Consider the following 72,089-nt stretch of genomic DNA (forward strand, 5'->3'; position numbering starts at 1 on the left):
TATAGTTCCCCGGAGATCTCCTTCAAGAGGTTAAGAGTTGGCCCTTAATTTTTCCAAACTCTTTTAAAGAACAATATGTCTGGTTATGCACTGATACTTTGTTTGCTGCCTTATTGCGCTGTTGCTAGGCAGATTTACCATTTAGGGGTCACTGTAATTGCCACAATTTCCCATTGTCAAAACAAAAAATTTTTTAAAAAAATGCTCTGACTTCCTCTGTATATTGTAGTTTTTCTTCCTTTCTAACTTGATGTGTATTAAATAAAAAAAAAGACAAAAAGGACTGTATACTTATAAATAAGAATTTCTACTTATTTCCCCTCTGTCATCAATACAAAAGGAATCTGCAAATGTCAAGTGCACTCTGTCTCCAATTTGTTTTACTGAACGCAGGAATTGTTTCTTTGACGGTAAAGACCGTTGTTTGTCGAATGACAAAGACAAACTAATTTCACTTCGGCTTTGATGTTTTAATCTGTGTGTCAGAATATTACAGCATGCAGAAGGTGTCAATCCCATGAAGGTAATGTGTGCTCTGGTCTACATTAGAATTCAATGAAATATGGTGAATGTGTTCACGAAACATCAGTACGGCACACAGCCAACTCCAGCAATCCCAAAAACAATGAATGGAGTGACAGTTTGAACATAATATAAAAATGAACAGCGCTCCTTAGTGTAGAAATCAGGCAAAAGGGCATCAGGAACAAGAGAAAATTCTGATGGTGTTGTGCAAACACAAGGCACAACACTCGACCACAGCAGGCATATGAACCGCAGCCACTCCCAGGCAATCGCAAGGGGATGGTAAAAATCCTGCACTCCACAACTGGGTCCAACGGGCGCAGGTCCAGGTAAAAAGCAAGGCAAAATTAAATATAAAAAATTTATTAAAAACACAATGCGCTTAGAGATCACACCGATCCATTTCTATGGTTACTGGGAGGGGTGGGTTCTAATTACCTCTCACCTGTGTTTTTTTGTCTATATAAGTATGTTTGTTACAATGCTTTGATGTCAGACACTTGAGAAAGAGATCGGTGCGACCTCGAAACGCAGTGTGTTGTTATTTAATAAATTTTCAGTATTTTATTTTGCCTTGCTTTTTTACCTGGACCTGCGCCTGTTGGACCTAGTTGTGGAGTGGAGGATTTTGTTAGTGTGTACACAAGACTGCTGCAGTATTTAGGCACGAGACTGAGTACTTCCCTTTCATTGCACCTCAGTGGCTTCACCATCAGCAATCATATATTTATCTCTTATCCTGTGGAGACTTCAACCCTAAAGGTCACACCATAGACCATACACCTTCAATATATGAAGGTGTATGGTTATTTTCCCCAACCCATACTCTCCTTACACGGGAGCATTAGATATGACCAAACGTTCCTATTTTCCCTGTGGGGTGAGCTCTGGCTGTGGCTTTTCTCTCCCTGAACAAAGGGGTCGAAAAGTGATTTTTCCATCATGTCTCCACTGACATCATCTGTTGTTGGTCAGTCAGGGGAGCCCCATACACCTTATACTGATGACCAAACCTGTTGCAAGGGACTGACAAAAGTATAAGGTGTATGGTGTTTACTGAAAATGATAACAATTTAATGACATCATATAGATGGTGTTAGACAGGCAGTACATACGTGACAAAAAAAACATAAGGCATACAACACATATCTTTGCCTGGTAAGGGAATGATGATACAACGTTTCCCCATGATAAATCTATTTGAAATCCAGTGATAATCCGTATCCTATGGTTGTGAATGGGTATATGTAATGTCTTTTACACAAAACGATTTTTTTTTTCCCCGGGAAAAATTCTGCTTCAGAAACACATAGCATGTCACTTACTTAGATTTTTTTGTTTGCAAATCTACTGTGGTTCTAATGGATAGCCAAAACAAATCTGAAGAACTTTTCTGCTGCAGAATTATACATGGGATTTCAAACCATCAAGTGAACATAGGATTTAAGTGAAGAAAGAAGAAGCAAAATGTAGCAGCTAGTATCCAGATAATTAAAGGGAATCTGTCAGCACCTGGGCCCTACCTGAGGTGCTGACAAAGTACTGTAGTTGGAAGTCCCCTAGTGAGCATAGTACCTTTTGGTAATGTGTCCGAGGGGATTATATACAATCGCATCTCCTACTGTAATGAGGAGTCAATGAGGAATTGTGGCTCAGCTTCTGTGCCACACACCTCAAAACTGCTTCCTTCTCCCTCTTTTTCAAAAATAATTAGCGCTGCCTGGCCTCCTGCTCACTCAGCTGTCAGGCAGAGGACAGATCTTAAATCAGAATATAGATATTATAGGTATTCAATCAGAATAGATATAGATATTTGTTGGAGCTGTAGTCTGGTGGTAAATCACCTCTCTAGAGACCAGCAACAGTTTGTTCTTTGGTTCAATTCCTCTAATAGAAATGAAATATAGTTATTTATTTTTAATGCTTCTCATTGTATTAAAAAACTTAATTTGGTCCTCATTGGGAAATCTTTGCACTTTTACAAATGATACAATAAAAAGAAAAAAAAGAAAAACTAAATAACTATATTTCATTTCCATCAGGGGAAATAAACCAAAGAAAATGACTGTGGCTGGTCTCTAGGTTTACCCCCAGACCACAACTTCTACACAGGCTAGGAAATTCAACTATATCTGATTGCAGATCAGTCCTCTTTTGGCAGATACTTATTGCCCCAACTAGCCAGAATCCTACTCCACACTGATGAGGGGCAAATACCCCGAAACGGCTGTCTGTGGATGGAGGCCTGTCTTGGCAAGCCCTTGTCATGATCGCAATACTCGTACCTTGAGTTAGACATTGACAAAAAGGGGCCACCCTGGTATTTCCCTGTTTGTGTTCCAATACTCGCAACCGGACCTAAGGGGCTATTTATCAAGGTGGTGTGGTGCTCTCCCCATCATGAAGGCACCCCGTGGCAACAGGCTAGAGATATCTGGCTATCCTGTGTTTTGAGACTCGAAACCAAGACTCCACGGACTCTTGTTTTGCATATTTAAATTTTTGGGGGCATCAGTGGAGACTCTTGATTGAGTACTTATTTGGAGTTTTTTTCGCTGTTCTCCTTGAGTTCAGTGATTACTGTGTTTTGTTGGCTCTTTTGGCAGATACTGACTGACAGCTGAGTTAGCAGGATTTTGTGTGGGTTTTGCAGCTTAGTTCCATTAAAGTGAATAAAGCTAAATTGTAATACCACACACAAACTGGGGACAGGAATGGGTCTGTTTTTGCAAGACAGTAGTTATGCTATTTCTAACCCTGGATAACCCCTTTAAACCCTCAAGGCCACTACCCCACTCTAAATCCCACCACTACCGGCTGCTATGTGCAGCCGTGTACTGCGGCTATTAGCGGGCGTGGGCAGTCACCCGCACCCACTAGTTAAGACAATTAAATGCAGCTAGCATTACTGACAGCTGCATTTAAATGCCAGCTGTAGCCCCTCTATGGTGGTCTAGTGGTGAGATCTGAGCCGGCCGGGCCTCAATGTGTGACTGACGCTGATCCCTGCTTAGCAATCGATGGATCTGGTCTGCAACAGACCAGAGTAAGGCTTGGTTCACACACAGTATATTTCAGGCAGTATTTGGTCCTCATGTCAGGTCCTCATAGCAACCAAAACCAGGAGTGCATTGAAAGCACAGAAAGGCTATGTTCACATAATGTTGTAATTGAGTGGATGGCCATCATTTAATGGCAAATATTTGCAGTTATCTTAAAACAACGGCTGTTATATTGAAATAATGGCAGTTATTTACTGTTATATGGCGGCCATCCACTCAATTTCAACATTGTGTGAACAGAGCCTTTCTGTGTTTTCAATCCACTCCTGGTTTTGCAAAAAATGACACCTCACATAGCCCCATAGACCAAAAAATAAAAGCGTTATAAGTATGGTCATAGTGCAATTTTAGAGATGAGCGAACCTCGAGCATGCTCGAGCCTATCCAAACCCGAACTTTCTGCATTTGATTAGCGGTGGCTGCTGAAGCTGGATAAAGCCCTAAGGCTATGTGGAAAACACGGATATAGTCATTGGCTGTATCCATGTTTTCCAGACAACCATAGAGCTTTATCCAAGTTCAGCAGCCCCCGCTAATCAAATGCCGATCGTTTGGGTTCAGATGGACCCGAACCCGGTTCGCTCATCTATATGCAATTTTAGTTTATTTAAAAGGTTATGACTTTTTAAAAGCTGTCAAATGAAATAAAAGTTATGCTAGTTGCCTATCATTGTAATCCGACTTGAGGAAAATAGAAAACAAGTCATTTTTACCATAGGGTGAACATAAACACAAAACCCTGCCAAATTAAAAAAAAAAAGTTTTAGTTTTTTTTTTCAATTTGACCACACAACTAATTTTTTACCTGGTTTTTCAGTATATTTAATGCAAAAATTAAGTCTGTCATTGCAAAGTAAAATTAGTGGTGCAAAAAATAAGGGCTCGTGGGTCTGTAGGTGAAAAAATGCAACTGCTATGGCCTTTTAAACACGAGGAGTAAAAAAACGAAAACGCGAAAGCAAAAATTGGCTCGGCCCTTAAGGGGTTAAGACTGAAAACAAATTGATTTGTGAAGGCATAATATATTCATCATAGATTGTACGCTGTCATTTATTTTCAAAGTGTGTTATTAGAAATGATACTTTTTATTTTGTAATAATTAGCTCTCTTAATGAAAATACATGTTGCACTGAAAGAGAATGGCACATCTTTCTCTAATTACAAAATGTCAACATGTTCAATTAAAAAATATTACATGATATCTCAAAATATTTACTCAGTGACCTTCACATTTTACAGCTGCACAATTAAATCCTTCTGCTTAATATAGTTTTCACAGATTAATGATTATGGGGCTGTTTAGCATATCCTTCTCCTTATATTAAAAAATCAATTGAACCAAAACCTGCAGACTCAGGATAGCCTAATTTTCTGGAGTGTGAAATGTTTTAGGTACCCATCTAAAATCAAGGAAATATACTTTCCAGTCCAGTGGTTTCCTCATCACATTGTAACAGTTTACAGTTTGTGACCCTGCCAAATAGTTAGGTTTCCTTGTGCCCCGATACCGTATCTAAGTCGCCTTACACCCTGACATTGTGGCCAGCCCCCCCATCCCTACCCCTTTTAACCCCCATATTGTATGCATATGCATATTGTAATATAGTTAGGCTTGTTTTTCTGACCCTATACTGTAGTCAGGACCCACTTTGTGCCTCCATTATATAATTAGTCTCAATTTTACATCTATATATTGGGAACCCTTCTGTCCACATTCTAATTTCTTAAGTTTCCTCTTATGCCCCCACATTATAATTAAAGGGGCTATCTAGCGAAAAGAAAAACATTTCTTTCAAATCAACTGGTGTTAGAAAATTATATAGATTTGTAATTTATTTTTATTTAAAAATCTCTAGTCTTCCCATACTTATTAGCTGCTGTATGTCCTACAGAAAATGTTGTTTTCTTTTCAGTCTGACACAATGCTCTCTGCTGACATTTCTGGCCGAGACAGGAACTGTCCAGAGCAGGAGAGGTTTTCTCTGGGGAGTTGCTGCTGCTCTAGACAGTTCCTGTCTCCGACAGAGGTGGCAGCAGAGAGCACTGGGTGAGACTGAAAAGAAAACATTTCCTGCAGGAAATACATTAGCGGATATGTATGGCAAGACTTGAGATTTTTAAATAGAAGTAAATTACAAATCAATATAACTTTCTGAAACCGGTTGACTTCAAAGAAAAGATTTTCGCTGGATAACCCCTTTGAAGAATTTAACCCGCTGATTCTTCTTCTTATTATTATTTTCTCACTTTTTTCTCACTCCTATTATTTTTTCTTCTTGTATATTTTATATGCTATTTCCATTGTGGGATAATGAGAACAGACAGCCACCTTACGCTTCTGCAACAGCAGTTTCTGAAATTCACTTTGCCGAAAAAAGCTCAAAGAATTCATAAATTCTTTATAGGAGAATGCAGCGCATGCTTGGTGACATGTTCAAAAGGTAGGTGGGTGGGCAAAAGGAGGGAAAGGGCCACATTAATAACTTAGTGTAAAAATGTGATGCTGTGTTTTATATATATATATATATATATATATATATATATATATATATATATATTGGTATTATCATTATGGCCATTAGAGGGCCACTTCTGCCATGAGATGAATTAAGTTTATTGCTCAGCGCAGCAGCTTTGAAGAGCAGCAGATTTTATGGAGTGGCCATAAATTAAACTGTCTGCTACACATGATTGATTTAAAGGGGTTATCCAGCACTACAAAAACATGGCCACTTTTCCCCCTCTCTTGTCTCCAGGTCAGGTGTAGTTTGCAATAAAGCACCATTTACTTCAATGGAACTGAGTTTGAAATCCCACCCAATCTGGAGACAAAAGAGGGGGAAAAGCGACCATATTTTTGTAGCACTGGATAACCCCTTTTATTGCCCCCATGACCTGCAAATGATAGCTGGAAACAGATGTAGAATGCAAGGAAGTCCGGAATGCAAACACTTTGCAGGTATTGTTATATACTTCACATATCACTGTCGCTTTATATAGAGCACAAGGTGTAATGGTAGTATGACCATGAATAAGATCACCAAGAGTAGTCACAATGCATTGACTCTTGTATATCTCAGCTGCTTTTATTTTTGAAGATGCAATAAAAATGGAAGAATTGGTTACAGACTGCTGGAATTGTAAACTTTAGAACTTTTTTTGTCTTGTCCTCACCAAGGATGGAAGATAGACTCGGAGAGTTCTCTTCAGGAGATATTGCACGTTTTTGGGAGGTTAGGGGGGTTAGGTTAGTGAATCAGTTGTTTAAAGATGGGAAACCATTGGAGTTTGAGGTCCTTAAGTCACATTTCACAATCACGGAAAATCATAAGTTTAGGTACATGCAAATTGTTAGTGCATATAGGGCGAGGGAAAATAAGAATAAATTCCTTGCTATTTCACATCGGATAATAGAGTGTATTCAGGAGGGGGGTGAGGGGAAAAAATACTTACGAAAATATATAGGTTATTGGTTAGTGAATCTTCAACCCCCCAACTTACTAAGGTTAGGGCCAGGTGGGAGGTGGCCTTGGGACAAATTTCAGATGAGACCTGGGAACTGACTATCTTGGGTAGGGGGTCGGTAAAAATAAGGATGCTTTTTGTTCCCTGACTGTGGAATGACTAATTTTTATGTCTTCATGTAATGTAAAAAAAAAAGATGGAAGGTAGTGCCTGACCAGAGTGGTTTATGGTGGAGCTGGATTGTGTATGCACTTATTATAGGCTTCAGGTTTTCTACACCAATGCCTTACTTACTTATTATTTACAATAGACTTGAGGGGGGGGGTTAATGGATGGGGTGGTGTGGGCACTGAGGAGGGGGGGGGGCACCATTTTAGGTTTTTACCTCGGGCAGCAGAAAACCTAGAATCAGCTCTGGATCAGTAGCAGCTAAAGTTCCCCGTACACTTTATACTTTTGTGCACCGTGGGCAATGGCGTAAAAATACACATACCAGTTTTTACTGAATATCACTGCAAAATAAATAATTAAAGCAACAATTTTACAATGTTACATTCACTATCTCTAATCCAGTGTATTGACTTGGTACAATACAGTCAGTAGGATTCTGCATTTTTTTGTCAATATAGCTGTATTATTAATATAAAGTTGATATTGACTAATATACTATTCTTCTCTGTACATTCACAATACTGTGCCGTCCTGAATTCCTCACCCACAATGTTCCCAGTGCTGAGGTTCTGTAAATAAAGGAAACAGCAGGGATCTGAGGGTAAGGCATGGATTATAGTGCTCAGAGTAAAAGCTGCACGCTCAAAAGAGTTTATTACAATGTACAGGGGCTGATTAAAAAAAGAGGAAATAATAGTTGAATGTTTTAGAACATAGTAAAATATATAGTTATGATTTTCTCATATGAAGATTTTGTCAGATGATCCTGGATAATGCAAATGATCTGAGACACAATGCATAAGTTCAGACTAGAAAAAGTTCTGGTGCTGGAACCCTTACCAATCATGAGATCAGAGGAGAACTGTCCCCCATATAAATGGAGTGCAATATGCGTGCATGGTTAGTGCTCCGATTGTTGTCTATGAGGATTCTGAACAATGCCGGGCTCAGATGTTTTTCCTCTGTGTGAGCGCCAGCTTCTGACAGGCATGACACAAGCTCACCTTATGAGCTTGAGTCATAAGGCTTGTGCGCCATATACTGTTAAGGGGTTAACTGAAACTGTTTTACAGGATCCTGTTGGATGGAATAGAATAGTCCACTGTGCTATTCCATCATTCATTTTTTCAGAATATTTATACATACCACAAAAAGGGAAAAAAAAAGACACCTTTTCAGACTCAATCTTGTACTGGGAGCCTATGGACACACTTAGGCCTTATTCACACGTGCCATCATTTTGTCCATAATTTCAGATCTGGAAAATTAGTGGACACTGATTTCTATAGAGTTATTCTGTAGTTTTACAGATCCGCCAAAAAAAAAAAAAAGCACTTTTCGTAATACGGACCATATTGGCGGAATGGATTAGCCAATAGAAGTCTATGGGATCCAAATATTGTTGCTGACATTACAGATGTGACATTTGTAATGTCCTCAAAAAATACAGATCCGCAGAAAAATATAGATTTCCCAAGAAATGTCACAGGCTGAATGCGACCATGTGACCTTATTTTAGTGGGTATCTGTTAGGCTGCTGTCGCTTGGTTTTTAACCTGGCTGGTTTTAAAATAGGGGGGACCCTACGCATAGGGTCCCCTCTATTTTTATAACCAGCCGGGTTAAAAACCAAGCGACAGCAGCCTGGTAACACCAGGGTGGGAAGAGCCATTGGTTTAGGCCCTCCCCAGCCTAAATCTTACCAGCCTGCTGCCGCCCCAGTCCAGGAGCGCCAATTTTGACGCTCCGGGACCACTGGCTCCCGGCTCTTCCCAGTACCCCTGGTGGCATTAGGTACTGGGGTAATAATGGGGGGGTTAGTGTTAGCCATTTTATACCGGCTAACACTAGGCCCCGACTTAGTAATGGATTGCCGTATATCAGCTGAGCGCACATATAATTCAAAATGTTTCTTCTAATAATGCTATTGTGATAACATAATTAGAAGAAACATTTGATGTTTTAATTAAAGTAAAGTGATGATTAGTACACAATGCTCTATTTACCGGGAATATGAATTAACGGCTTACTGGAGCTTCCTGTACTAATTAATATTTAATTAATAAAACACATTTTTGTTGTGATAAAATCAGTTTCGTTGTTCAATAATTTAATTTAAACGAATCCATCATTGTGCAATTAAATATACTGTCAAAAAATAAATATATATATATAAATATACATTTATTTATATATATATTTATTTTAACAGTATATTTAATTGCACAATGATGGATTAGTTAGAATTAAATTATTGAACAACGAAAGGGACTTTATTACAAAGAAAATGTGTTTTATTAATTTAATATATTAACTAGTAGAGGCATCGGCATTCGGCATTATTACCGGCTATTTTTGAAGTACTCCGTATGGACCGCCTGTCAATCCACGGCCGTGAATTTGCACAGTTCCAGCCGCAAACAATGGTCTTGTTAATTTTTTATGGGTCAGTTTAAGATCGGGCCGTAGGCTCATACATAGTGTGCACTGTGCAGCCGTATATCGTATACTTTCCAGCGTACGCATAAACCGGAAAAATACAGCCGATGATTTACAGCCCGCAATACAGCCGCACAGATACATAGTGTGAACATAGCCTTAAACTTCAGATCCTCAAAAAAACACAGCTTGTGGATGCATTGCAGTGCTAACTGTGGCTCACAGTGCTCAGATATCCCCAGGACTAACAGTATCGCTCAATCATATGACAAGCATATGGTTACAAGAAAAAGACATATCAAGCATATATCAATGCTGACAGGTAGAAATAAAAAGAATAGCAACTCACCAATAGATGGCAGGAACTGTGCATTTTGTGCATTGTATCTCTGAGAATAAAAGAGCTGGAACAGATGATTTACAATAATACACCCTTGCCTTAGTGATGAGCTTCTGCATGCCTATGATTCACAGTCTGGTTCAGTATCCCACATAAGTCGCTACAGATAAATAAGTGCTTGGCACAAAAATCATAATGAAATAATGAAGTCAAAATATTTGTCAATTCTGTCATTACTAATAGCATGATATTGATTAGAACTATGACTAGAACTATTTCTAGAAAATATATTCCTGTGTAATAGGAGCTCAGCAAATCTGTCATTAGATGTTATAGAAGAATTTAAAGTGTAGCAGACCTGATGTTCTGAAAAACTTTTGACATCCTAGCAATGGCGTAGCTACCATAAAGGCAGAACATTCTACTGCTATGGGGCCCATGCACTAAGGGGGCCCGCAGGCCCCTGGACCCTTAACTGTCCTCATTCCCCCGACACACAAAGGAACACCAGGGGACTACACCGGGCCAAGTGAGTATGTGGGGGTGGGGAGAGGGGGAACATAGAGGATTGCTATGGGGCGGTATGAATCCTATTTTCGCCTCTGCATCCTAGGAGCATGTCAAAAGTTTGGATCAGTTGTGGTCTGAGTGTTTAAACAGTAATGGATCAGTTGAACGAATGACAAGAGAGGCGCACAGGAGCTTGTGTCTCAGCCCGCTCGTTGATCTCCCCGCTTTATTAATCTTTTTAATGGTGTAACACCTATAGAAGTACATTATGTGACTTGCTCAATCCCATGACACAGAGTCAAGAGAGAATGAGCTAAGCGCTCACTTCTCTCAGCTTGTTCTCCTGACCGGTTGAGGTCTAAATACTATGACATATCAAATGTTTTTGGAAATGACGGTGCCCTTTTAAGGCACTACTATAAAGCCTATGAAATAACCCCCTAGTAGAGGTGCTCCCAGGCCTTGCTGCATAAAGTCAACTAAGGAGCCAAAAAAGATCACCAGGGCTGTCTCTTACTGGCACTGGCACTAGTAAATATTTGTAGTATACAAAAATATGCTAAAATATTTATAGTCTAAAGTTGAATTTCTATAGCTAAGAGCTCATCCATATATCAGTTTTTCTTCTGGGACCTCAAAAATCAGGATTAGTGATGTCCTGGAGAAACCACAAGTGATGCATTAGTCTTTGTGCATCAGCAAAAACCGATAGGGGAAAAATAAATGGCCATAGGGTGGAACCCTGTGTAGGGGTTGCCAGGCAATGCTTCAGTAGAGACAGACGGCACACGGATGGTGCATCCATATGTGTTCAGTTTAAAACTGATCCATTGGAGCTTCCTCAAAAACAGACCCTATAAGTGTCATACCTCCTTGTGGAACAATTGGTGCCAAAAAGATGGATCCACTTTCCAAACGGATGTGTGGATGACCAAAATTAAATTGTAATGGATGGACCAGGCATGAGGAAGTGGATCCCCTGGATCACCAAAGAGTGCAGACATACCTTCCCCAAGGAGCAGAGTCTAAGAAGCCCCAGGTTTTCAGCAGAGCCTGCAGCAAGGCAAGATTGGCTTTGCGACGGGAAACTCTCAGGTTGCTACCCTCAGAGAAGGCCCCCAGAACTAAAGGAAATTAGAAAGTTCAGGACAAAGGACCAGGAATGGAACAAAATCCAAACAGCTAGAAGATCATTAGGAAGCAAGGAAGTGGCAGAGAGCCAAGGAGCACAGACGTGGTTTGCTGACTGAAACATGCAATCCACGTGGTGGCTATATATACCCCAGTTAATCAGCCTAAAATTCACTAGAATTGAGTCTATGTACTGAGCCTATAAATATAGGTGAACAAGCACATGCCTGCCATTAGAGGAAGCCTAATCCTAAAGGAAGCCAGCTCAGAACAGATGACAATCTGCCGGAAGACAAGCACACTAAGAAGGAGCAAACAGATGACCATAGCATAGTGCGAGCCGCAGCAGGTATGGGATAACACACGGCCACGCTCTGTTACAGAAATCAATGACTATACAAGGGAGAACAAGCCTGGGCAGGAACAAAAACCTTGCACATCTCTGATATGTTAAAATACAAAAAACCTTAATAAAGACCAACAGAAAAAATGAAAAAGCTGTACACCGTAAACAAAAAAAAAAGGGTGACCATGATAAGTAACCCCCTAAAAGGTCGGGATGTAAACTCCCACAGCAAAATGATCACTGACCTCAGGGACACCAGCTAATAAAGACACACTGTGGGCTGCTAGTCAAAGCGCTCAAATAAAGCCAATGAATGTGTACAAACTAAAAAAGCAACCACAGGCTCCAACATGAATACACCTAACAATAATACATCCTATTATGCCAATTAAAAATGCTAGAATAAAACACAAAGCAGGAGGAGAAGGAAAAAATATGCGCACAATCCTGACCCTACCACTACCCCTGAGGAAGCCAGTACCCACTGACAGAATGCGTGGAAACATAGCCCTTTGAAGGGGTTATCCAGTAAGGTTAAATATATGTTAAGTCATCCCCCCTCCTGAAGACTAACAATTCATTCCATACTTGTTTTTACCTTTTCCGTCTCCTTCTCTGAGTTTAGAGCATGCTGCTTTCTGCTAAAGACACAAAAAACTGTGTGTGAGCTTTGTATGAGCCTCCTACCTACTCCCTTCCAAGACGGCTCATGTAAAAAAGTCTCAATCTGCGACTTTGTAATGCCGTGAAAATTAATCACAGTGAGTTCATCACTCCTGACATCACAAAAAGGCTACAATGTTGCAGACAAAGTATGCCAGGACTTGTTTACATCAGGCGTCTCGGAAGGGAGGGGGAAGGAGAGGGTTGAGAGCAGAGATGGACTAAACAGCTCAGACACAGTTTTTTTGTGTCTTTAGCAGAAAGTAGCATGCTGAGGGAAGGAGACAGAAAAGGTAAAGACATGTATGGAATGAATTGTTAGTCACCAGGAAGGAGGATGATTCATCCTACATTTTACCTAATTGGATAACCCCTTCAAAGGGCTATGTTCCCACGCATTCTGTCAGTGGGTACTGGCTTCCTCAGGGGTAGGGTTAGGGTCAGGATTGCGAGCATAAAATTGATAACACACAGTGGGGCAGATAAAAACTCAAATTTTTAGAGAGTGTGGGTGGGATTTATGAAGACCAGCGTACAAGTACGCCGGTCTTATATAAGGCCCCGTCCCCTTTTCCCCGGAAGGAAGTGAATCTTGCCCGGCGTAGCAAGCGTAAATCATGATAAATGAGGTGCTGGAGGAGGCTTTATCATGCCCCTGCAAGCTCCGCCAGCCCTCCCATAGGGCGAGCGGGGCCTATGGGAGGTGTACGCCAGGGAGAAGGGGCGAATCTGCACCCTCTCTCTGGCGTATGCTTCTTAAATCCCCCCCCCCCTGTATGTTTAGACTGTACACCTACTGAAGTGTAAAGTGTATTGGGACCTTTAAAACAAGCAAACAAAACTAAAGATCTCAGGATCATTTTATAATATAGATGGTAAAATTTTGAAAACATCACTAAAGATTCTACTAAGTTCATGCGCTCTCAGATTCAAAGAAATGAACGACACAAATGAAGAATTCAGTATTTTTAGTTTACAATAATCTGGCATCTTTCTGGATGGTAGGATTGCATCTCAAGAGCTTAGGATCTTCTTCCATCACACTTGGTCGAACAACCACTTCTGAATGGACGTTCATAGCTGCGTGGTAATCCAAGCTCCAGATACTGTTCAACCATCCTCCAGTTTAAATTTACTGTAAAAACATGTAAGATTGTAAGCGGAAAAAGTCCAACTAGTCCATCTAGTCCGCCCTTCTATTATTTCCTTTACTATTATCCTAGGATAACTATATGTTTACATTCACTTACAGAACATTTACTAACCACATCTGCTTAGAGGCTATTCCAAGCATCTACCAAGCTTTCAGTACAGCCATATTTTCTCATATTGCTTCTGATCTTTCCCAAACTAACCTCAGATTGTGTCCACTTGTTCTTGTCTTAAATTTTTTAATAAGGGCCAGAGGAACATCACAGGAACACCACAGAAGCTTTTAGTAGTTATATGTGCCCTCCAGAGCGCAGTTTCTCTCTTCAGCTCGCCATGAGGGAGAAACATAAAAAGATAGTTAGATCTTTCAATAGCACACACTACAAATGTCACACAAACAGCCAAATCTACACTACCACATGTATTGCCTTATATACGACATCATCTCTTATGTAACTCATATAGAACCCCTGACATTCATATGTACAGTACATAAGGCAGCAGAGGTAAGGAAAGATAGAGGACATTCACCTACCCCAGATGTTGTGTGTTAACACATTTTCATTCTTCCAATACATAATTTTACAAAAAGAATACCATAGCTACCCCTATAACATGATCACACAAATCAGCCACACATGACTGACTGTAACAATCGTCATCTTTAGTTGGCTTCTTGGCCAAGGAGAGCAGTCATCTGTCCAAAGTCTTCTGTTTTGTTTAATCTTCTTTCTGGTTACAACATCTTCTTGCAGAACAGAATCCACAGCTACTTCTAGCACATGATCACAGACATACGACACAACTAGCATACACATGCGCAATATTTGGAGGATAGCCTGTGGTGGGAAATGAGCTGGCTTCTTGCCCTTGGATGGTACTCCTGTGTCCCAGGTCTTCTTGTTCTATCTTCTTTCTAAGGCATCTTCTTGCAGAACCAAATCCACAATACTTCTAGCACATGATCATAGACATACGTCACAACCATCATACAGCATACAACATTTACATGCGCAATATTTGGAAGATAGCCTGTACTGAGAAATCAGGGATATTTCTTGTTCAATCTTCTTCCTGGCCACAGCATCTTCTTGCAGAACAAAACCCACAGCTATTTCTAGCACATGAACACAGACATACGTCACAACTATCGTACAGCATACAACATTCACATGTGCAATATTTGGAAGATAGCCTGTGGTGAGAAATAATGGGTATCATAGCATATCAATTTTCCTCTTTAGCTGGCATCTTGCAAAAGGAGGATAGTCTTCTGTCCTAGGTCTTCTTTGTTCAGTTTTCTTTCTTGTCACTGTATCTTGTTGCAGAACAGGATCCACAGCTACTTCTAGCACATGATCACAGACATACACCACAACTATCATACAGCATAGAACATTCACATGCGCAATATTTAGAAGATAGCCTGTGGTGAGAAACCAGGGATATATATATATACCCATATTCATCTTTAGCTGACTTCTTGCCCATGGAGAGTAGTCATTTCTCTCAGGTCTTCTTGTTCTGTCTTCTTTCTTGCCATGGCATTCTCTTGCAGAACAGAATCCACAGCTACTGGGGTGAGAAAAGATGGGTATCATAGCATATCCATTTTTCTCTTTAGCTGGCCTCTTGCAAAAGGAGGATAGTTCTCTGTCCCAGGTCTTCTTTGTTGGTCAGTTTTCTGTCTTGTCACTGTTTCTTCTTGCAGAATGAAAACCACAGATACGTCTAGCACATGATCACAATCAAAAGCCACAACTATCATACAGCATACAGCATTCACATGTGCAATATTGGAAAGATAGACTGTGGTGAGAAATGATGAGTATGATAACATACCCATGACTCTCTTTGGCTGGCTTCTTGCCCATGGAGGATAGTTCTCTGTCCCAGGTCTTCTTGTTCTATCTTCTTTATGGCCACGGCATCTTCTTGCAGAACAGGATCCACAGCTACTTCTAGCACATGATCACAGACATACACCACAACTATCATACAGCATACAACATTCACATGCGCAATATTTGGGAGGTAGCCTGTGGTGAGAAATTATGAGTATCTTTCTTCTTCTCTCATGAAGGTAGTCTTCTCTCCCAAGTCTTTTTTTTTTTTTTGTTAATGATGGTACTGTAATGGTCTTTTATCTCTAGCTTTTATTGCTCTAGGACTTTTATTTAATTTTTATTCCCACCAATACAGTGGTTTACAACAGAAACCCTGGATCATGGGCCATGTTTAGTTGTGGTTTTCTTTTTCTTTTTCCAAATGATGTATTGATCAGAATATTATTTTATCTTGCCCAACAAATTTTACAAAAATTATACTATGGCCACCCCAGCACAAGAGCACAGATAATATGTTCACATATAGCCTTTAATTAGCGTTAATTAGCTCTATTTTGCAGCAAATTACACAATAAGCATTTTGCCCATAGAGGACATTCACCTACCCCAGATGTTGTGTGTTAACAATTTTTTTTTTTCAGTACATAATTTTTCAAAAAAGAATACCATACCAACCCTATAACATGATCACACACATCAGCCACACAATGGCTGATGGTAACAATTGTCATCTTTAGTTGGCTTCTTGGCCAAGGAGAGCAGTCATCTGTCCAGGGTCTTCTTTTTTGTTTAATCTTCTTTCTGGTCACAACATCTTCTTGCAGAACGGAAACCACATCTACTTCTAGCACATGATCACAGACATACGCCACAACTATCATACAGCATACATCATTCACATGTGCAATATTTGAATGATAGCTTGTAGTGAGAAATAATGGGTATGATAGCATACCCATCTTCATCTTTAGCTGGCTTCTTGCCCTTGGAGGGTAGTCCTGTGTCCCAGGTCTTCTTTTTCTATCTTCTTTCTGTCTAAGGCAACCTCTTGCAGTACTAAATCCACAGCTACTTCTAGCACATGATCACAGACATATACGGCATATAGCATACAGCATACAACATTCACATGTGCAATATTTGGAAGATAGCTTGTGGTGAGAAAAGATGGGTGTCATAGCATATCAATTTTTCTCTTTAGCTGGCTTCTTGCAAAAGGAGGATAGTCCTATGTCCCAGGTCTTCTTTGTTGGTCATTTTTCTGTCTTGTCACTGTATCTTCTTGCAGAATGGAAACCACAGCTCCTTCTAGCACATGATCACAGACATAGGCCACAACTATCATACAGCATACAACATTCACATGTGCAGTATTTGGAAGATTGTCTATGGTGAGAAATGATGGGTATGGTGGCATACCCATCTTCATCTTTATCTGGCTTCTTGCCAAAGGAGAGTAGTCATCTGTCCCAGGACTTCTTTGTTAGTAAATTTTCTTTCTGGCCATAATATCTTTTTGCAGAACAGAAACCACAGCTCCTTCTAGCACATGATCACAGACATACCCCACAACTATCATACAGCATTCACATGTGCAATATTTGGGAGGTAGCCTGTGGTGAGAAATCAGGGATATACACCCATCTTCATCTTTAACTGGCTTCTTGCCCATGGAGAGTAGTCATCTGTCCCATGACTTCTTGTTCTATCTTCTTTCTGGCCACTGTGTCTTCTTGTAGAGCAGGATCAACAGCTCCTTCTAGCACATGATCACAGACATACAACACAACTATCATACAGCATACAACATTCACATGTGCAATATTTGGTAGGCAGTCTGTGGTGAGAATGAATGGGTATAATAACAGTCTTTATCTTTCTTCTTCTCCCATGAGGATAGTCTTTTCTCCCAAGTTCTTTTTTGTTAATGATGGTACTGTAATGGTCTTTTATCTCTGGCTGGTATATTGCCTTTAGAGGATAATCCCTTTCCCTAGGACTTTTATTTAATTTGTATTCCCACCAACACAGCGTTTTACAATAAAAACCCTGGATCATGGGCCATGATTAGTTGTGTTTTTTTTTTCTTTTTCTAAATGATGTACTGATCGGAATATTATTTTATCTTGCCAAACAAATTTTACAAAACTGATACTATGGCCACCCCAGCACAAGACTACAGATAATATGTTCACACATAGCCTTTAATTAGCCTTTTAATTAGTGTTAATTAGCTCTATTTTGCAGAAAATTACACAATAAGCAATAAAATGGCGCTGTTTTTCCATGATTGTGCTATTTGCTTCATAATAGCGTCAATTAACATCAATTAACCGCTACGTATGAACATATCCTAAGGGTGCAGTAACACAGAGAGATTTATCTGACAGATTTTTGAAACCAAAGCCAGGAACAGACTATAAACAGAGAGCAGGTCATAAAGGAAAGACTGGGATTTCTTTTCTTCAAATGACTTCCTGACTTAGGCTTCAAACATTTGTCAGATATGTCTCTCTGTCTAAACAAACCATTAGGCAACCAATGTACAGAGCAGAATTGCCCAATCCCCCCTCTAGTAATATTAGATAGACGTCACCTGTAGTCTTTGCCCCACGATCGTTTTCTCTCCAGCGCTCCGCAGCTTTAAAAGAAAGAAGAAACATTTGTAGCTAAATTGCCCCCATAGCGACCAATCAGAGCCCAGCTTTTATTTTATAACATTGTTATTTCCAGCAAACATTATCATTGAAAGTCTGGTGTATCTCATTGTAATACATGTGTGTGTAACCTGGATATAAGAATAAATGTTATACTGCATGTGTCTATAACCATAGCTGGTGGCGCACAGCCATAGCGTTTCATCCCTTTAATAGAAAACATTATAGGTTGTATCTTTCACCTGCCCCTCCCCCATTGTCTATCACCCACCCCCACCGCACCTTGCACAGTCGGCCTAGATAGACCCACCTGTATTGTAGTTCAGTCTTCACCCTGTGGTACTCCAGCATACACATGTAGGACGTTGTTCCAGTCATGTCCCAGGAGGAGATGTCTGTGTAGCAGGAGATGGAGGACGCTCCTGTGATGTATATAGTGTGCTGTGGTTTCTCTGGTGGCAGCAAGCTGTGGATGACATCTGTGTATCTGATCCCTGTTGTCATGTTAACCAGAGGCATGGTGACATCACTTTGTTTATACCACTATTGTGGCAGCCACTCAGATTACTGCTTATAGGTTTGACAACTGAAGCAATGATCTGATTGGTTGCTACGGTCAATGCCTGTGGCAGCCAATCAGATTAGTGCTTATAGGTTTGCCAATTGAAGCAATGATCTGATTGGTTGCTATGGTCAGTTATGATACTTTTCTGTTACATTAGCTGTAATCACATGATCACCTATGGGGGCAATAAAATGTAAATAGAAACAATGTGAATAATGACAGCACATGATGAAACAGGGGAGACATCTCACTACTGGGAAGATCATTAAAGGAGACGACAGGGCAGGGGGGAATTTGATAACAAGTAGGAACTTACCTCTCCCCGTACTCCACCGGGCTTTGGAATCTCCAGGGTGTACATGTTACGACCCGGTTGATAGACTGGCCACTCAGCCAGGACATGTATTTTCCCTCATGCCGTCATCACAACTCATCACTTGACTTACAGCCGGGGTCCCAAGGCCAGTCCCGCCACTCACCACAGGCATGGGGAGAGCGTACTCTTTATCAAAATTCCTACCTGCCCCTGCCGACTGACAGATTTTCAAAATGGCAGACTTCTCCTTTTATAACTGTCTACTAGTAAATCTGTGTTTTTTCTCCCATAGCAACCCACTAGAAGCGAGCTTTTATCTTACCGAGCTCTGATTGGTTTCTATGGGCAACAAACACAGATGTATTACTAGACAGAGTATGGTCCTATCTCTCAGTGTGTTTACATGTCTGTCACCTGTTATACTGGCATTGCAATAACCACAACGCAAAGTCGCTGCAATTCAAGGTAAAATCGCTTTGCAGCATTGTTCAGTCCACGATGATAACAAACGAGAAAAGTAATATCACTGTGTGTTCCCAGCCTCATGCGTCATTTATCTTTAATGTGATCCAAAGATGGGAAAAATGATAGTAAAATAAATTGTGTGTGCGTACAGTCTAAAAGTTTGTGTCATGCGCAGCGGGGGGTTTACAGCCCATCTGAGGTGTGCAATACACAGTTTAAAATAAGTCGTAGGAGACCCCTAACAGCAGACAGGGGTCTTTATGTTACCACAGGGCAGCAATAATGTGGGGGCGCTAAGCAGAGAGCAACAGTAAAAAAAGGCTATTTTTCCACTTCTTAAAAAAAATCTTTTGTGGACTTTTTCTTCGTATGAGCTACCTCCAGTTGATCATGGAACATATATTTCTTAACCTGACCAACTGAGTCACCTGTCCAGGCCATGTGTGGTAGCAACCAATTAGGCAGTAAGGTAGCAACACCTCTTAGGCACTAATACAAATATGTGTGTAAGAAGGGTCACTTGATCATCAGATTGGGGGATATGCAATACAAGGAATGCTGGTACAAGTTATATCTGGATGTGTAATGACTGCATGCAGACTGGCCCGATCCCACTTGTGGTGGCCAGTGGTAATATGGTTTCAGGCGATGCTACAATTTTAATGGTGCAGAATAGAGATGAGTGAAGCAAATCTGACTAATTCTAATTTACAGAGAATTGGCCATTAAATTCGCTTTGTATCGATTCGCGAGTTAACCAGATTCGCTTCACAAATTCTCTAAACATGGCGGCTGCACATGTTAGCTTACAAAACTTTCTTTTGGCGGGAGCAAGGTATTATCCATAATCCCTAGCACCCGTCCAATCAACTGCAAACCCTCTGTGATGTCAGCACCCCCCTGATTGGCTTTCTGGAGGCGGCCAGTCAGCTGTGTAATAGACTCCAGGAAGGGGGATGTTTTCACGTATATTTTACCTAACTGGAAACCCTTTTAATGAGCTATAAAACATTTAAGAAAAAAAACACATAAAATAGCTCTCTTATTTAATATCATTATTAGTGATGAGCGAACATGCTCGTCCGAGCTTGGTACTCGTTCGAGTATTAGGGTACTCGATGGTACTCGTTACTCGGACAAGCATCTCGCGATACTCGGGGAAATCTCATCATCCGTTTCCTGTAAGTTTGGGCGCTATTTCTCAGCCAATAAACATGCAGGAGACTCTTTGGTACATCCTGCGATCACGTAGGACCCATACATGTCGATAGCAGCGATTGGTTGGCCAAATTAGATGACCCTGCCATATAAAAAACGCGGCCGGTAGTGCTCGCTTCAGATGTATGCTGGAAGAGATTAGGGACAGAGCTGCTGCTGGTCAGGGAGAGCGTTAGGGAGGGAATTAGAGTTCCAGTAGGCAGGGAATACTAGAGAAACAACCAAACGGCCCTTGTAAGGGCTTCAGATTGTTTTTAAATTGTATTACTACAGACTGCTGGCTGGGACTTGCAGTGCTGCTACCATGATTTCAGCAGCACACTGTGGTGATCGGCTGCTGGCAGAAAGAGGACATTAGGTGCTGCATACAGACCCCTAAGAAGTGCTCAGTACTATTTTATTGGGCCATATACTATATTTTCTGATTTCTGTATTTCTTACACAAGGCATATCTAAGTTCACTGTTGCTTCCACAGTGTATAGGGGGTGTCACAGAGTGTATATAGGTGCAGCCACCAACAGATTGTGTCTCACAGCCCCCCAAAAAAACTATTGGGACCATTAGTATATTTTCTGATTTCTGTCTTTCTTACTCAAGCCATATTTAAGTTCACTACTGCTTGCAGAGTGTAAAGGGGTGTCACAGAGTGTATTGGTGCAGCCACCACTAGAATGTATCTCACAGCCCCCCCAAAAACTATTGGGACCACTAGTATATTTCCAGATTTCTGTCTTTCTTACTCAAGCCATATTTAAGTTCACTACTGCTTGCAGAGTGTAAAGGGGGTGTCACAGAGTGTATTGGTGCAGCCACCACTAGATTGTATCTCACAGCCCCCCAAAAACTATTGGGACCACTAGTATATTTCCAGATCTCTGTCTTTCTTACTCAAGCCATATTTAAGTTCACTACTGCTTTCATAGTGTAATGGAGGGTGTCACAGAGTGTATTGGTGCAGCCACCACCAGATTGTATCTCACAGCCCCCTAAAAACTAGTGGGCCCTCTACTATATTTTATAAAAATATATTTATAAAAATGAACAAAACCTGGATTTCACCTAGATTTAACTGTCCACCCGGGGAAAGCAGCTCAACATGAAGATTCTTGATATCTCCTCCTTCAATTCTCAGCCAACAGCCAAGTATTCTTCCGCCATTCTGTGTCTGGCCTAATTTTTTGGAGGCTCACTTGCTACCTCACTCACTTTTAATGGTTCTCTGTGTCCTCACTGCCATGCTCTGATGTCACTACGTCTGCGGAGGAGCCGGACTGTTTGCTGGGGGCCCACCGATCGCGTCCCCGGCAACCAGCCAGCTGTGCCATCTTTTTTTTGTGTAGCCACAGCCAGGGCCTCACCACCCCTGGTCAATCGGCATCAGGTGTACCCTTGATGGTGACTGACAGCTGGCCTAGCCAGTTAGCTGTCAGCACCTAGGTTCGTGTCCACTATAAATCCCTGCCCCTGGCCTCACTCCAATTTTTTGGGAGGCTCACTTGCTTCCTCACTCACCTTTAATGGTTCTATATGTCCTCAATGCCATGCTATGTCTGGCCTAATTTTTGGGAGGCTCACTTGCTTCCTCACTCACTTTTAATGGTTCTCTGTGTGCTCACTGCCACGCTGTGTCTGGCCTAATTTTTGGAAGGCTCACTTGCTTCCTCACTCACTTTTAATGGTTCTCTGTGTGCTCCCTGCCATGCTGTGTCTGGCCTAATTTTTGGGAGACTCACTTGCTTCCTCACTCACTTTTAATGGTTCTCTATGTCCTTAATGCCATGCTGTGTCTGGCCTAATTTTTGGGAGGCTCACTTGCTTCCTCGCTGACTTTTAATGGTTCTCTGTGTGCTCACTGCCATGCTGTGTCTGGCATAATTTTTGGGAGGCTCACTGGCTACCACTTCTACCTTGGTCACTTTGTCCTCACCCTCTAAATTTTGGGGTGGTTCATATGATACCTCTGTTTTTAATGGTTCTCTGTGTCCTCACCGCCAAACTGTGTCAGGCAAAGTTTTGGGTGGTTCATCATATGCTACCTCTGTTTTAATGGTTCCCTGTGTTCTCATTGCCATGCTGTGTCAAGCTGAGTTTTTGGGTGGTTCATATGCCTACCTTTGTTTTAACCTGGCTGTTGCCCAGAATTTGTCATAATGGTTCGATTAGGCAACCTCAGAGGCATCCATAGCTAATGAATACAGGAGAATGCAGTGTAATTGGAGTTTAATAGAAATACGTGTGTAGAGGTTCACCGGCACTACTTCTATATCAAGGCACAGGGAATCAACCTGGGCGTGCTGGGGGCTATAGCCGATACACCTGGGGGTGCTCCTTTAAATGCACGTAACTTCACATACAGTCTTGAAAGAATAGTGAGGAAAGATAAGGGCACTCACCCAATTCTGGTGTATAATCTTCAGGCTTTATTTCATATGTTAGTGCGATAAAATATCCGATCGCGCACTCGGTCGGAGCAGACGCCAAACCAACACTGCTATGTCATGATGGCCATTTTGCGCGCATGCGCGCTTCCTCGGTTTAAGAGTAACCTGGATTGAGAGCACTTCACAGTTTTCTCAAAATTGTAACTTACAGAGCATTGCTTTGGTTTAAGAGCTCCCTATACTGGGTGGGAGGGGCAAGTTCTGCATAGCATGGTCTACAGCATTGTACTCTAACTCAGGAAGTCTTCCTCACCTTTCAAATCATAGCAGATTCATGCTCCCTGCAGCTCTTGCGTTTCTCATCCTGTCCATTCCTGCTATACTGTGCCTGCACTTAGACTCAGCTATACACACTGCTGCTATAATGTGCCTACACTCAGCTATACACACTGCTGCTATAATGTGCCTACACTTACATTCAGCCATTCACACTGCTGTATAGAAAAGTTTCTGTCACTTTCCTCCAGCACAGATCTTCGATCCTCACTTCCTAATTGGTCCATACACCCCTTCCCCATTGCTGTCATGTGACCACACAGACCTCTGAAAGCTGCCCTCTTTCTTTATTCTAGCCTGTTGTACTACGCTACTGCATTATGGGGATCTGAAGTTCCAAGCATGATCCCGGAACCGATTATGCTCGTAATCCAAGGCATCACTGTATATGTTTCTGGTGGATCTTTAATCCCTAATCACAGCTCCCAGTATCTAGGCATTGAGGCATAGCCACAGCAGCATGTAGTCACGCTGCCTCCACCCTCTTATGCCACTTATGCTTGATTGGCAGCCAGAGCGCTGGCTTTGCAGGAAGTTTCCAGCGCTCAGGCTGCTGATTCACACTTTACCAGGGAACAATTTTAATTCAATAAAACTTATTGGCATATTCATATTATTTTTGCCAATGGCTCTACAGTACTTATGTGTTTTTTTAAGTTACCTTTTACCTAGTTATTAGATATATGCATATAGACAGACTATGCATATATGATGCAATAATCTACTTCATTATGAAAAAAATATTTACCGAGAAAACTTGATTTGGCGGCCGCAGCGGTGGCCACACGTTTTTGCTCGTTACAGTAAGTTGGTGGGTGCAAGGGATTACTGTACGTTTAATCTTTTGCAGACGTTCAATCAGATGAAATGCTCACCCAGCCATGACCCTGCCCTCACCAAACATTATGTGCCATGTAGGAGTGGCTGAAGTGGGTGCAAAGTTTCTTTGACATCTTCAGCATCTTCAGGGGAAGAATCTTTGCACGAGTAGGTTTAGCATGTGAGCCATGCATGGAACGTGTGTCAGCCTTCCCTGCTGCAGTGGCTGATGTTCCTCCGGTTCTCTCTAAATACAGTGCCCACCTGCAGATATTGAACGGTGGACCGAAACAGTTCCAGCTCTGTGTGGCTGTGTTCACCCAGGCTGCGTAAGTGGCTCGCATTCACTTGACCCTTGAGTGTTACTGGGAGCTGCAACCTTCATCCAAGGCTGTTAGGATCGCTACTACCATGACTCCGTGCCACGCCACTTCCACCACCTTGACTGCTACCTCTGCCACTGCCAGTAGCCATATTCTGAAAAGGAACAGACTTCTTTTGATGCTTTAACACCCTTGCTGAGGAAAATACACCAGGAAAAACTGGTTTATTTTATTCTGAAATTAAATTAATGGAAATTAAATAAAAGTGAAACTTATGCCACTTAAACTTACAGGGGATACAAAGGATGTCACACAAGGGAAGGTGAAAGGGTAACTTGATTGGGTAATTGGAATGTGTTAAATGTTTATTAAAAATGGTTGGATGGGGTTTGGAATGGTTTGGATGGGGATTAAAAAAAAAAAGGTTTGTTCACCTGTCTGAGTTCCAGCTCCAGCCATACTTTTCCATAATACAGGGGGAGTACGGACAGGTATGTATAGATTTGTTACATTTGGTTTGATGAAGTTGGCAAATTTGGGGGTAAGATTTTCAAACCTTGCAAAACTCATTTTTAAATAATTCTGTAATCTGTGTTCTTTAGTAGTTTTCTTGTGTTATGAGTTAAAGTAATAAAAAGTCTTATGTAGTCATAAGCACTTAATCATGATAAGTTATTTTTAGCATTTCCACTCTTGCCCTACTTGTGGATCTCGGATGACTAGGTTAATAATTGAATAAAAAATATAAACAGGTTCACGAAGTCCAGCCTATAATCCTTCCATATTATTCCAAAGGCAAAAGATGCCAGTCAGCAAAAAATCCTTCCTGACACCAAATAATCGACTGGATTCATCTCCCATCTCCAGAATTCTAGTATCCATAACAATATATTTGTTGAGAAACCATCTGAGACGTCTTGAATTTGCCAACACATGTGGCAGAGAGTACCATAGTCTCACTTCCCCTTTAGTGAATAGCCTTTTTGTATTACAGGGCTTACAACATACGTTGTAAGTTGATGGGCAGCATTACTTTTAAAGTAGAAAAAATACATAATTTTTGTTAATCTATTAGTTATTTCCCCCATGTATTAATAATACTTTCCTATGTCTCCATTAAGTAATAATGCCCCCGTGTCTCCATTTAGTAAAAATGCCTCCCCGTGCCTCCATTCAGCAATAATGCCCCCTGTTCCTTTATTCCATAATTATGTCCTCAGTGATTTCTTTCCATAATAATGTTTCCTGTGCCTCCATTGAGTAAAAATGTCCTCCTGTGCCTCCATTCCATTCATTTTTGCAGTGTGAGGGCCAGAGAGATGGTATCTTGCAGGTTTGATGACATTGAAGTATTATGCCTGTCAGTAAGGGCTCACCTCTCAGCGACTAGAGATGAGCGAACCTCGAGCATGCTCAAGTTATTCCGGACCCGATCATTAGGCATTTGATTAGCGGGGGCTGCTGAAGTTGAATAAAGCTCTAAGGCTATGTGGAAAACATGGATACAGCCAATGACTATATCCATGTTTTCCACATAGCCTTAGGGCTTTATCCAACTTCAGCAGCCACCGCTAATCAAATGCTGAATGATTGGGTTCGGATGAACTCGAGCATGCTGGAGGTTCGCTCATCTCTATCAGCGACTCATAGGTGCAACCTATAAATGAATGATGGAGCAGGGAACAGAATAACTGAATAAATCCCCTGTTACACTTGGTGTAAATGCTGACTACGCGATCATTGGTGTTTTTAGAACCAGTCTAGGGCTATTATCTGATAATGCCTTTTATGTTGCCTTCACACCGCCTCCCTTTTCATCAAAAATGCCAATAAAAACGCCATGGCTTTTTTTTTTTTAAACCCCTGTGGCCAGATGTTAGCTGGGAATCAATAGAAGTTCATGATTTCCCTTGCACACATGGCGTTTTTTTTGGTGTTTTTTTCTCCTCTCATGAATAAATAATACATTTTTAAAAAAAGGCATAGGGTTCCCCCTATTTCCATAACTAGCCAGGTTTAAAAAACAAACAGCAGCTGCCTAGTAATACCAGGATGGGAAGGGCCATTTTTTTGGCCCTCCCCAACCTATTAATACCAGCCTTCTACCACCCAGTCCAGGATTGCCAAATTTGACACTCCGGGACTACTGGCACCAGGCTCTTCCAAGTACCCCTGGTGGCATGTGGTACTAGGGTAATAATGGGGGGCTGAGTGTTAGCCATTTTATACCGGCTAACACTAGGCCCCAACTTAGTAATGGATACCACCTATCAGACAGCTTCCACTACTAAGTCTGAAAGTAAAGAAAAATAAAACACAACACAAAAAAGTATTTTATTTAAAAAAGAACACTCCACTGCCCTCATTGACCATTTTATATAAAAAAAAATGCTGGTCATCAACGCAGTTAAACGAACTCGACGTGATCCATAGAATACCGATATCTGAAAAACAAAAGGGAAAAGCACACAAAAAAAGGCCAGAAGCAGAACACCCATCATTGTGACAGGTGTTTTGCTCCTTACAGTAAGCAGCATCTTAGAAAATGCTGCTTACAGTATGGCACACAAGGGGTTATGTATGAATGCATGGCATCTATATTTAATTCACTGTTCAAATCAGGCGGACGCTCATGTCAAGTCGCTGCTGTGACTCCTCTTCTGCCTCTTGTGACTAAACTCCAACATGCAATCACAGGAGACAGAAGGGGAGTCACAGCAGTGCCTGACGTGAGCGTGCGCCAGATATGAACGGCGCCGTGGGACCGGAACAAAGCCACACCGCAGGACACTCACCTGCGGTGAGTATAAGCGCCAGTGCCTAGCAAGGGGGCCAATAATAATTTTTTGTGAACTGCTTCTTTAACCCCATGTAACGATGTATCCAACCCAGTAAGGAAGGAGTTAATTGCCCCCCTTCCTTGATGGCATGGGTACAGTGCTGGGGAGAGAAGAGGGGGCCCTATTGATACTCACTACTGACATTTTCTATCTTCAGCAGAGCCTGACACACTTAGATACAAGTATGTCATGATCTGAGTCTTCAGAGATGCTGCCCCAGCATCAGCGGCTGCAGTCATTTTTTGTGGGGCATAAAAAAATGCCATAAAAAAACAGTGTGTGTGAGGGCACCCTTAGCGTACTTTTTTGGTACTCCCTATCAGATGCCTAATTATTGGCTAGAGGGATTTTGAGTTGTAGGTTTTAAACTTTACTTTGAAAGTCATCTTGATAGAACATTTTTTGACAATAGTTGAATAACCGTTACATCGGAAAACACAATAAATTATGACTTGCAAATAGCACACATGCTCACATTAATCTCCTCCACCTGTCAACTAACACAACCTAAAGTACAAACACTGAATGTACTTAGCTGTCAGCCTACATATTAATGCGCTTTTAGTCTCTACCTACTCATTTCATGCTTTAATTAGCAGGAAAGAAGAATAATTTCTGTTCTGTCCATGTGACAAAATAAAAGGTTTGCTTCCTATTGTCCTATGTAAAAAATAAAAAAAAATAGGTGGATTGTTTGCAGCTATTGTCCTATATTACATTAAACGCTGATGAGATGTTATGCAAATCTCCAGACACCCTGGTCTATAATTATTTTACAGCTGCAACACAGACAGGCACAATAGTACAGATCCTATTTGGAAAATGCATGGAAGGTCTGCAAATGATAGAACGTTACTGATAAATAATGGATTCTATGGGGACACATATAGGGTGATATTGGTTCTGGTGTGACATAAATAAAATATAAACTAAAAAATACGTGCAGCTTCACTATACCATATATAATGGAATAACAAAATAAGATGACTACCTGAATTTCTGAGATGTTAGCTATTGAGCATCTTAAAGTGAATGTAACATCAGGTACATTCGCTTTAAGTTTTGCATTTCAATAGAACAGGGTCGGAACAGAGAAGTCAGCTGAAGCACTGGAGGCGGGCCGGCCCATCCTGCGTAGGAGGCAATCCCCGCCTCCTATGGCGCAGCTCCATTAGAATCAATGGAGTCACGTCACAAAGGGGCAGGGGTTTCCTCCCACTGGGGGAAGGCCGGCCCACCTCCAGTGCTTTAACCCAGGCCTGTGCCCGGTAAAAAATCTGCGTCATGCACGTAAACCGGGCCACAGTTCAAAAAAAGGACCGTGGCACTGGCTTCCCCGAGCTGGTGTCGTTCTATTGATATGCAGAACTTAAAGTAAATGTACCTGATGGTACATTTGCTTTAAGTATAGTTGTAGCTAAAGGGATTGTAGTCGCATCTGGGCTCTGATGTCACTGGGCTCTGGGATTTATCACCTAGATTTTACTGATTTTTTATGACAAATCTGCCTAGCAGTGACTTATAGAGGTCTAACTAATGTGAGTTGGCTTACCTTGGTTACAATCCTCATAGAGACTAGCTGCGCACACTGTCTTTTTTTGGCTGTTTGACGGCCTTCTTTTGAGGCCAAATAACTGCCGTTATGGTAAAATAATGGCTGTTATTTGGCCTCAAAATTACGGTCATCAAACTGTCAAAAGGGATGCTGTGGTAACCTAGCCAGAGGCTGTGATAAAACTGCTACTGCTTTTGTACATTCCCACAACATTTATCTTTAACCATTTTACAGTCGTCTTTTTGGCCGTTTTGCAGAATATGGCCATAATCTGACCTCAAAATGATGTGTGTTCAAAAAAAAGACCATGAAATGGCCAAAAATGGACATTGTGCGGGACATAGCCTTCATGCAATTTAGCAGGAGAGGACTTCGATTAGGGGATTTAGGGGATTATATTTACCAATAATATTTTAGTTTCCTATAAAAATGTATCTTGAAAGAAACTATGTGCATGCTTCCAGAACAACATAGTATCAACAATTCTGAATAATGGTATATGCACACTGAGCAATTCTTGCGGAATTTCGAGTAGATTCCACATCAAAATGTATGCAAAATCTGCTCAAAATTCCACCCTTAAAAAATGAGCACACAGTAGAAATTTCCGTCCGGATTCCATGCGGAATCTGTGTTGCGAATTTAAAAAATTGACATGTCAATTCTTTGGGCTGATTCCACTAGAGGGATCCTGTAGAAGTCAATGGGGCTTGAATTCCACTTGCATTATGCTCAAATTCCGCTCCTATTCTGACAGGGCAGAAAAGGAGAGGAATTTCAAGCAAAAAACATAAAATGCTCAGGCAACTTTATCCCCTACTCCCCACTGTAGCTGTCCCACACTTCCTGGTCAGCATGAAGTATGCCCTTCAGCCAATCAATGGCTGAGGTGGGACTGGCAGGTTGACAGGCATGCCTAATGCCAAGACCAGTGGGAGGGGGCTCCAATATACAGGCACCCAGTAGAGGGGAACTGAAGGCAAGAATCCCGCCCCCCGCCCCGCTTTTTTTTTTTTACAACCTGCCTAAGCATATTATGTTACATAGGTGGGAAAACCATTTATTAATATGTAAAATGAGATGATTCATTAATAAGTAGACATAATACTTCAGAGCTCACTAATGGGAACAAAATGGATATTTTTAACTCCTGTCTGTTTAATATTTTAACTTTTTCAATAGCTTTGTGCTGTGAATGAACTGACAAGTGAATTTTAAGATGTTTAATAAAACATAGTGTGGAAGGAACAGTTTGTGGATTCGAAATGCTAAAATTCACCATAATATTTCAATATTTCAGCATTTGATGGGGGCATTACTATATTATGTCTAATAATCATATAATGACCATATACAGTATGTATAGCCTTAGGCTATGTTCACACAATGTCTTTTTTTCCAACAGCTTTATTATGAAAATTATGGCCGTTATTTGGATAATACAGCCATATTTTGGCGCCAATTATGTCCGTAAAAAGACATTGTGTGAACATAGCTTCAAAGTGTACCTGTTCATTCGGGTAAGTTTTTATGATAAGCTATCCTATGCATGTGTTTATCAAGAGCATTATTTCTATTATATAGCTTGGATATGGCATCGGATTTCTGCACTTTTCAGTTAACTCTGGGCTACTAAGTAAAGATTAGCCTCTATATCTCCATGCAGGGCTGATTCTGGGGTCTCTGCCGCCTGAGGCAAACCTCAGGCGGGAGCCCCGTGTGATGGCCGGCATCGCCCCCCTCCCCAGCCAGCCGCTCACCTCTCCCACGCCGCAGCCGGCCGCCCGAGCTCTTCGCTGTCTCCACATCCCGTCAGGTCCCGCGACATCACCCTGCAGCTGTCACGGACCTCCAGGCTGTGGTGAGTGAGTGGAGTGATTGGGTCGCGCGGGGCCGCCGATCACCCCAGCGCGTCCCCCACTGACTCCGGGCACTCACCACAGCCTGGAGGTCCGTGAAAGCTGCAGGGTGATGTCGCGTGACCTGACGGGATGTGGAGATCGTGGGCGACTAGACAGGTGAGCGGGCGCTGTCATTTTTGTTAAGTGATACTTAACAAAAATGACAGCAGGGGGGACATAATGCCGCCCCCCTGACAGACCGCAAAATCTGCCGCCTGAGGCAGAAGGCTCATTCCGCCTCATGGCAGAAGCGGGCCTGTCTCCATGCACTGCACATGCACAGAGGAGGGAATCCTGCTCTTCTAGGTCTCTCTCTATATATAGAATTTTCAACAGCCTGAAGGACATTATAGAACAGTAATTGGCAGTGTAAGCTGTAAATCAAATTCAAGGGTGACACCTAATACTCACCTTAAAGGGGAACTCCGGGTAGAGGTTAAAAAAATTAAACTTCTGCAGAAGCATAACGCATTACTTACCTGTCTATCCCAGTTTTGAAACTACCAAAAATCCATTTGTTTGGGGTGTTTTTGTTCTGTTTTGGGTTTCTGTGTTTCCTGGTTCAGCAGTTCCCAGAATGCAATGCTTTCCCTCAGCTGACTATCACAGTCCCCCACCCATCCCAATCAGTAAAATTATGCTGCACCTGCTTCTGGCCGGACAGAGATGGTGAATCAGTCAGGGGATTGGGTTATCTAGCCAAGCCTCCTGTGACATCACGCCCTGCCCCCTGTCTGCATCATCAGCAAACACACACAATGTGAGACAGAGGCATGTAAGATTTTTCTCCAAGGGGGGATAGCAGAAGGAGCAGGAGACAATGTGAATTGGCACAGGAGCCATTTTTTTCACTTCCTGGATTTCTATCAGCTACCAGTGTGGCAGAACAGCACAGATACAGTAATACATTGTATAGACACATATATATAACTTTTAATGTACTTTTAATAGAAAACAAGTTTTTCTTATCTAGAGTTCCCCTTTAAAGCGCACGTCACGTTTTTTTGTTTTTTTTATTGCAGAAATCAGTAGTATAAGCGATTTTAAGAAACTCTGTAATAGGTTTCATCAGCCAAAAAAGTCTCCTTCTGTACTCAAGAAGCAATCTCCCAGCCTCCCCCCCTGACTTCTTATCTGTGCATTATCAGGCAAACTCATCTTCATTACAGAGAAGGCAGTGAAGACAGGCTCTTCTCTCTTCATTGTAAGCCTATGAAGGGGGGAGGGGCTGAGGGAGATGAGGGAGCAGGAAGAGGTGACATGAAGGTCAGCTGTTTGTAGACTCTCTGGGCACCTAAAACGCTAAATTCAGGTGTCAGAAAGGTCAGTGCTTGTCTATGAACTTACTGAGAGAAGATTGCAGGGTGTTGTGCTTTGCAGAAATCCTCCGTGCTCAGTCACTCCTAACAGCCCCTCCCCTCTCCATAGCCACATAATGGAGACAGAAATCCTGCTGCTTCTGAAGTGAGGGGGGAGGCTGGGAAATTGCTTTTTCAGTCCAGAAGGAAACTCTTTTAGTACATAAAACCTATTACAGAGTTTCTTAACCCTTAGACGACCCAGGGCGTATAGTTACGCCATGGAAGTCTGTCCCCAGACGACCTAGGGCGTAACTGTACGCCCTGGATGTTTCTCCCGCTATGAAGCGTGCTCCGGAGCGGAGCGCGCTTCATAGCAGGTGGGGGCCGGCTGCAATCAGCAGCCGGGATCTCACCGGTAATGACACGCTGCAGCGATCGTGCTGCCGCGTGTCATTAACTCCTTAAAGCTGGGTTCACACACTGTATACTTCAGGCAGTATTTGGTCCTCATGTCAGGTCCTCATAGCAACCAAAACCAGGAGTGGATTGAAAACACAGAAAGGCTCTGTTCACACAATGTTGAAATTGAGTGGATGGCCGTCATATAACGGTAAATAACTGCCATTATTTCAATATAACAGCCGTTGTTTTAAAATAACAGCAAAAATTTGCCATTAAATGACGGCCATCCACTCAATTACAACATTATGTGAACATAGCCTTTCTGTGTTTTCAATCCACTCCTGGTTTTGGTTGCTATACAGCCTCACAAATACAGCCTCAAATATACATAGTGTGAACCCAGCCTAAACGCGCGACCGCGGCGTTTAAGTGTAAGTGACAGGGGGAGTCCCCTGTCACTTACCGATCGGGACCCCCGCAGTGTGACTGCGGGGGTCCCGATCGGTAAAACGGGCCGCCGGAGGTCTCTCACCTGCCTCCGTGCGGTCCGATCGGCGCTCTGGTCACTGAGCCTGCACAGGCAGGCTCAATGAGCAGATCGCCGATAACACTGATCAATGCTATGCCTATGGCATAGCATTCATCAGTGTAAAAATCCAAGTAGTGAATGTAAAAGTCCCCCAAAGGGACTTCAAATGTGTAAAAAAAAAAGTTAAAAACACACACACACTACCCCAAAACCCCTCCCCCAATAAAAGTTGAAATCACCCCCCTTTCCCATTATATAAATAAAACATATAAAAATAAATAAATAGATAAACATATAATATACCGTAGCGTGCGTAATTGTCCGATCTATTAAAATATAACAAGCGTCATTGCGAACGGTAAACGGCGTACACGAAAAGAGGGGAAAAAGTGCGCGGATTACCGATTTTATGTTACATTATATATATAAAAAAATTAATAAAAAGTGATCAAAACGTCCGATCTTCACACATATGGTATTAATAAAAACTAGAGATCATGGCGGAAAAAATGACACCCCATACAGCCCCGTAGGTGAAAAAATAAAACCGTTATAAGCGTCACAATAGTCCCATTTTATTTATAATTAATTGCCAAAAAAAAAAGGATTTCATTTAAAAAAAATATATAACATTAGAGAATCTGCGTAAACCTGCATATGGTTGTGTTCGTACTGACCTATAGAGTAATGGTATCATGTCGCTTTTACCATATATTGCATTACGTAGACACAGGAACCCCCCAAACGTTACCATATTGCATTCTTTTTTGCGATTTCACCAATTTATATCTTCATAAATAATATATTTGGAATTCCATCATACATGTTATGGTAAAATGAATGACGCCATTACAAAGTACAACTATTCCTGTAACAAATAAGCCCTTACATGGCCTGTAGATAAAAAACTGAAAGTGCTGGAGCTCTTAGAAGGGGAGGAGGGAAAAACGGAAACACTAAGATCAAAATTTGCGCGGTCCACTGGGTCATTTTGGGCCTGGTCCTCAAAGGGTTAAAATCGCTTGTACTGTTGATATTTAATGTTTTCAGAAAAATGACCCTGAAATGACAGTTACGCTTTAAGTTCTTGTACAGCCTCTTTGCAGTCTCTGCTCCTGACTACTTCTAATTACTCCCTCTCTAATCTCCCTCCTCGCCGATCCATTCTCCATAAACTTGTATGAGCAGCATGTAACTGATCTTTCAGTGAGCTGTTAATCTGGCATGTAAAAAACATATAATTGAGCAATTTTTTTATTTTTATTTTAGAATTATACTATTTTTAGCAGTGTTGGGGGCTTGAAAGTAATCTCATTGGAGAGGAAGCCTTTTTCTCTGATAAGATATATTATAAAGTTTCTTTAATCCACATGTACTATAGATTTGTGCAAACTTAGCTGAAACAACAGTGATCAGTGACTTAATAATTAAGAAATATGAATAGTTTATATGATTGATAAATTGTATAATTCAGCCCTTTATGACGAGGCCTGTATGCTAAGGCTTCATTTTTCTTGCATTGTCTGTACATAGGATGTAAATGTCCTATCAGCTATTTTGCACCAATGTATAACAAACTGCAGACCAGTTTTACAAACAATGTATGATGCATAGAATCAGTTAACATGATGCCACTGCTGTACATGCTTGTGGGTAGGTTGGCACTGATGTTATGTGTATTACAGGGTTATAGATGAAGGTGCTATACTGAAATTTGGTCACTAGATGTACAGTAACTATCTGTTCTTCCATAGCAAGCACATGATGAAGGAGGTAGTGTAAATGTAACAGTTTATACATGCTTGAGAGGAAGTTTGCCAGCCGCCTCCCTGTCCTTGGACCTATCACAGCCCAGTAAAAGTTCCCTCCAGTTCTGACCTATCAGATGTCAAGGTACCACAGAGCCTGCTCCACCAATAGGAAACTAACATAAGTGAGAGGCTAGCTCTGCCCTCTCATGCAAACCTGGAATCCTTATTACTGGACGTGACATTCTCTATACCTGGCCAGCATTGACAGATCATTCATAGCCGTGAGCATGGGCTTTCTTCTATATTCAAAGGTAACATAACTGTAGCCAAGGTTGTCAGAATCCTCCCAGCATAGAGCCTTGCGTACTGGATGGGTCCCCTCCAGATAGTCCCATCCCTATAAATCTTGAGAAACCTCAAGTATTGTCTATTTTCAGTCTAACTACTAACACAGGATTCTCTAAAACCTCTTAAAGGGAACTGGCTGGCAAAACTAATTCTCAAGTGCAAAATGCACCTTATGGACGCAGTTATTGGAAACTATTGTGCTATGCCTTTAAATGACTACAAAGTAAAAGACCTTTCTTTACAGTTACCCTGGAGTCTGTGTTGTTATACCCTGAACTACCACACTACAGAGGTAATATTAGGAACACCTTTAATAGGCATGTGTTGGTATCCCAAGATGGCTACTACCACTCCGAGCCCACAAGACCTAACATACAACACCTTGCACCCCTGGGTCACCACAGTAATTTACTTCCTCCCCCACCATCCCTGGAATTTTAGATCTCACGTCACAGGCCCATTCAACCAATTAGTAGCTTGGGTGGAACACCACCAAGCCCACTGATTGGCTGAGTGGCCCTGTAATCTGTTGTCCACAAACTCGGACGTGCATAGCTGAACAGTTCAAAGCTCTGGGATTCCAGGGACAATGGGTAAGTGGGGTAGGTACTTTATGTGAGTTTGTTTTTTATAACCTACACCTTCCTAGGGATATTTATTAAAACAAAAAATAGTAAAAAGTACAGGCTTAAATTAACTCATTAGTTTGCCAAGTCCATTAAGGGATTTTTATACTTTTTTATATTTCATTTAGGCTTTATTTGCAAAGTAGAGAGAGTCCGTGTTTGCTGTACTTTCCTTCCACCTTAACATAACCCTGGAGAGAGCTATTATTGTACGTAGATTAATCATCTGCTTGCATCTTGTGCTGGAATAAGTTCTCTCTCTCTCCGTTTGTCCTTTCTGCATCAGCTAGGATCATACTTCCAGGAGATATAAATTGGTTGACATACATGTTCTCTAAACTTGTGAAATCCCAATCCTGTCCACATATTTTTACATAAGTTTACACCCAGTATAAGGGACAATACTAGTAAATCTTGCCCTGTGTTGATTTATCAGGTGTTTGTGCCGATTTCTTGTATACACTAATTTAAAATAATTATTGTAATTGTTTGTTCCCAGTAGTTGGTGCTGGCCACTTCTTTCATATATGTTATATGGGTCTTTCTAGAAAATGTCTGTCACCCAGGGAATGCCTGTGAAGCCAAACATACAACCACATTGGCTGTTATGCATATATTGCATTGCTCCATCACTCCAAACATTGCAAAAGTGTGTTTATTTCCTGTAAGAGCCAAAGAGTCATGTCAGTGACACTACCTTACTTTGGTCTGTAATGCTTTTCCCTCTGTGTCACACTTAAATGTCTACTCCTGCAAGGCACTCTGATTTCTGTTTGAGATCCAGTTTATCCATATGCCTTGCATGACAATCAATGCAGCTGGGGTCAAACGTTTCAGCATGATTCCGAGGAGAAGCATTGCAGACTGGAGCAGGGCAGTGACACATCTCTTTGGCTCTTACTAACTGGGATTAAATGTAAAATTTGTTTACTATAAAATTTGTTTATGATGTTTAAATTCTTGGTTCTTGAGAGGTGGTAAAGACTTAACACCAAACTTGTGCGTAATCTGTATGCATAGTGGAGTAATGTAGTGTCCCAGTACAGGTGTGCCACAACATCTTGTATACCACTTGTGCAAATGTAACTCTGTCAGGTGTCACACTCTGGGATGATAGCTGTCCTTCCGCACCATCAACACTTAGTGTCTCATTCTCCCTTGTTCTATGCACAGCTGAAGGAGGTAAAAGGGTAAACTGCTGGTTATTCTATGTTCTGTTCTGTCCAACCACTTGTGCAGGGACCACACATGTGCTACCCTATAACACTTCTTCCTTCTCCTCTTTCCAATATGTTTCCCATCAATAGGAGGTTAGTCCCATTCACCACTATATAGGTGAGTTAGTTCCTGGTGGAAGGGCCTTTTGTCCAGTTAGCTGCAGTGAGGAGAGAGAGTTGCGGCTGCAGTGCACAGCAAGGCCTGGCTTAGGTCAGGGCCCTGGGGTCTTCTTCTATAGTCAGTAGTGGAGTTGGTGAGAAACAGAGAGACACCGTTTTCCTCTATAGAGAAAGTTATTATGCACTGCTAAGCCCAAAGGTGGGGTAACTGTCACCTGGGTTCAACCTTGTCTACGTCTGGGATCCTTCTAAAATGTCAGGACAATCTATAAAGTCAAAGATTGATCCACAGTGGAACAAAGAGCCTAAGCAGACGTATTCCACTGATAGTCGCCCTTCTTGGGGAAACTTGTTAGATAAGCTTTGCCCAGTAATTTAAGCCTGGGACTTGTGTTACCAAACCTGACACTCGCTGAACTTGTTTGGCAAACGCGATCTTCTTCCTATCCCGTCTACTTATCTTAACCATGAGTACAAGAGTCTTCTTCTTCTTTACAAAAATCAATATCTTCCATCCCGGTAGAGTATTTCACTAATTAAGCAAGGTCCCCAAAACCCTATACCTGCTCAACTCAACTACACCTTCTTCAACTTACTCCACTCAACCACTCCTCATACTCTACCTTAAGCACTCTAAGCATCAAAGTCCAAAGTTCTGTGTGGTCTGTATACTTCTGTGATTTTTTTTTTTTTTGGTGCACTTCTCTATAGCCACATGTAACCTGTATTTCACTGAAGATTATCTAAGTAAAGTTATATCCTGGTTAAGTGCTGGACTCTACCCTCTGGTTCTACCCTTTTCAAAGCCCAGTGCTTGTACACCCGGCCGGGGGTGGGCATTACCACTTCTGGCCACTGTGACAAGTGCCTAAGTGGGACCACTACACTAGCCCACTGCTAACAACACCTAGCAAATCCAGGTTACAGCAGTAAGATGCTAATAGCTGAGTACCGAACATCAATCAAATAGGGACATGAATGGGAGAAGAAGCAAGGGGGCATTACAGCACTACAGCCTCTTTGAAACTTGCATCCACAGAATAAATACATTGGGGGAGATTTATCAAACTGCTGTAAAGTAGAATTGTCTTAGTTGCCCCTGGCAACCAATCAGATTCCAGATTTCATTCCTAAGAAATTCTTTGAAAAATGAAAAGTGGAATCTGATTGGTTGCCAGGGGCAACTAAGACAATTCTACTTTACACCAGTTTGATAAATTTCCCCCATTGTTCTAAGTTATGGAAGCACAGACAGATATATGAATTGTACAATGTGTCCCCCTGCCCTAACAGCTATATAACAGTGTCAGCAGTTTGGTAGCTGACAGATTTCATTGAAGTCATGTTTTGGAAACCATATATTTGGCAATATCAGGGGTTCCACCATTTAGATATTGAAGTGTATTACTAAAGAGCTGCACTTTAGTGTATATTCTCCATAGATGTCCATAGAGTGTCAGCTTTGAGATATGAAATCTTTAAAGAAGGCTTCTCGCTCTTTATTTAGCAGAGCTATGCGAATTATACAGAATTAAGTTGTGAGTGACATCTTAGTGTATTTTCCTGCAAGATGTGAAGAAGACATTAAGAATTTATACGCCCTATAAATAGAGAACAGGTGCTTCAATCAATAAGGCACCAACCAGAAGAGATGGAAGTGCTCTCAAGGCTTCATTATCCATGACGGAGGTGATATAAGTGCCGTTCTCAAAATCTTTAAAAGTTATAGGAAAAAAGCCAAGCCTTTTACAGTTACATTTTATTTCTAAATATTAATTAGTAATATAATGCTGAATTTACACAGCAAGCTTTAACAGAGTCAATAAATACAGTTGGTTTTCAATGACTCTCATTTATTGATATTCTTATAACCAACCAAGCTAAAAACAACTTTTATTTCATAGAAATGTTGGTATTTAAATAGTTTAAAAACTACAAAGTATTAAAGTGTCAATTATATGAAGGGAAACCAGTGTTATTCACAAATACTGAATATAACAGTAGAGGAGTGTGCTTAAAGGGTACCTACTGTATAATTTAAACAAACTTATGATTTGTCAGAGCAACATGTCAGAGCTTTGTATTGGTCATGGTCTGGGTGCCAAGACCCTCACTGATCAATAGAATGAAGGGGCAGGCACGCACAGGAGCGAGCGTTCTGCCTCTTCATCTCTGTTTCACTGCTAAAGTCATCAGAATTATAATGGAGCCCTATGGAACTTTCAGTATGGCGATTACTGGACGTTGCATGGGGCTTCATTTAAATTTCATCAACTGCTACATTAGCTACATGCTACATTAGTGTGTGGGCCGGGTGCGGGGGCTCTCTGATGATGAGCCTGGTTGGGGGGGGGTGCTCTGATGACGGGCCAGGTGCGGGGAGGGCACTCTGATGATGGGCCGGTGCAGGAAGGGTGCTCTGGTGACGGGCCGGGTGCAGGGGGGGGCGGGGGGGTTGGCTTGACATTCTCACCTGAACCCTGCTGCTCCTCCAACCCCCGCTCTGACACCAGCGTTTCTGCTCATGTATTTTCCAGGGGGTCACCATGAGATCATATGAACCAACTAAAAGGAAGAATTCCAGGAAATTTCAGACGGAATGGAACAAAACTACATGACATGAGGTATTGGTGTATGCAGGGTGACAGCGTTTTTAAATTCTATTGCCAGCACAAGTTTTATATTATTGTCAGATGGTTTGAAAGCATAAGAAGCCATGTTTTGCACTATATGGGCCAGTTTACACTGAGCAAACACGGTGCAATTCCGCGGAGGAGAGATCCCGCCGCGCTCGGTGTCCTGCTTTAAGTGAATGGGAGAGCGTGCGCCTGTGCACTGCCTCGCTCTACCCTCGAAGAACTAACATGTTCATTCTCTGAGTGGAGAGCAGCGGCAGCGGACAGGCGCGCGATCTCATATTCACTCAAAGCAGGAAAGCGTGGGTGGGATTCCGTGGCGGAGTTTGCTCAGTGTGAACTGGCCCTATCAGTCAATCGGTTGGCTTAGAAAGGTTAAAAAAAAGTATCTGTATCTAGATTAGCATTTAACACTAAAACTAGCATCATAACAGAAAGAGCATCAATCTGACCATTAGCTGGACTTACCAAGTGTGCTATAATTTATTCAACCAGTGAATTTTAAGCAGCTGGTAAATTATGGCAAACTTTACATTACCATGACAGAAATATTTTATTCACAGTAAATCGAATAACTTAAAAGTAAAGAGCTGAACATCCTCTAAAACATGGATTTTTTTTATATCAGGATGACTGCAGCAAATCCATTATTTTCCTTTTTGAAAAGAAAATTGAATGTAGAGTCTAAACTTTTCACTGTAAAATGAATGTCGGATTAGTGAGGCTTTATTAATTACAGAGTTGTGCCGCGTGCGAGCCTGGATGTTAATGAGTACAGACAACATCATGTGAACTAGTTCTAAAGACCAGATTACAGATGTCATTGTGATTTTACAAAGAAAATGGTAACATAATACATGTAGCAAGCATGAATGAGGAGATATGAAGAATTCAGAAACAAATCAGATACACTTAAAAATAGTCTAGACCCTTAAGGAACATCTGGTATATGTTATGCCCATGTTTTACTGTCATTGAGGCAGAGCATAAAGCTACTATAGGGCAAGTGGCACCATTAGAAATTCATGACCCCCACACATCCTTTTTTTAGACTTCTGTCTTATCATCAATTTATTCTAACCTGCAACTCTATGGAGATAGCCAAGCACTGTATTCTACTATCTCTGTCAGTCACATACAGTGTTAGACTGGCCCACTAAAGGACTGGAGAATCCTCCGGTGGGCCCCCAGCTTTAGAACCTACACTGATATTGACAGACATGTTGTTTCTTACTGGTTCTTCATTGATGGGCCCTAGGATCATTTCCTCTGGTGGGCCCCAGATACCCCAGTCCAACACTGGTCACATAAAGAAGCATATGGCCCCCATGCCTGGCTGCAGCTCCATTTATAAGAGGGGGCATTTCTGTTAAAACATGACAGGCTACATTTTAACCCATCCAATTTCTGTAATGCTTAGAGAAACTGTGGCATGTGGCAGAGCTGGTTAGCAGTTGCGTATCCAATTCCATACTGAAAAGTACTTTTTTGCATCTTTTTGGCTTTGATCCATGGGGCATTTCTTTTAACTTAACATAAAATTGTCATTACATTAAAAAAAAAATACAGCATTCACAAAACAACAAGTACTGAACTGTCAGGGTGGATGAGATAATAACTGTTCACACAATTCAGCTAAATTGTAACACAGGCAGAAAAAGACAGCTAAGAGATAGCCCTTTAAGTCAGAGATCTTACCCTAGGGTATTATGCACAGTTTAGACAGATCACTACAGCTCTATCATGGCTTTTATGCCCCTAATGCTGCTGTCCTAGGCTGGGCCACATGCTCGGCTCCCGACACCACCAGGTTGCTAGGGGCGCACCAATTGCTCCCTTCACTGCCCCTGGCTGAGCGGCACAGCTTGAAGTATGTGTCCTGAGGCTGGAGTTTCAGATCCAATCGCCGGGGTCTTGGGACTCCACGCTCCATAAGTATGCTCCCCTGTCTGTGGTTCCCTGGCTGCGATAGAGCCTCATACCCTGAGTGACTTCTTGATCTAGCAATTATTCCCTGACCTTCTAGCTTGGACTTTTTGACTACTCTTTTTTGATTACGTTTTTGTGCTTCGCAGACCGCTAGTTGCTGACTCGGACTTCTGACTTTGATTTTTTGTGTTCTGTCTGTCTTGTCAGTGTCAAACCTGTAGAGGCTAGGGAGTGTCAACCAGTTGTACGCTGCTGCCTAGGGCAGTTGAGGCAATTAGGCAGGGACAGCGGGGCAGGTGTCAGTGCAGGATCTCCTCCTCTGTGTTTGTGCTGTATGGCAGATAGTATAGATGTTGCCCCCCCCCACCCACAGGTCCTGGAAATTCCAAATTTAGCTTGCACAGCAGAAATCAGAAAATTGGCGTATATGAGATATATAATTGCCAGATTGTAGTCCATAATATTTAAATGGGATGAACGAGAAAAGCACCACTTACAATGTAGTTCACATTGAGTGGAAATGTACATTTTATATTTGTGCACTAACCACATGTGTAGTCCATTAAAAATGTCACAGTCTTAGGCTATGTTCCCACAACCTCTTTTTAGTCAAAAAGCAGTAGTTTTTTTTATAATAACGGCCGTTCTTAATTATCATGATTGTCATAATGTAAAAAATGGCATTTTATTTTATCTAAAAAAGACATTGTGGGAACATAGCCCAAGACTATGACCACACATAGTATTTCCATCAGTCTTTTTTCAACTAAAACCAAGAGTGGATTGAAAACACAGAAGCTGTGAAAATCCCTCCATTATAATTTTGCCCAATCAGTGCCACTTCTGATTTTGGTTACACAAAGACTAACCAAACGACTGACGGAAATACTATGTGGGAACATAGCCTTATACTGTCATCTTGATTTATTAGCAATATTTTTCAGGTAAGAATCTCTCAAGCAGCCATCATTCATAGCTATATTATTCTGTGGACATAGTACAAAAAAGGCCCGTTCCATCCATTGGCTTTCTTCCCACAATGTCTGTTTTAAGTAAAAACAGCTATTTTTTTTTATAATGATCATGATCATTAAAACCAGCCATCATTATCAAAAAACAGATGGTGTGGGAACATAGCCATTCACTGGTTTGCATGTACACTGCTCAAACTCCAAGCGTTGGATTTACTCTACACCACCAACATCACATGGAAAAGACCAACATGTTTCCTGCATTTTAACAATCAACAGGAGTTATCATGAAAACCAACAGAAACTCACAAGGCCACGTTTTCTTCGACATGTTGTATACAGTACAGTATGTCTTCTACTGTTGTATAAAATACAGGATGGATGAAAGAAGTAGAAGCATAAGAGGGTCCCACTATGACTCTGGAATCAAGGAAAAACTTGGAATGTCCACCGCTCCCATAAAATGAAGAAACTTTATTGTGGTCTTCTTAAAACATGTCACAACACAATAAAATCACTCCGACGCGTTTCAGGACAGAATCCCTTATTCATGGCAATTTTTACTTATAACTGACCTAATTTAAATGTTTGCAAGATTGTCATAATGCTGCAGGGACCGCCTCCCAGCAGGTGGAAACAATCCAGCCCATACTGCGTTGTAAGAATACAAGCCTTAACCCCTTATTACCACAAAAGGATTCAGCTCTATAGGGAACTAAAACCAGTGGCATAGCTACCGCGGTTGTGGCGGTCGCCGCCGCGACCGGGCCCGCCACGAAGGGGGGCCCTCGGGGTTCCCCCCGATCAATCACTCTTGTGACCGCAAGCATTGTTTTGCTTGCGGTCACAAGAGTCCGGCTCCATCTTCCCCCGGCTGCTGCGCGGCTGCCAGGGGTGTCGCATCTTATCCCCGGCAGCACGCGCATCCCAGAGCTCCCTGCGCGCCTTGGGCCCTGACTTCTGCGCAGGGAGCTCTGGGATGCGCGCGCTGCCGGGGATAAGACGCGACACCCCCGGCAGCCGCGCAGCAGCCGGGGACAGACCAGGAGGAGAGAGGATCAATGTGGGAGCGCGTTGTCAGGTGAGTTAAGTTTTGTTTTTTATCAGCCTGCACGGGGGGTGGGGGGGAAAGAGGGGGAAAGAGTGGGGGCATCTATTAAAGAGGGGGGGCATCTATGAGTGAGGGGGGCATCTATGAGGGTGGGGGGAAAGAGGGGGGCATCTATGAGGGTAAGGGGAAGAGGGGGGCATCTATGAGGGTGGGGGGGAAGAGGGGGGCATCTATGAGGGTGGGCATCTATGAGGGTGGGGGGAAGAGGGGGGCATCCATGAGGGTGGGGGGAAGAGGGGGGCATCTGTAAGGGAGGGTGGGGGGAGAGAGGGCCATCTATAAGGGAGGGTGGGGGGAGAGGGGACCATCCATAAGGGAGGGTGAGGAGAGAGGAGGCCATCTATAAGGAGGGGGAGAGGAGGCCATCTATAAGGGAGGGGGTAGAGGGGGCCATCTATATGGAGGGGGGAGAGGAGGCCATCTATAATGGGGGGTGGGGAGAGAGGGGGCCATCTATAAGGAGGGCAACATGGGGGGAGAGGGGCCATCTATTTGGGGAAGCAACATAGGGGGAGAGGGAATACACAGAGGGGGGCATATATTATTAGGGCGTCACATAGAGTCAGGGCTACCCACGGCCCAGGACGGATGGAGAAGATGAAAAGGAAAGAACTCCGATCAGAGAAGACGTCTCTTGTGAGTCACCTGATATAACTGCACTGTAATGTATATGGTGTATAGAACCTGTGTAGAGCTGGGGCCACCTCTATATGACTGGATGAGGTGATTTAGTATACTGGATTTGGTCAGTAACAATATGGTGGAGATGGTAGTGGTTGTGGTGTGGCGGTAATGTTTCCTTCCTATATACTGGTATTACTGGTAATATTGGTCTCAGTATACAGGATTTGATCGGTAACAGTATGGCGGTAATATGTACGGTGATAATACTTTCTCTTCCAATATGCTGGTGTTATTGGTAATATCTGTCTTGGTGTGTGTATTGTATATATATATATATATATATATATATATATATATATACCATATTTTTCGCTTTATATGACGCGCCTTTTGATAAGACGCACCCCTGATTTTAGGGGGGAAACATAGAAAAAAAAATATTTTGCTCTTTGTCACAGTTTGGAGATAGCAGCAGTGTGATTGGTGCCAATCCCCCCATATAGTGCCCCACATAGTAGCCAATGGCCCTATATAGTAGCCAATGCCCCACATAGTAGCTAATGCCCCCATACAGTGCCCCCATTGTAGCCAGTGCCCCCCATACAGTAGCCAATGCCCCCATACAGTGCCCCCATAGTAGCCAAAGCCCCCATACAGTGCCCCCATAGTAGCCAATGCCCCCATACAGTGCCCCCATTGTAGCCAATGCCCCCATACAGTGCCCCCATAGTAGCCAATGCCCCCATACAGTGCCCCCCATAATAGCCAATCCCCCCTGCGACCAGAAAAACAACAAACAGGCTACTCACCTGTCCGCCGGCCCCAGCAGCTCCTCTCCCGATACTCCGGTCTCCCGTCATCCTCCAGGACAGGCAGCGGGGTACAGAGAGACTGCCTGTGCCAGAAGTGTCCTGCAGCCGCTGCAGAACACTTCTGGGACACAGGCAGCGTCCCTGTACCCTGCTGCCTGTGCCGGAGGATGACAGGAGACCGGAGTATCGGGAGAGGAGCTGCTGGGGCCGGCGGACAGGTGAGTAGGACAGCAATCCCCTCCGCCCGCCCAGCCGGCCCTCTCCATCGCCGCTTAGCCGAACAGGAGCCCAGGAAAGTGCTGCTCATTGCACTTTCCGGGCTTCTGATCTGCTCAGCTGAGCGGCGATAGAAGAAGCGGGCTGGGCGGGCGGAGGGGGTCGCTCAGGGCCGCTCACTATGCATATGCATAGTGAGCGGCAATACAGGTGGCGGGTGGGACGTCTTCCATGCGGTGCTCAGCACTGCTGGGGAGCCGTCTTCGCTTTATAGGATGCACTTGGTTTTTCCTCCCACTTTGGGAGGAAAAAAAGTGCGTCTTATAAAGCGAAAAATACGGTATATACACACACCAATAGCATCACTTAGTCGTGAAAGGAGGGGGGGGGGGCCAAGTTGGCCTCTCGCACCAGGGCCCAGGACACATTAGCTACGCCCCTGACTAAAACGCATATCGTGTGTGAACAGGACTGAACCAAAAAAAGTTATACATATACTAAAATAATTGCAGATATTATTCTTACAGGGATACAGGTATAGTCAACACATTATTTACCATGTAAAACACAAAATAAACTCAATAAATGTAAGTTTAATCAACCCTAAAGGGGATCTAGTATTAGGCTAGGTTCACACTCTGTATCTGTGCGGCTGTATTGCGGGGGGTAAATCATCGGCCGGATTTTTCCGGTTCATGCGTACGCTGGAAAGTATACGATATACGGCTGCACAGTGCACACTATGTATGGATCTACGGCCCTATCGTAAACGGACCCGTAAAAAATTAACAAGACCATTGTTTGCGGCTGGAAATGCGGCCGTGGATTGACAGGCGGTCCGTACGGAGTATTTAAAAAATAGCCAGCAATGATGCCGAATGCCGATGCCTCTAATAGTTAATATATTAAATTAATAAAACACATTTTCTTTGTAATAAAATCCCTTTCGTTGTTCAATAATTTAATTCTAACGAATCCATCATTGTGCAATTAAATATACTGTTAAAATAAATATATATATAAATAAATGTATATTTATATATATATTTATTTTTTGACAGTATATTTAATTGCACAATGATGGATTCGTTTAAATTAAATTATTGAACAACGAAACTAATTTTATTATAACGAAAATGTGTTTTATTAATTAAATATTAATTAGTACAGGAAGCTCCAGTAAGCCGTTAATTCATATTGCCGGCAATAGAGCATTTTGTACTAATCATCACTTTACTTTAATTAAAACATCAAATGTTTCTTCTAATTATGTTATCACAATAGCATTATTAGAAGAAACATTTAGAATTATATGTGGAGGGCCTAAACCAATGGCTCTTCCCACCCTGGTGTTACCAGGCTGCTGTCGTTTGGTTTTTAACCTGGCTGGTTATAAAAATAGGGGGGACCCTATGCGTTTTTTTTTTAAATAAATAATTTAAAAAAAAACATAGGGTCCCCCCCTATTTTTATAACCAGCCGGGTTAAAAACCAAGTGACAGAAGCCTGGTAACACCAGGGTGGGAAGAGCCATTGTTTTAGGCCCTCCCCAGCCTAAATCTTACCAGCCTGCTGCCGTCCCAGTCCAGGAGCGCCAATTTTGACGCTCCGGGACCACTGGCACCCGGCTCTTCCCAGTACCCCTGGTGGCATTGGGTACTGGGGTAATAATGGGGGGTTAGTGTTAGCCATTTTATACCGGCTAACACTAGGCCCGCGGCCGCGTCATCAGCCGCTGAGCTGCGATTGGCCGAGCGCAGTTATGCTCAGCCAATCGCGGCTGAGCAGCTGATGACGCGGCCGGCACTCGGGAAGATCGAAGGTGTTCAGGCCGGCCGGCCGAAGATGACGTTTGGCACAAGATGGCGGACGCGTGTCGGCACGGATCAGGTATGTATAATGCACTACACTTCCGGGTACACGGGTGGGGGTGGTGGGACACGGTGAAGGGGGCCATTCACAGACATAACATACATTACAAAGTTGTATAACTCCGAGGGGAGATCCAGTTAATAACACTGTAATCACATCCCTTTACAGGAAGCCAATCACGTGTAACAACATCTTGGATGCACAAAGCTGTCACCCAAAACGTACCATCTCAACTATACCCAAGGGAGAATATTTGAGAACAAAGAGAGCTTGCTCCAGAAGAGAGGACTACGAAAAGGAGGTAGAGGGGATAGACAGAAGATTATTAGACAGAAATTATGCCCCGTGAATGCTCCATAGAGCAAAAACCCTGACTCAACAGAGAGATCGCAGTTCTCTATTGTTTTCTCCCAATGTGAATAGATGTCTAACCAATAGGAAGAGACATAACATCGTGTTCGCCACATCGTATAGCACACAGTTTAGAGAAATTAAACAGATTTTCACTATATACTTACCTATCTTGTATCAAGATGAGAAACTCAGTAAGATTTTGGAGGGAGGCTGTGATGTTGTCATAATCGTGCCTGAAAAGGCATCAGTGCCACCCTCTGCGGTGAAGATCCGACCTCTGCGCCAAAGACTGCGCTTTTGGCATTAATCTGTTCCTGGTTTTACTATGTTCTCTGCTTATGTCATCTGTGTTCCGGTCCATCTTTTCTTAGTTCTCCCTGCACTTTCCTTGCTGTAGTCTGTTCACTGATTGTTATCTGCTGTGTTGTGATGGACAGGTCTCCTCACCTCTGGCTTTCTGTGATTTCTTGTGGAGGGTGCACCTCTCTACATACCAGACGGGCACTACCAGGACAGATATGAATTAAGATATATATGCAGCATGTATTTTGGTTGAAGCGATGTACTTTTGTTTTTTCTACATTTTATCCAGGAAGTGATATCACCATGTTATCCAGGAAGTAACATCACCATTTTATCTCTGCTCTTCTTTAAGTCTTAGTAGCAAAATTATAAAAATGTATTTAATTAATTTTTATTTATTATATATATATTTTTATTCATTTAGTTGTTTTTTTTTAATTTAGTATTCTTTACTATTATTGTTATTTAAGTTTTAATTATTATTTTATATCACTTATTTATTTATTTATTTATTTTTATAACACCTGAGGTGTGGAGGGATGATTTGGAATGGAAGCTGAGGGGGGGGGACCATAATTTATCATGATAAATGGTGGATGAGGCCCTTCCGGGAGCTTAGTTGAGTGTATGGAGCACGGGTGGTCTACCTGAGTGGGCTTTCCTGTGCTCCAGGAAGGAATGGTTGGTGGGAAGGGCTCTGCTAGGCAGAACGGCTCCAGAGATGGGGCGGTTCGGCCAAAGAGGGTACCCTGAATGGATGGAATTACCAGGTGGATAAAGAACAGAAGTATATCTCTGTAATCTTGTAATTTTTGTTTTGTTTTGTTTTCTTTCCTTTTTGTTTGTTTGTGGGGTTTTTTCTCTCCTCTTTTTCTTTCCCTTCTTCTGGGGGTGAAATGTATGCAAGGGGAGCGGAGCTCTGCTAAGGGACAACCGAGTCTGCTGGCTAAGTGTTGACTTTATAATTTTTCAATTAAGTTAGTTTGTTGTGCTCTCCCGGCGGTGTCCGGATTCTGCGGTTAGTATAGTGGTAAGATATAGTGATGGTGTTAGTAAACTGGGATATACTGATGGTAAGGGGAAGATTTTAGATTTTAGATTTTAGATTTTAGATTTTAGTACCTGGTAAAGGGATGGATTGAGCCCCCTGGTGAAATCCCCTCTGGACCATAATGCAGTTTGGTTATGTTTTATAATGGATGGTAATGAACTAGACCGGGTATATTTAGCAAATGGAGATTGCATGGGGTAGGATGTGGATAATTGAGGTTTTAACATGATTTTGTACTATGGAAAATTAATAAAGAGAAGAAACTAAAAAAAAAAAATCACCATTTTATCCAGGAAGTGAAGCCTTGATGAAGTAGTAAGTGCAGGGAAAAAAGCACTTTATGTGCATTTACCGTAATAAGTGTATATTGGTGATTTGTATAACTTTTGGGGGGCACTAAAAACATTTTTAAAATTTTCGCTGCACTTCTTCTTTAAGAAATTATAAGAATAGCTGTCATCAAGTTCATGTAGTTTACACATCCAAGATAATAGGCTCACGCACACACACAGTTTTAGAAGAGCAGATATCACTTTAGAAATCTGAGATTTGTTAACTATAAAGTTCACTATGACAGCATCTTAGAATAATACATAAAGCAAAGAACTGGAAAAAAGCATTACACTGCAGTAGAGCCATCATATCCCAGTTAATGAGGCATGCTCCAATGGAAATGTAATGTCATTCATCTTGCATATTTTCCCTTTACCCGCTCTGCAGTGTCACAGTTTGATTTTAAAGTTTACACGCTATCTTTACTGATATGATCTCAGGTGTAACACAAGAACATCTTATAGTAATGAGGCATGCAGTTTACTGCTATTTCTGGAGACATTTCTTGCTAAATTAATTTGTTTTTGCTTTCATAGTTTGAGAAGAACTTTTGTTACAAGGTGAAATGTTGGGATTCTAGGTCATTGTCCAGTGGAATAATCTGTTGTTTTATGGAATTTACTAAATATGTCTAAGCATAATCCACTAAGAAAAATAAATAAATATGTATACAGTGGTACCTCAATTAAAGAGTAACTTTGATTGAGAGCGTTTTACAAGAAGAGCTCACAGTTTTTTAAAAATTGTAACTTGGTTTAAGAGCATTGCTTTGGTTTAAGAGTTCCCTGTACTGGGTGGGAGCGGGAGTGGAGGAGGGGCATGGTCTGCATAGCGGGGTCTACAGCAATGTACTCTGACCCAGGAAGTCTCCCTCACCTTCCAAATCAGAGCAGATCCACTTCAGACTGGGGCTTGCATCAGGGGACAGGACTGTGGAGGTAATTTCTTCACAGCTGTAACCCCTCTCTTCCCGGACAGAGAGCACTGCATGACTGTGCCCACATCTGCCCTGCTCCTCCCTGTAGTTTCTGTCAGCCCTTGTGTTTCCCATCCTCTCCATTCCTGCTATATTGTGCTTGCACTTACACTCAGCTCTACACACTTCTGCTATAATGTGCCTGCACTCATACAAAGCCATTCATACTGCTGTATAGAAAGGTTTTTGTCACTGTTCTCCTGCACAGCTCTGTGATTCTCACTTCCTGATTGGTCTATGCTGAACACACACCCCTTCCCTTTTGTGATCATGTGACCACACAGACCAGACAGCAGCCCTGCTTCTCTATTCTATCCTGTTGTACTACCCTACTGTATTATGGGGATTTGCAGTTTCATTCTGTATCTACAAACTGCTGCTGTGTTTCATTCTTATGCACTTACTATACATTATACACCACATGCTGATGGCTATACTCTATAGTAATTTATAATATGACATATCCAGTTTTCTAAATGTTTGTTTTACCTGTAATTCAGAATAAAAAAGCATTATTTTTGGGGTGTGAAACAATTTTTTTCTGCACATCAATGATTCCTTATGGGAAAATTTGCTTTGGTTTAAGAGTGATTTGGATTAGAAGCATGGTCGCAGAATGAATTATGTTCATAATCCAAGGTACCGCTGTAAATATATACATTTTTTTTAACGGATTTAGTAGACACATTCATTCCCATTCCGTGATCTAACATTAAGTATAATTTCTAAAAACTTCTGACATGTCATTAGCGACATGTCAGAAGTGTGTATCGATGGGGATCCAGGTACTGAGTCCCCTGCCGATCGCTAGAATGAAGGCGCAGAATCGCTCAGCAGCGTGCTCTGCCCCTTCATCTCCAATATAACTGCTTATGCAAGCAGTCAACAGAATTATAATGGGAACCTATGGAAATTCCATAGTAGACTGCTCATATTAGCAGTTATAGCAGAGATGAAGGGTCAGAGCGCGCTGCTGGGTGCTTCTGCGCGCTTCTGCCCCTTTATTCTAGCGATCGAGGGTGTCTCAGCATTCGGACCCCCTCCGATACACACTTGTTGCTATGACATGTCAGAAGTTTTTACAAATTATACTTACACTTTAGGGCTAGGTTCACACTACGTAAAAAAACGGCTGTACTTCATAACAACGGCCGTGTTTGTGCAAATAACAGCCATTGCTTGAGCAAATATGGCCGTTGTTATGAAATACGGTCATGTTTTTTACGTAGTATGAACCCGGCCTAAGGCTATGTTCACACAACCTATATTTTCGTAAAACCACGGCCGTGATTAATACGAAAATATACGTTACCTTGGTGCCCATGGGATCCTGGCCAGAGTGTATACACATGGCATACGCTCTGGCCGGGATCCCTAGCAGCGCTGCAAACAACTGACATGTCAGTTTTCTGCGGCCGCTATTCAGTTAATAGCGGCAGCAGAAAACCCTGTTAGTGCACACTGTGGAGCGAGCGGGTCCCACCGCTCGCTCCATAGTGTGCAGTGGAGTGTTCTGATGCGGCCCCGAAAGATGCGGCCCGGTCACGGAACAGCCAGTCTCTTACGCTGCTGGAACATAGCCTAATATTGCAGATATTGTTTAATAAGATTTGTGGTTTTCTGGGATTCTACACTCCTCAAATTTGACATTCACCAAGAAGGACAAGCCGTAGGGCCATGCAAATTGTGGAAGTAACTGGTGTTGCTAAGCTCTGCAAATAATCAAAGTTTCAAGCACCAAGCTGCAATCTGTGACATGTAGGAGGGCACAGTACACAGTGAACAATGCCTCCTGTTCATCCAAACGCCAGTTATCACCGGTTATTGCAGTCTGAAAGAGACAGAATTTTTGGTTTATCACTCTGGCAGATTGCTATGCATGTAAGCCGAGGTGTCAGAACTGCTTAACATTGTATGCCCCAGTGGTTGGAAGACCAACTAGGAACAGGAATGACAACAAAAGGTATACACAGGTGAACTTCCAAATAGACGAGACAGACGTCCAGCTACAGGTGTCCCATTGATCTCATGTCAGGGCTATCAAGGTGCAGAACAAGAAGTAAGGAGTATTGTTTTAGTCTTATTGATGTAATGACAGAGAGAGACTGGTCTGGAGACTATGTGGGCAAAGCCATGAAGAGGCCTTTGGGCTGATTAGTATGTATTAGCTGATTCTTCTTCTTTGTAGGTGTTATATTTTTCCATATGGATTGTCCCACGAGTGCCATTTTTTAGCCACATGCAGCTTTCTAAATGATTGAAAATGTTCTACTTGTCAAAAAGTCCTTCTGAAAGAACATTCCTAAATGTCCTTGCAAATTATATAGCTTCAAAGAAATATTCTATACACTTTTTACATTTATAAATATATATATATATAAAATAATCACTGATATAAAAATGGCATAAAAATACTGCAGCTTTCAGATCTGTATGCAAAAAAAAAACCAAGTCTGAAAAGGGGGATTTCAACAGGTTTAGAAGTGGTTAGCGTGAGTTTCACACACAAAGTTCATTTTGTGTGGCAGTTTTTATTAATATTTCTCATTCCTTTTGAATCCACATCTGGGTCTTTTGAAGCACAAAAAAACACAGTTTAAGGAGGTTCTTATTTTATTTATTTTTTCCTCCCAGTCATGTCATAGTTACATAGTAAATTACCCTTCTTTACCCAGTTTTTCTCCTATAGATGTCCTTTGTTTTTATCCTGCATTAAAAACTGCATGTGCAAATGTTTGTTTTTGTGTGTGTGATTTCAGTGGCTGCACAAGGATGAGCAAAAAGGATGTGCAAAAGTCACACACTATATATATATATATATATATATATATATATATATATATATATATAGACAGGGGCGGTCTTGGCATTTCTGGGGCCCCAAGCAAAGTCATGTCTGGGGCCCCCCCATGCCCCCCCTCCTCGACATGCGCTGCCCCCCCCCCCAGTAGTCCTCTTATAACCCTCTTACCACCATACAGATATTACATATCACCTCAAAACTGCTTTGAACAAAACAAGAAGATATTACCAATGATGCCATAACATAATACTGCCACACCATGAGCCCTATCACTACAGACCCTATAGCAGAGTGCAGTTACATCCAGTGACTTACAGGAGGCGTCTTCTCTGATCAGCGTCTTTTACTTTTTTTTCTTTCTCTCTCCATCCAGCGTGAGCCACCTTGAAGTCTTCTCCCGGCTGGTAATCTTCCCTCCAGAATCTGTCAGAGAAATATTTTAGGCTCCAACACATGCAGTAGTTAGGTCCCCTGTACCCCTATATAGTAGTTACGCCCCTCTGTGCCCCCACAGATGGGGGCTGCGTTCACACTATGTATATTTCAGTCAGTATATGTATATTTCGGTCAGTATATTTCAGTCAGTATTTCAACCAAAATCAGGAGAGGATTAAAAACACAGAAAGGATCTGTTCACACAATGTTGAAAGTGAGTGGATGGCTGCCATTTAATGGCAAATATTTGCTGTTATTTTAGAACAACGGCTGTTATATTGAAATAATGGCTGTTATTTACTGTTATATGGCGGCCATCCACTCAATTTCAACATTGTGTGAACAGATCCTTTCTGTGTTTTTAATCCACTCCTGGTTTTGGTTGCAATACTGACTGAAATATACTGACTGAAATATACGTAGTGTGAACGCAGCCTTATAAAGGTGTCCCTGTGCTCCCACTTAATAATTAGGTATGTTCTGTGCCCCAGTATAGTAGTGAGGCATATAGACACTTCTGTGCAGTCCCAATGTAATAAAGACCTCTGTGTGCTGCCCCCAGTTATATAGACCCCTTGTGCGCTGCCGACAGTAGTAAATACCACTTGTGTGCTGCCTCCAGTAGTATATACCTCTTGTGTGCTGTCCCCAGTGGTATATAGACCCCCCTGTGTGCTCCCGCAGTTATATATAGACCTGTGTGATCACCCAGTTATACATAGCCCCCCTGTGTGCTCCCCCAGTATACTATATAGACAATGATGTGTGCTGCTCCCAGTCGTATATATATCCCGTGTGCTCCCCCCAGTTGTATATACCCCCCGTGTGCTGCCCCCAGTTGTATATACCCGTGTGCTGCCCCCAGTTTTATATACCCCCTGTGTGCTCCCCCACTTGTATATAGCCTCCCTGTGAGCTCCCCCACTTGTATATAGCCCCCCTGTGTGCTCCCCCTTATATAGCCCCCCTGTGAGCTCCCCCACTTGTATATAGCCCCCTGTGAGATCCCCCACTTGTATATAGCCCCCTGTGAGCTCCCCCACTTGTATATAGCCCCCCTGTGCGCTCTCCCCGTTTATATAGGCCCCGTGCACTCCCCCACTTATATAGAGCCCCCCTGTGTGCTCCCGTTTATATAGCCCCCCTGTGCGCTCCCCCGTTTATATAGACCCCCACTGTGTGCTCCCCCCGTTTATGAAGCCCCCCTGTGCGCTCCCCCGTTTATATAACCCCCTGTGTGCTCCCCCCGTTTATATAGCCCCCTGTGCGCTCCCCCCGTTTATATAGCCCCCCTGTGCGCTCCCCCGTTTATATAGCCCCCTGTGCGCTCCCCCCGTTTATATAGCCCCCTGTGCGCTCCCCCCGTTTATATAGCCCCCCTGTGCGCTCCCCCAGTTTATATAGCCCCCCCTGTGCGCTCCTCCCGTTTATATAGCCCCCCTGTGCTCTCCTCCCGTTTTATATAGGCCCCCACTGTGTGCTCTACCTCCTATATAGTATATAACACAAAAAAAAACAAAAAACATTTTTACTCACCTGGGACCGGCATCTCCTCTTCTCTTCTCGTCTTTTCTCTTCCCTCTTGTGGCCGCGGGAAGTGTTTCCCCTGCGGTCACATAAGGCCGCTCTCCCGTTGTCATGGCACCGGCGCTCCAGAGACGCCTCGAGCGCCGGCACCAGAGACACAGAGCAGCCTCTTGTGACCGCGGGGAAAACACTTCCTGCGGCCACAAGAGTGACTGACAGGGAGGGAGCCAATGGCTCCTGCCCTGTCAGTGCCGCTGCTGCCTGTAACTATGTGCGCTCGTTACGAGCGCACATAGTTAGCCGCAGCGGTCTTGGGAACCAGAGCGGGGCCCCCCTGGATGTCGGGGGCCCCACGCAATTGCGTGGTATGCGTGGTGCCCAAGACCGCTACTGGATATAGATATTATATATATAAAAGTGAGTGCCCTTCCATTTTTCTTTTATCTTTTGATTTCATGTCTGTTCATTGGATAACAGAAAGTGAGCACCACAGTAGTGAGTCAGATGCAGGCAGTGGTTTAAACAGTGGCAGGATCTAGTTCACTTTTTCTTCCTGATGGACTAAAAAGTTATGATGCAAATGAAGCACAAAAAATTTGCTGGCTTTTAAATGCCACCATTAATGATTATGCTTATCTACTTTTGTCTAGTCCTTGCTTTAGAAATAAGGAAAATAAAAAAAAAACTGCAGCAACACCCTATGTATGATTTCAGCCTTTGGTCATGTTCACACAACATATTTTTTGAATTAATCACGGCCTTTGTTGCAATACATAGTATACGGCCCCATGGAAAACTGACATGTCTGCACAGAATTGTCAGGTCACACAATGGAAAGTGCACTTTCCATTGTGTGCTATGGTAAATTGGGATGCGAGCGCACATGGATGCGCCTGCCTCCCAATTCAACATAAATGAAGTTCACTCGATAATCTTCCATGACACCGGCTGTGCTCGGCCAATCGTGGCTGAGCAGCTGATGACGCGGCCGGCACTCGGGAAAATCGAAGGTGTTCGGGCCGGCCGGCCGAAGATGACGTTTGGCACAAGATGGCGGACGCGTGTCGGCACGGATCAGGTATGTATAAAGCACTACACTTCCGGGTACACGGGTGGGGGTGGGGGGACACGGGGAAGGAGGCCATTCACAGACATAACATGCATTACAAAGTTTGTACTGTGTGTTAATCTGTGAATAATTTTTTACCGCCGCCGCCAAGGATCTGACACAATGCAGTTTTTCCATCTGTTATTAGGGAATCAGAGAGCAAACAAATCTGTACTATGTGACTACGATTTTCTTCCAGTAACTTACGCTGCCGCTGTCCTGCATTTTATCTAAGTATCTCAATAAAATGGCGGCCGATGAATATTCATGAGGCTAGAATATTCACAGATGAATATTCATATGACCTCGCGTTCTCCGCTGAGCTGCTGTACATCGTATCTGAGTCATAAGACTGAATGCAGCTCCAGACTTCAGACTCATTCAGACACAATCCAATCCCTTAGACCAATTTACTTCTATGCCAAAGTTACTGAAAGTTGTAGAAAGTGACATTAAAAAGTGAGAGATGTAACTAACCTGAATGTCCATAAGGCAATATAGAAAGCATTGAGGACACCACACACATTGGGCAAAGTTAGCAAAAACTGTAATTCTTAGTGCAAACTTGGACAGTCTTAAAGGGGTTATCCAACCAAAATCTTTTTCTTTCAAATCAACTGATTTCAGAAAGTTATATAGATTTGTAATTTAATTCTATTTAAAAATCTCAAGGCTTCTCATACTTATCAGCTGCTGTTTGTCCTGCAGGAAATGTTGTTTTCTTTTTTAAAGAAGCAGTTCACTTTTTTTTTTTTTTGCCCCCCCGGGTAGCCGCTGTCATGTATACTTACATAAGATGATCGGTGTCCCGTTCCCGTCGGTCAGTTCCGTCCCGCGGTGCCGTTCACATCGGGCGCGCGCTCACTTCCGCCGGCGCTGTGACTCCTTTTCTCTCCCTTGTCATTTGAACGCCGGAAGTCACGCGCTTCCATAGAGAATGCATGGAAGCGAGTGACTTCCGGCGTATAATCACTGGGCAGAGAAGAGGACTTGCAGCAGCCGGCGGAAGTGAGCGCGCGCCCGATGTGAACGGCACCGCGGGACGGAACTGACCGACGGGAACGGGACACCGATCATCTTATGTAAGTATACATGACAGCGGCTACCTGGGGGGGAGAGAAAAAAAAAAAGTGAACTGCTTCTTTAAGTCTGACACAGTGCTCTCTGCTGACATGTCCAGAGCAGTAACAAATTCCTACAGAAAGCCTTTTCTGCTTCCTGTTTCGGACAAAAGTGGCAGCAGAGAGCACTGTTTCAGACTGGAAAGAATACACCACTTCCCACAGGGCACACAGCAGCTGATAAGTATGGGAAGACTGGAGATTTTTATACAGAAGTAAATTACAAATGTATATAACTTTCTGAAACCAGTTAATTTAAAAGAAAAAGATTTTTGCTGGATAACCCCTTTAAAATGTGCAGGATATATGCTGATTAGGGATGAGCATATGACTGCATCCATATTTCCAGGCTAAGGCATTCAAATGCAGAGCAAACTTACCATAAGTTCACTCATCTCTAACACTAATTTATATATATAGGGTGTATCTGTAGTCCTAAAATGGGCACACTGGCACTTATAAACCTTTTACATAGTGCTGCCCTTACATTAAACATAGTAGACATCCTATTCTTACCTCGCCAGACTCCCCCCATGTCCTCCTGCGGCATCTCCGGGTCCTCCGGTGACCGCTGCGAATGTCCACTCAGCCAGTCACTGGCCGCAAAGCTGCCCCATCTGAGTCAGTGAGTGGCTGTGCTGGCTGTCACTGCTGAGATGAGTTTGGCTGCGGCAGCAGTTAGTGGGGCACTTGAAGACCTTGTAGGAGGACATCAGGGGAGCATGGAGAGGTAAGAATAAAATGTTGTAAAAGTACTGAAGTAACCCATTAAAAGTTTAGTAAAAACTTCATAGTGAAACGGCCGTTGTTTGAACAGAGTGTGAACATAGCCTTCGGCAGTTTTGTGGCGTAATGTTTTTTACTTTTTTTGAGCATTTTTCTCAATGAAGGATTTTGTGTGTGGGGGGGGGGGGTGAAAAATAAAACACACATAGAGCATTCATCTTTTGAAATACAGATTTTTTTCCTGACTTCCACGTTACATCTGGCTATAAAATTGTTGCCACATTTAGGCCGGGTTCACACACACCTGGCAGTGTCACAGAACGACCAGTGTCTGCAGTATTGGCCGGTTGAACTTAATTTGTGCTGAATTCACCATAGCCCATAATGGAAAGTGTGCCTGGAGCCAATGAATGGCGGCCGCACAAAACTGACATGTCAGTTTTTCTGGCAGCATCTAGAATGTGTATACACTCTGGCCAGGATTTAATTGATTTCATCACAATGCATATTTTGAATTAATCACGGCCGTTGTTACTAATCGTGTGAATATGGCCTCAAGCTGCACCTCTTTTGTTATGGTCACACCACCATAAATAAATAAACAAAAAAAATTTCCCAGAACCATATTTATTTAGTAAGATCTTTAGATTTCCTTCTATGTCTTCAATGCAATAAGGTAATGTTTACAATTGATTTTAGAAAATGGCTACATTTACAAAAACATGGCCACTTACTTTCATAGACAACATGACTCTTGTCTCCAGTTCAGGTGCGGTTTGCAATTAAAGGGGTTATCCAGTGCTACAAAAACATGCCCACTTTTCCCCCTACTGTTGTCTCCAGTTCAGGTGCAATTTGTAATTAACCTCTTAAGAACGCATGACGTACCCGTTCGTCATGCGCCCGTAAGAGGTGTTCATAGTGGGGCCGTGCGGCGACCCCGCTCTGAACCGCCGCGGTTTCGGGTGCCCCTTGTAGCCCGGGACCACGGGTATTAGCAGGCATGGTCCGATCGCCGTGCCCGCTAATACAGTAATCAGATGCAGCTGTCAAACATGACAGCTGCATCCGATTACCGGATGCAGCATTTCCCTGGTGTCTAGTGGGGGAAATCGCTCCTCCGGGACGTTGTCCATTACTGCTGCCGGCCGAGGACCGCTCCAAGATGGCGCCGTCCCTGGCTCAGCACACGTTTGTTTTTGGCTGCAGCGGCCGAAAGCAAACGATTGCCGATATAATTGATCTTTGCTGTGTAACTATACAGCAAAGATCTCAATGACAGATCAAAGTGTATATACTAGAAGTCCCCCAGGGACTTATGTGTAAAAAAAATAAATAAAGTGTTGTTGTCAATAAAAAGCCCCCTCCCCTAATAAAAGTCGGAATCACCCCCCTTTTCCCAGGTTTTAAATAAAAGTAAATAAATAAATAAATAAATAAATAAACATGTATGGTATCGCTGCGTGCGTAATCGCCCGAACTATTAATTAATCACATTACTGATCTTGCACGGTAAATGATACAAAAAACACAGCAGTGAGTGTAGAAAAACAGGCTGCACCTCAATGTATAATAAACAAGAATATGAATAAAGTTTATTTTACACAACCAAACAATACAGACATTTAAAAACACCTAAAATCATAGACTGAAACAAGCACAGAACCCAATAAGGCTCAATGTGCAACCTTACACCCCCCCCCCCCCCCCAAAAAAAAGAAGAAGATGGCATAACCAAGAGCTGTCTTATAAGAAAGATAAATAACCCACAAACAAGTGGAACAAAAAATGTGTGTATATGAACCTATAATATTGATGCAAACAATGTGCTACTAGAAATGAGTAGACTGAATAAGAAGATAAATGCAGGCAATATGCCAGTCACACCCAAAAATCAATCAACAAAAAATATGGTATTGATATAAATAAATAAAATGTTTTTCTACACTCACTGCTGTGTTTTTTGTATCATGTTTTTTGGAGTTTAGTGGCTAGCACTCAGCTAGATTGCATTGGTGGTGCCCGCAGAGGAGGTTTTCAACTTGCACGGTAAATGGCGTAAGCGCAAAAAAATCCCAAAGTGCAAAATTGCGCATTTTTGGTCGCATCAAATCCAGAAAAAAGGTAATAAAAAGCGATCAAAAATTCGTATATGCGCAATCAAGGTACCGATAGAAAGTAAATATCATGGCGCAAAAAATGACACCCCATAGACCCCACCTCATACAGCCCCATAGACCAAAGGATAAACGCGTTATAAGCCTGGGAATAGAGCGATTTTAAGGATCGTATATTTGTTAACAATGGTTTGAATTTTTTACCGGCCATCAGATAAAAGAAAAGTTATACATGTTATATATCATTTTAATTGTAACAACTTGAGGAACATGCATAACAAGTCAGTTTTCCCCAGGGCGAATGGCATAAAAACACATTCCCCCCAAATAAAAGAAATGCGTTTTGTTTTGTTTTTTCAATCTCACCACACTTTAAATTTTTTTTTGGTTTCGCAGTGTACTTTATGCTAAAATTCAGCCTGTCATTGCAAAGTACAATCAGTGACGCAAAAAATAAGGGCTCATGTGGGTTTCTAGGTGGAAAAATGCAAGTGCTATGGCCTTTTAAACACAAGGAGGAAAAAACGTAAACGCAAAAACGAAAATTGGCCCCGTCCTTAAAGGGTTAAACTCCATTTACTTCAATTGGACTGAGTTTCAAAACCCCACCCAAACTGGAGACAAAACAGTAGGGGGAAAGTGGCCATGTTTTTGTAGCGCTGGATAACCCCTTTAAGCTCTATTCACTTCAATGGAACTGAGCAGCAAAAACCCGCCCAAGCTAGAGACAAGAGTGGGACTGTCTCTGCAAGAAAGTAGCCATGTTTTCGTAGCGCTGGACAACCCCTTTAAGCCCTTTTGGGGTCGTTTTTTTATTATTAATATTTTAGGCTTCTTTGGCCTAATCCAAATTATGTACTAAATTATTTGCCAGATGAACTGCACAGATGAGACACGACTTAAAGAGGAACTGTAATTAGAAAAGACTTTTGACAGGTTAAAAGTTTTGATCAGTTGGGGTCTGACCATGACCAAACTGGAGGACGAGCCAGAAGACCTCCACATGTAATGCATTCTCTCCCAGAGCGAGAGGAGTGCGCAGTAGTGCGGTCGTCCGCCCACTGGTTCTAATGGTTGGTTACGATCTGTGTGACCCCAATGGTTGGTTACGAACAGTGTGACCCCAACCAAAACTTTTGACTAGTCTTTGTGAAATGTCAAATGTTTTTTCTAACTTTTCTAAGTACTTTTTAAGATGTGACCCATTCAATAGAAAGAGTCTATCAATACTTTTAAACAATCAGACTGCTGCCTAATAAGTGTGCCAATCCACTCATTGGGTACTTAAAAGGAGCAGTTATACTGCCTAATTGTTTCAGTGCAGGGCTGCACCCAATGTAAAAAGGCCCTTAAAGGGGGCCCTTAAAGTTAATTTTTCCCGGAATACCCCTTTGATGCAGCCAGTACACAATGATACCTGAGAAATATATAAGACACTGTCCACTAAAGACCATGTTCCGCAGTACAGCGGGTTCATGAGACTTTTGATACCTAGTGTCCCATATGCCATAATTGTCAATCTTTGTAGTACCACTTTAATGGTTTTCCAATGCAATTTAGTAGTTATTTTCAACAAATGGTCCTCCCAGACTTAGACTTTTTAAAGTTGGCTTTAGTAATATAAACACAACTCAAATTCTAACTTATAATTGGATTGTTCTTTTGTGATGTTCAAGATGGCAATATGTACAGCAGTCCTTTATGGAATAGTTAATTTATATTGTTATAAATTATTAAATTCTAAATCTACAGAAGAAAGAACGCTTGGTGTTTTGTTTTCAAAGGGATAATGAGTCTATATCCAAGTACATTAGTTGCCCATTAATTAGATTTTGGATTAAGAATTTCAGAGAGTATAACAGAATCTAATTATTTTTCAGTTATAGACTTTAACCCACCATCTGAAAGAAAAAAAAAATCAAAGTAACCACAAATTCAATAAGGCAAGGCCAACATTACAGGCCGTGATTAAGTTTAAGACTATCATTTACTATCATTTTATCATAGAGGTGGATGAAGTGATTGAATATTGTTGCAGCTGATGAAATAATCTATGGGCATAGTTGTGAAAACTCTGTAAAAAGTCAGTGCCAATGACCGTTCCAAAAAGCAACATCTGGCACCCCATAAAATTTGTGTGTAAATTTTGAACAAAACACTGTGGAGCAAGCATATACTGTACAAGCCCAAAAATGGGATTTTCCTTTAAAATTCAGAGTTCAGTGATGGATGACAAAATATTTTGCTCTCCTGATCCATAAAAGCCATATAACAAATAACTTTTATCTTTGAATCTCCTTGTATGTTCCTTGAATATTTCACCGAAGATTGTCAAGACTGTATGATTAGGGTCATTGTCTTGTAGGGAGGTGAACCTTTGGCCCAGTCTGAGGTTAATAGCACTCTGGATCAGGTTATGCCCTGTTTACAGTATCCAGGGCATAAGTTTTAACTGAAAGATCATTAGAAGGTTCAACTCTTGGGGCTTTCCACTATCTCAAGAATGGGGACCTTTATGGAGCCTCTGGAGATAGACAAATGCAGCTTTTGGCTATCTATGGCGGCTCAGCAAAGAATGAGTGGAGTTGCCCATGGCTTCTCGTAATCTCAAGAATCCCAAATATCCCTCGCATTTGGACCCCCATGATCTCTTAGTTATGCTCTATCCTGTGTAACTTGTTAAGGCGGGAAAGCCTCCTTAAGAATTTCTCTCTACCTTGCGTTATCAGCTCTCCTTCAACCCTAAATAGTCTCTCCATCCCAGCCCCTAAAAACCACCCCACAGCATGATGCTGCTGCTTTAAACATGACAATTAGAATTAAGGCCACAAAGTTCAATTTTGGTTACACGAGATCACAGAATCTTGTCTTTTCACAGTCTAGGAGTCCTTTAGGGTGTTTTTTTTTTTGAAAATTATTGGTGGCCTCTCATGTGTCTTCTATTCCGGAGAGGCATTTTTATGGACACCCTGCCATAAATCCCGAATTGGTGAAATGCTGCAGTGATGGTTGACTTTCTGGAATTGTCTCTTATTTGCACACAGGATCTTGGCACTATTTCTTACCTTCACCAGTTTTACCCTTCTTTGCCTCCACACAATCCTTTATCTGTGCTCTACAAGCAGTTATTTTCTCCCCGTGGCTTAGTTATGGCTCCTGAACATTCATCATAGGGTTAAAGCGTAACTGTCATTTCAGGGCCATTTTTTTGAAAACATTAAATATCAACAGTTCAAGCGATTTTAAGAAACTCTGTAATAGGTTTTATAAACCAAAAGAGTTTCCTTCTGGACTGAAAAAGCAATCTCCCAGCCTCCCCCCTCACATCAGAAGCAGCAGGATTTCTGTCTCCATTATGTGGCTATGGAGACGGGAGGGGCTGTTAGGAGTGACTGAGCACAGAGGATTTCTGCAAAGCACAACACCCTGCAATCTTCTCTCAGTAAGTTCATAGATAAGCACTGATCTTTCTGACCCCAGAATCCTGCGGTTTAGGTGCCCAGACAGTCTACAGACAGCTGACCTTCATGTCACCTCTTCCTGCTCCCTCATCTCCCTCGGCCCCTCCCCCCTCCATAAGGATAGAATGGAGAGAGCAGAGACCGTCTTCACTGGCTTCTCTGTAATGAAGACGTGTTTGCCTGATAATGCTCAGATAAGAAGTCAGGGGGGAGGCTGGGAAATTGCTTCTTGAGTACAGAAGGATGCTTTTTTGGCTGATAAAACCTATTACAGAGTTTCTTAAAATCGCTTAGACTACTGATTTCTGCAATAAAAAAAAAAAGTGACAGTTACGCTTTAAATATGAGAAGGTTTAAGTTGCAGGTATGCTCACAGAAAGGGGTCTACACCTTGTTTTTTAGCACAGTGACCTGTTGTCTGTGTCTTGTTGAAAAACAAGCGACTGTGATAGCAGCGATCTGCTGCGTCACTCTGGAATAGGAGCGGCGCCAGCAGACCGCCACTATCCTCTATGGGCTTCCTGGACGATCTAGCGATCACCTGGGCAGCCCCCCCCCCCCCGCGCAGCTCCCCGCAGCCCCTCCCGTACTCACCCGCTCGGGGCCGCGTGTACTAGCGGTGGCAGCGAGCCGGGAACAAAGAGCAAACGAGCACTGACAGCGCTCGTTTGCTCCTATCCGTCGGCCCGTGGAATAGGGGCTTTAGTCATAGGATTAAAACATTTATCTAAAGATCCTTTGTTCTGTCATTGTACGGTGATCATTGAACTATTACCCCTGATATATGAGTAAAAACGTTACATCCAACTCAACATAAATCATCACATCCCCTTGTGCGTGTGTTAAATACATGTCTTACATAGTAATAGCCGGTTATGTGGCTCTTTTGTTGCAATATAGTCTTGTCAGTGTGAAACAACCTCTGAAGTTTTCACAAAATGGATTATCCTGCACAAGATTCAATGACGGCTTTTGAGTCAAGAATGTGATTTATTGCTTGTCGAGATGCCTGAATAAAAGGTACAGATAGTGACAGTAATGCAGAATTCCTTGCAGACCGGTGTTTTATTTCGACAGTCAGAGGTCACAGTAACAGGTTAATAGTGGAGAGGAGAGGTGGTGTGATATGTACCTTTACTAAAGAAAATGATCACATTGGCATGACTATATTTTTTTATAATTATTATTACTGAAAAATGAATAATTAAACAAAAATCTTTCATACATGCCAAACCCAATGTTCTATTTACAGCTATAGAAGAGCAGATAGGCAGAATACCAACACCGCTCTGCTATCCTATGCTGCCCATACTGCTGAACTGCTCGCCTAGCCATTCCCAGTGCTATGTATCTAGAGGCACGTAAAAAGTTTTCCTTGGTCAGGGTCTGGGTGCTCAGACCCACAACCAATTGTTAGAATGAATTGTGACAAGGACTTGGGTAAGCACTTCTCTCCAGCTACCAACTGCAGCAGACAGTCCTTATAGTAAGTCTATACATCTCATTTCCTGCTGTAAGCAGAGAGAGACAGGGAGAGAAGAGCTTAGCTGCACAATATTGTTGTTGTTTTTATTTTTTAATATTTTTTTAGCAATTGACACAGTTCTTAGCACCCAGACCCCCAACCAATGAAAACATTTGATCTTATGCTTATCGTATACACCATGTAAAAGGACCCTAAGGTGCTAGAGTGCAGATGATGTCAGACCCTGTGGCCCTGTTATTATTTGTCTACTTAGAATGTCAACACTTTCCCTAATGCATCAGTATCTGATTGTATTTTTCCATTTTTGCTGCTAGTAGTAGAAAAGCATTCTACTTTTTGAGATATATATATATATATATATATATATATATATATATATTACATATTACTTTAACAAAACAAATAGATAATTTATAGCAGATTACTAGATATTGGTCTGTTACTGATTTTAATTTTGGGGGATTTATGCTTTAGCCTTTTCTGTGTAACAACTGGATTCCCAGGTCACTACCCCAGGCTTGGCTTGCAAGTGGTGGCGGGCGAGGGTGCAGCTGGAGACAGGTAGACATGTAGGAACACAGCAGGCCTCACAGCTAGAACTGGAATAGCAGTCACAGGCAGGAACCACGGACAGGAATCACAGGCAGGAATCACGGGAGAGCTGGGACCACACACTTATGGGAAACATGCAGAGGCTCTAACAGCGGAAAGCCAGTAGAGCCCGCAATCTATAGAATGAAGCTGCTGTGCAGCAACCAATTAAGGGCACTGGCCTTTTAAATTTAAGCAGAGCCCGCTTGCGCTCTCCCTCCCTAGGATATGGGGACGCGCGCCAGACCATCAGGGAGCAGGAGGAGGTGGTGCCGCGGCACAAGCCGGGAGCAGCCGCAGAACATGTGCGACCACGTTCAAGGATGTAAGTGCGGCCACGGCGAAGAGAGGTATGTGCCACAGCTGTAACATTCTGCTGCAGGTTGTCAGCACGGGGCAGGTAGGGACAAGACCCGACAGTGAGCCCTGAAATTAAACCTACCAACTGTCCCTACCTACTTGCCTCACACGGTCCTAGGCAGCCGCGGACAACCACGATGACATTCCCTACACTGGGTACGTGCACACAGAACAAGACAGACAGACAAACACAATATAGGATATTAAACTAGCAAGGGTCAAAACCAGACGGGCAGCGCAATACAAAAACAAGTATCAGTCGGGTAGTCTAAAGTCAAAGCCAGAGGTCAGGTAACAGTCAAACAACCCGGGGCAGTTAGGACAGGAAACACAGAAAGGGGGGAGCTGGGACCAGGGTAATAACCTAATAGCCAGCACTGAGACACTGCCCAGCTTAGTTTTATGCTGACCAAGAGCCCAGTCCGGATCCTCATTGGACCGGCGATCTGATCTCCCAGGCCCCAGACAGGCAAATGAAAGTCAGTCAAAAAGGGCCCGTTCAGCTGCAGTAATCAGGTCCTTGCAGAGTTCTGATTAACTCCTGTATTGCCGGATGCTGAGAAGCAATTGGGTGTGTCACATAAAAGCAAAAACCAGGCCCAGTTCACACCAGGTTACTGCACAATCCTGACACAGGTTTTACTTTATTATAGCAGCCTTGTTATAAAATTACTAAATGTTTGTGTTTTATTAAATGTAGGATTAAATGAATGTCATTGTATATCCATATCAATACTATCTATGGATGTATATGGAAGTTTAATACTAAATTGAAACTGATTTCTAAAGTCTACAATAATTTGCTTACCTAATATAGTCTTTAGTGATGGTGTACTTTTTCACTTTCCTTAATGGAATGCATCATTAGATTTAAAGGGTTCATTTCTCTTTACAATTTCTTCCTTTTTCCCTAGCAGAAACATAGTTTTATAAGTTTAAGGTCTTATCTGAAATAATCCCAAAGAAGTCTGGCAGTAAGACTGGTGACTAATGATGTACAAATCAGCCCCAAATCAATCTGTCATCATGCTTTACATATCAGCAAAAAGAATATAGGAGCACATTGCAAAGCTGCTTATATACAGTCAGGATGTGTAAGCACTCCTACTAGGAGATACTGCCAAGTCATATAGGTGACATCTGATAGCGTGTGATAACAAAGACTTGCTTTAGAAACCTGAACATTTTGTGTGCTGTTAATTTAGGAACATTTAATGTTCTCAATACCTATTTATGTGTACCTGTCATTATAAAAAAAAAATGACATGTCATAGAGACACTCAGAAAATACATTTTTCGGCAGCATCCAGTAGTCAAAATACGGTGGAGTTTATTCAAGTAAAATACACAATGGTAGCGTTTCGACCCCTGGGGGTCTTTCTCAAGCCCCTCCCAGTGGTGGAAACATTGTCACCATGTATGTTGCTTGAAAAAACTGTAGATAGTTGTTTGGGCCTTAAGCTTCTAAGCTGCCTCTTCTGCCTCTACTAACCTGTTAAATGCTGCAGTGCTCAAAAACATTCAATTTACTGATGTTAACAGTAATATACTCCAACTACAATAATGAACTAGGTAAAAATGTATAAATGCAACTGAGCTAGGATGAAACAAATTACACTGCAGGAATATAGAGAATAATGAAGCGCTTCTTCAAGCTAGTCCTTCAATATTATATCAGCAGAGGTTTGATGCCTGCTACCACCGTCCATCTGTTGTTCGAAGGGTCTTTGGGACTCAAAAGCGTTGTAGCCTCTTCAACGTTTACAGTGGTGTTCCAGTCGAGTGTATAAAACAATGCTAAAATACATAACAGGTATGTCAATAGAGAAAAAACTATATATTTGTTCTATTTTTTGTGCCATAGCTATTTTTTTTTTTTCAAGTTTATGGGGGAGATTTATCGAAGGGTGTAAAATTTAGACTGGTGCAAACTGCCCACAGCAACCAATCACAGCTCAGCTTTCCTTTCAGCACTGCCTAAAGCTGAGCTGTGATTGGTTGCTGTGGATACTTTGCACCAGTCTAAATTTTACACCCTTTGATAAATCTCCCCCATAAACTTGAAAATTGCAAAACAGCAAAATTGGAGACACACAAGGCAGGGACCAGTTTATTAGCAACAAGGGAGCAGTAAGAAGCTTTGATTGAGCTTATGGTTTCATTCATACATTTTGCTATCTAGTATAGGTATTATACTGTTTGTGGATGATTGTGACCGTTCTAACCCTTCAGAGCACTAGAGATGCTAATACAACATGTAGGTGGAGATTTATTATGGTTGCACCCGGCAAATATCCAAGAAGCCTCTTTGCGCAAAAATCAGTAATTATTTTAAAGTATTTACCAGACACAGCTCCGATCGCTTAAAGGGTGGGCAAGGGCTGAGGGAAGAAAGGGAGGCGTGGCCCCCTCCTGTCCCTAACTTATGATTTAAGCCTGCTAGCAGATATTTGCGCCCGTCTCAGGCTGCCAGATAAATTTCCCCCGTAGTGTTTTATGACTGGCATTGTGAATCATGAAATGGACATTAGCCTTTGCATCCGCTAATCTGTAATTAATGTATGGCACATAGCCCACCACAAATGAATTAATTTATAATGTGCCCCCATACATTTATTAGATATACTGTGCCCAAATAAATCAATTAAATACTGTACCCCCATAAATGTATTATTTATGTCAATCAATTTACACATAAAAACAGGTAGCACCTTAAAACGAAGAACGCTAGCCTCACACTGTTGAAAGGAAAAAGTAAACAATAGAAAGAGAATGAAGCAGGAGAAAAGATTGAGGAAAAGGAAAAGAGAAGTGTCTAGTGGGGGAGATCGCTCCTCCGGGACGTTGTCCCGGAGGAGCGATCTCCGTTACTGAGGCCGGCCGGGGACCGCTCCAAGATGGCGCCGTCCCCGGCTCGGCACTCGTTTGTTTTCGGCTGCAGCAGCCGAAAGCAAACGAGTGCCGATCTCATTGATCTTTGCTGTATAACTATATAATGAGAGATCTCTGTAACTCTCATTATAATCTCTGTAATGAGAGATCAAAGTGTATATACTAGAAGTCCCCCAGGGGGGCTTCTAGTATATGTGTAAAAAAAAATAAAATAAAGTGTTGTTGTCAATAAAAAGCCCCCTCCCCTAATAAAAGTCTGAATCACCCCCCTTTTCTCAGGTTATAAATAAAAGTAAATAAATAAACATGTTTACCATCGCCCGTGCGTAATCGCCCGAACTATTAATTAATCACATTCCTGATCTCGCACGGTAAATGGTGTAAGCGCAAAAATATCCCAAAGTGCAAAATTGCACATTTTTGGTCGCATCAAATCCAGAAAATTTTTTATAAAAAGCGATCAAAAAGTCGCGTATGCGCAATCAAGGTACAGATAGAAAGAACACATCATGGTGCAAAAAATTACACCTCACACAGCCCTATAGAGCAAAGGATAAAAGCGTTATAAGCATGGGAAGGGAGCAATTTTAAGGGACATATATTTGTTGACAATGGTTTGAATTTTTTACAGGCCATATATATAAAAGAAAAGTTATACATGTTACATATCGTTTTAATCGTAATGACTATAAAACATGTCAGTTTTTCCATAGGACACACAGCGTAAAAACACAATCCCCCCAAAGAAAAAGAATTGTGGGTTTTTTTTCAATTTCACTGCGCATCTAATTTTTTTCTGGTTTCGCAGCATATTTAATGCAAAAGTTCAGCCTGTCATTGCAAAGTACAATTAGTGATGCAAAAAATAAGGGCTCATGTGGGTCTGTAGGTGTAAAAATGCAAGTGCTATGGCCTTTTAAGCACAAGGAGGAAAAAACAAAAACGCAAAAACGAAAATTAGCCTGGTCCCGAACGGGTTAAGTCTGTCGCCCAACCCAATATAAAGAGTCCGTGGAGCTTCAACTAAGAGTCCCGAAACACAGGACTAGCCGGATATCCGGGAAGGACCCAGCTGTTTATCTTTGGCTGGTCTCCCTAAGATCAGTGATCACTTTCACTTATGATTCTACTAGGCATTGCTCCTACCTAGCCAGAATCCTGCTCCACATTGATGAGGGGCAGCACCCCGAAACAGCTGTCAGTAGATGGATACCTGGCCTTGGTTTTTCCCTCGTCATTACATTGACTTATAGGGCCACCCAATATGGTGATTTTGGTGGTTTCCCTACAGGGGCCACCCCTTGACTGGGTACTTCCCGAAGGGATATCTGGCTAGTCCTGTGTTTCAAGACTCCTAGATGAGGCTCCTTGGTCTCTTTTTTGCATAGTCATGTTTTCCAGGGAGCAATGCACCTAGAAGTTTTAACTTAACGTAGTGTTAACCTAGTGTTTTAACCAGCAGCCAGCAGTGTTATCTTTGGCTGGTCTCCCTGAGATCAGTGATCAGTTTCTTTTATCCCAACGTGACATGAAAGAGGACAAAAGTCTTCTGAAGGGGAGAACAATAGGGAGTAGAACAACGAGAGTGGGTGATGTAACGGATATGGTCCCATACATATAGTTTTAAGAGACGTAAATGTACGAAAGAAACAGTGTTAACTGTCTAATTCTCCATTCCCCCAGTACAACCAGATCTCTAATTTCCTGGAGTTCTTGTAGGTGTACCACCAGTCATTATGGAGGAAGTCTTGTGCCCTGTATTTCCCTGCTCGCTGCCACAAACCTGGGGAAAACTGAGGGTTGCCCAAGATTGGAAAGAATGGGGAGGGTCTGGATAAAGTGTCCGCCTTACGGAAAATTGTTTGACAACTAGCCAGCATCAAGCCTATGGTAGGGTGTGTACCCAAGTTCACCAGGTGCAAAAGGTGTATCCAAGAAAGGAACGTGAGAGGCAATACAGTACATGTCTGTTCCAAGCATTAAGAGATTTACGTCTGCATGATGGCGCCCAGTCCAAAACCCACTGCAGTTAAAGAGGCCTCATAGAAAGCTCTGACATTTGAAAGGCCTATACCGCCCCAGTGTTTTGGTATAAACAGGAGAGTTCAAGAAATTTAAGCAGCTTTTCCAGTTCAAATAAACCTGGTTAAATCCCTGGAAAGAAGTCAAAAGAACTGGTTGGGTTACTTGATCGGGAAAGTCTGAATAAGAGAAAGAATCCTAGGTAGGACATTCATTCTATATATGGCGCATCTGCCAACCATGTATAAAGCACTCCAGACCACCAGTAAAAATCCACATAGATTATACTGCAAAGCTTTAGAAAATTACGAGAATACAGAAATATAGTCACAGAGATTCTTTGGGATCCAGACCCCCAAAATATTTAATTGCATTTGATATAGATCTGGAATGGAATTGAATCTGCTAGAGTTATTTGTGACGGGTGATGACACATTGAGGGCCTCAGATTTTTGATAATTGATTAGCTCTGCTAAGAGGTGAGGGAATTAAATTTGAGGGGAAGTAATAAAGAAAAGAAGGTAGTCTGTATATGCCACTATTTTAACCAAATTGTTCTAGAAAGGCAGACCTTTCCCATTGGGGTTGGCTCTTATTTTCCTCAAAAGGTTTCCAGTGTGAGCACAGGGATCAACGGGGATAATGGGCAGCCTTGACACGTGGCATTATTAATATGAAATGGTGATGATAACACCTTGTTGACCTTTGTGAGGCAGCAGGAGCAGAATAAAGTGGGGCAATCCAGGGTAACATAGAAGGGCCTAACCCTATATGGCTAAGTTCTGATAATAAGAAGGGCCAGCTCACCCAATCAAATGCTTTCTCTGTATCTGTTCAAAGCATTAATGACCTGGGTAGTATTATGGGGTAGTGTTATGGGACGGTACCTTGGTCAAGCGGACATGTCCTTCCCCTTTTTAAGAATTACTG

The 72,089-nt window shown here is 42.2% G+C and overlaps 1 long non-coding RNA gene across 1 annotated transcript; it reads right to left on the reverse strand.

Annotated features, from left to right (window-relative positions):
- Positions 1 to 13,665: 13,665 nt before the first annotated feature.
- Positions 13,666 to 18,835, reverse strand: LOC138773990 (uncharacterized). The gene is made up of 3 exons (XR_011360237.1): positions 18,619 to 18,835; positions 14,008 to 18,292; positions 13,666 to 13,787 (listed from the first exon to the last, which is right to left on the reverse strand). It is a non-coding gene; the product is annotated as an uncharacterized lncRNA (long non-coding RNA).
- Between the last annotated feature and the right edge of the window lie 53,254 nt (positions 18,836 to 72,089).

The sequence above is a fragment of the Dendropsophus ebraccatus genome, chromosome 15 (genome assembly GCF_027789765.1).
Source record: "Dendropsophus ebraccatus isolate aDenEbr1 chromosome 15, aDenEbr1.pat, whole genome shotgun sequence".
Lineage (NCBI taxonomy): Eukaryota > Metazoa > Chordata > Amphibia > Anura > Hylidae > Dendropsophus > Dendropsophus ebraccatus.